Genomic DNA, 59856 nt, shown 5'->3' with positions numbered 1-59856 from the left:
CCTCGGGCTGACCTATGGGTGCGCGACCTACGGAATCGAACTGATACAGCTGCCTGCCACATACCTTCGCCTGTGGAGCGTTACTCTCCCTCATATGATCAGGAGGCTCTGGACGGTGGAGTCCCTTGGGGTGGAGGAATCTCCTCCTAATGCTCCTACACTGGCGTCAGATGTGGCATAAAATCACTCCCCCTTCGCTGTCAGAGGGTTATTTCTCATATTCTCGATTGATTCTTTGTATTGTGAAGGTGCTGGAGCTCAATGTCAACCAGCCCTTTGTGAAAAAGATTGATTAAGTCTATGAGGACATCACCCAGGACCAGGCTCCACCTCTCAGGCTTGGCTTTATTCCATCTTTGTCAGAGCTCATGAGGGAGTCCTGGGTGAAGCCTTCCACCTCTTATCAAATCCCTAGGAGGGTGGAAAACCTCTATAAGACTTATGGAGAAAATTCTGAATTCCTGCTAAGGCATCCCTTACTGAACTCTTTTGTGGTTGACGCCACACAGAATAGGGCGAGGAATCATACAGCGTCATTGCCTAATAATAAAGAAGGCCATAAACTGGACATAATTGGCAGAAGGATATATTCTTTGGTCTCCTTCGTGTTGCGGGTTGCTAATTATTTGGCTGCCATGGGTGCCTACCATCGCCACCTATGGATTCAGGCTCTACCTATAGTGGAGGCAGCACCCGAAAATGTTCAAGCTGAAGGTCTCTCCTTTCACCAGGAGGCCATGGGTTTGGCTCATCAGGAACGCATTGCTGCTTGGAACATTCTGGATGCAACGTCCAAACAACTGCCTACAGCTGTTTCCCTGCAGGCATTTTGGAGGATGCAAGGGCACGGATTGAGGATCTGCTGTTTGATTGCATCGGTCTGTTTGCTGAGAAGACCGATGAGATTCTTGACAACCTCCTAAAACTTAGGAAGAGAGCTCGGTCCTACTCCTATCAGCAGTCCCGTCCCAGAGGTTCCTGGTGCTGACCATACCAACCCAGGGGATTCCAAGATTGGCAGAGACCCCCAACCTCAACCTTGCAACCTTCTTTATCTAGGCAAGTTGGCAGGCAGTGCCCATGCGAGCAGGCACACCGCCCAGACCGTAAGGCTAGGCAGCTTCTTTGATACGTTCACCCTCTCTACTGTTGACTCTTCTGTCCACCTAGCCCCCTTCCTTCACTTGTGGTGCTCAATCATGTCGGACCCATGGGTCTTGTCCATCATAGCCAGGAGCTATGCTATAGAATTTGATACTTACCCCATCACAGGCCGCTTCAGGTCTATCACCCCCTCTCCCCCTTTGGAAGATGAGATGCTATTGTTCGCTTACATCGCCCAGATGTGTCTGTGGGCTTTTATTCAGGATATTTTACTATCCCCAAGAAGAACGGGGGACTTCGCCCTATTCTTGAGCTTTGTAACCTGAACTCCTTCATTACTCGTCGTAGATTTTGTACGGTCTCTCTCGATTCTGTTATTCACGTGTTACGTCAGGGGGACTGGTTCACTATTATTGATCTGAAGGATGCTTACTTTCACATTAGCATCAGGTCAGATCACTGATGTTTCCTCAGGTTCTCTGTTGGAGGTATAACCTATGAATTCAAGGCCCTCCCCTTTGGCTTGTCTATTGTACCTTGGGTGTTCACTAAGTGTATAGCTCCGGTGGTGGCACACTTACGTTTTCTGGGTATCACGTTATTTCCTTATTTGGAAAGGTAAGACAAGGTAACCCTGTACCCAGATCTTTCCTTTCTTATTTTCATTTAAATCAGCCAATTGTGCTATCTACCTTTTCCCCTGCACCCACCTCATCACTGGAGAGAGCACTACACTCCTTAGATGTCAAATGAGCTCTCCCTTATTACGTTCATCATACGGCCACCTTCCGAACTTCAAAGAGGCTCCTAATGATGTTCCATGGCCCTTCTAGGGGCACACCGACCTCTTCTCAATCTATTTCCAGATGGATTGTGAACACCATTTGCTTCACCTACCAGTTAGCTGGGACTCCTCTCCCGGGCACGGTTAAGGCCCACTCAATGAGGGCAGTAGCTTCTTCGGCTGCATTTCTCCATGGAGTGGACATTGTAGAAATATGTCAGGCTGCAACATGGGCCACACCGTCCACCTTCGCCTCTCACTACTGCCTTGATCTCAGGGCTAAGGCTGAGGTGGGTTGTGCTGTGCTGGCTTCTGCAATCTCATGATGTCCCTCCTCCAGGTAAATGAGCTTGCTAGTCACCTGTTAGCGTGCATTCACAGAGACCACGAAGAAGAAAAAGAGGTTACCTACCTGTAACTCTGGTTCTTTGAGTGGTCATTTGTCCATTCACACTTCCTGCCCTTCCTCCCTGCTTTCTGTCACATGTGCTATTGCATGCTGTGCAGTGGCAGACAGTTCTAAGGAACTGTGAGGCACTCAGTGCCAGGGGTTGAGATATAGCCAGCATGTGGGAGGTCTCGGCACCATGTGCTCGAGCTAGAAAGTTCCGAGGCTGCTCTGCACAGACGCAGATTAACCCATTAGTGTGAATTCACAGATGACCACTCGAAGGACCAACGCTACAGGTAAGTAATCTCTTTTTCTTGAGGACCGCTGCCATTTAACCCCCCCTCTCTTTTCCTTGCCCAGCCATGCTTTCTCCCTGATCTTTCTTGCCCATTCTCGAGCCTCTTTCTTACCTCAGTAAGGCGGCTTCCACAGGCACTACCTCTCACTACTGTCTCCTCTCAGCCTCTTCTCTGGGCACCATGAGCTGTTCCCATTTCTTTGTGTGTGTCCAGGCATCTTAGAAAACACATTCATGAAATCTTGCTCAAGCTGTCCAATTTGACTCTCCTGGACTTCATTTATCTGAGGATCAATGGCCACTCTCACTGTCTCACCTGGGACACATTCAGCAGCCCAACCTTTCACTTTCCCTGGGCCACATTAGAAGATGAAAATTTGGTTTGGGCCGCACATACATTTGGTTTGGGCCGCATGGGGGGGGCAGCCCTAGCCATCCTCCGCAGCCCCACTCCAAGCGCACTTACCGGCAGCTGTGATCTCAGACAGCAGAGGCTGCCAGCTTCGACTCCGGCAGCTTTATGGGGCCGGGAGGGGGTCCACCTATTGATGGGGACAGCACCCCTGTCCCCTCCCCTCCCACTCCTTCCTTCCTTCCCTCTCTCCCCCCCTACCATTGTGACGTGCCCCAGCCACATTCCTGCCGCAAGCGCTGGCAGTGTAACTTGAAACTTTGGAATTTCTTTAAAAATAAAAAATTGCACTGGGCCGCATGCGGCCCTCAGATTGGACAAGCCTGCTCTAGACTATCACTTTCTGTAGTCTCAAACAGGGCTTCCCTGTCAATCCATAACCTAAGCAGACTCAAACTGTCTTTGCTTCTTCTTATCCGGCATCAAAATTTCATAGTCAACTTCCTCCACGCTTCTCAATATCTCATAAGGTTCTTGCCATCAGGCAAACAATTTAGCCCTATCAGAGGGCAGCAAGACCAATACCTGTTCCTGCAGCTTAAAGGGCCTAGCTCTGACTTTAGCATCATAGTGACCCTTCTGTGTCTCTTGGGCTCTGCCCAGAGCTTCCCTAGCTAAATTCATGGTAAGTTGCAAGTGGTTTCTCAACTCTATAATTTGTTGTAGTAAAGGTTGGGCCGAGTCATCTCCTTCCCATTTCTCTTTGACAAGATATATCTCTCTACATGGGGCTGCCCTTGAAGGCAGTTTGAAAGCTGTAGCAAGTGTAAAACATAGCTGCCCGGTTGGTATCTGATACATCACAATTCAATCATATGTCCTGGCACATTTGCTCTACCTGCCTGTATGCTTCTGGGCCAATTTAAAGGTGCTTATGCTAGAATTTTAAGCCCTTAACAATTTAGGGTCTTGCTACCTATCTGAGCAACTCTCTCTCAAAACATCTATCTGTTTCACCCGCACTTCACATACTGGGATGCTGTGAGTGGTTATCCTGAGGGCGGGATGGAAATCTGCAACCCAAAACTCAGCCTTCTATGTGGTGGCTGCATTGCTTTGGAATTTGCTCCCATCTGAGGTGTAATTAGCCCCCATCCTTCTTTGGTTTTAGGAGACAAGTTAAAACCTGGATCTTTTCACAAGCCTTTTACCCCAGAGTAATCTTTCTTGAGTAATTGGGTTTTCTTCTTGTGATTGTGAACTTGCCTTGTTCTGCTGCCGATTATTACTGTACTTTGGATCTATAATTATTCTATATTTATTACCCTTTTCATAACAGGTATTTTATTTTTTATAGATTATGTCCCTTGCCTGTTATTTTATCAGAATTTTATTATTGGTTTTGTCATATATTTTGTGCTATTTTGATTTGTTCACCACCCAGAGTAGTGACTAATTGGACAGGAGGAAGATACAAGCAAACAAACCCCAAGGTATCAGCTGAGTCTCTTGTGCACATCCTTTAACACACTGGTTCTTAACCTTGGGTTACTCAGGAGTTTTGGACTGCAACTCCCAGAAGCCTTCACCACCAGCTGTCCTGACTGGGGTTTCTGGGAGTTGCAGTTCAAAAACATCCGAGTAACAAAGGTTAAGAACCACTGCTTTAACAGAACGAGGGTTCAGGGCACTTCCATCAGAGGTCCTTAAGCAGCTTCTCCCACAATTGGGTAGTGGTGTTTGTTTATAACTGCATACCTCCCCAGTTTGGAGGAAAATAACTGGGGGGGGGGAGCAGAGGGAGACAATGCTCCAAGGTGGAGGAAACATGCTAGAAGCTACAGTACTATAACCCAGGAATGCTGGCTAAAGAGAAGATGCCTTGAGGGGTTCTGTATAGGGTGCACTGGAGGTGCAGCTGATTTATATATCAAAGATGACATTGACTCAAACTAGATAACTGAAAGGGGGCAGAGTCCCTCACATATTACTGGCTCTGTGTAGTAGTAACAATGAGCCCAGGAATAAATTCAGTTGACATGGATCATTAACAGAATTCTTAACATCCTTAGAAAATAACCATTCTTACATTTATTTGAGGAAACTGCAATCAGCACTATAACTGGAACCTTGTTTAAGTTGAGAATGCAGGCGTGCATACAAACACCTGAATTGGGAAACGGTAACATTCTCTCTGATAGTAAGGACCATGAACGAACATGGTGCTTTCCCTAACTGGTAGGTAGGAACCACACCTGCAGTTACAGAAGAACAGCCCCAACAGAAGAATGATCTTAACAAACAAGCTGATGCAATGTCACTGCTAGTATGAACCTAACTTTAAATTATTTTACTATTTATTGATTTGGTACATTTATACCCCACCTTTCCTTCACTGCACATGACTCCTCCTCTCCCACAACACTAATTACACAAAAACCATATGAAGTACATCAGGCGGACAGAAAATGATTAGCTTCACATAATCTGGTGAGTCTCATGTCTTAAGTGGAGATGTCAATCAGGACCTCTCCGATCCCCCTCCAACACTCTTTAAGTATGACACCACACTGGCTCCCTATTTTCCTTGAGTCAATTAAGGAAAGTAAAGATGTAGCCTCAATTTTAGACTTGAATTGTGGTACATATACAAAAGCCCTACATGAGATGCAAGGCACAGGACAGAATATCTCACGTAGTGAGTTACCTGGAAATACAGCATAAATAAATACCGGTAGTTGAACTTCTAACAAAGCTAGTTGCCTCACTCCATAGGTGAATACCATATAATAGTTGGGCTCTTGGCTTAGCTTTAAATACCCTAAGAACTTAACCCTACCAGCCCCTTGGGTATGTGAAAAGCTAACATGCAGCCACTTGCACCTCCACACACACATTTGTATGGATTTAGGATTGTAGTACTGGAAATTGAATGTGAATAGCTCAATTATATGGCCTGTTCCAAAGTTTCCTCCCTTCACTTAGTGTTTACTGAAACATTTCCACATATGGTGAGGGAGAATTTGTATAATATTACATTCTTAACCACATAATCTGAAAGGGCATCATAGAGCTATTTCAAACCTGATTGCTGGACTATAAATTATAATCATCACAGCAGTACCTGGGTATACCAACAGTGGAGTTTGCCCTGGAACTAGCTTGGGAGAGTGATTCTCTACCATCCAACACAGATGAAATTGGATACTTCAAAAATAAAGGAAGTTTTTAAATGCCAAGACTGTAACGGTTATCTCCTAAACTTCCTAAACTCTTATGCAAGAAACACCCATTTAATATCCTATTTATCATGATAAAATTGAACAGTTAGCCTTATTGGTTATAGTTGCCTCATAATCTTGTTTTTCTGAGCATGTGAATGACACATTGGACTGAGGCTATCATCCATCTCTTTTTCAGACACCCACCATCCTCCTTCAAAAACCAGCCAATGGTTGGTTTTCTTCCTTCCCAGTAATTCCCCCTTGAAACCGTATGTGCCTCATGTATTGAAGCTGCTCAGACTCATCTGTGGAATGGATCACAAGGGAGGAACACTAGGGTGGTGACATCAATGCACTGAATTTCTGGGTAAAGGGTGTGTCCGTGCCTCACTTGCATAACTGAAATATATATATTTGCAATATGGATTGGCCTAATCCCAAGGCTGCATTGGGGAGGTCCTCAATGGATTTTCATGAAACCTCAGGTAGCCAGTATTACTCTGATCTCTGACAGATGTGGGAGGAGATTGTGCAAGGGCTCTATTTCTTGTGTCCTTGGGAAGTGCTGCCACCTCCCCATTCAACGGAAGAATAAAAGCAGAAGCCAGTTGTGAACTGATCATACCTAACAAACTTTGTCAAGATGAAGACACTTCTGTTCTTGGGGCTCTCCCTTCTTGTAGCACTGGGTATGCCAAGTGCAGAGGGCAAAATTTACGAGAGATGTGAACTGGCCCAGAAGTTGAAGCTCAATGGCTTTGAAGGATTTGAGAAGCACAAAGTGGCTGATTGTGAGTATTATTTTGTCCTTTATCAACAGGAAATTCACCTTACTCTTGTCAACTTGTGGCTTCTTATCCCAGTAGGAATCAGACTTCCTCTTTCTGTCTGTGACAAATCGGGTGGGAGGCAAAGAGAAAGAATTTTCTTACTAGTGTGGCCTCTTCTTGTGAGGGGGAAATATAAATTATTATGGCTGGAGGCCACCACAATCTGCTTCTCGACTGCCTGCCTGCAGTGATCTAAGCCCTAGAAGCCACTTGCTTTAAAACAATCTCAACAAATAATCGAAAAGAAAGGCGGTTTGGTTTTTTAACTTTCCCAAATTCCAGTGGATGTAAAGCTTTTATGGAAGTATTGTAAGAACACAAGATGACAGCTTTACAACCATCCAGCTGTAGAACATTGGGAGGAATTTAAAAAGAGAGAAATAACTTTTCAAACCAAGTGGCCAACAGATCCCTTAGGATGAGATGGAATGGAAAGGAAGAAAAAAAGGGAAGGCACATCTAGAAACAAATAAGTAGTCAATCTAAGTCGGTAGTTATTTTACCTGCTTAAGTAAAATCTTAGTTTTCAGTGAATGTGCAGGAAAGAGAACCTGCTGGACTCGGAGCATTTTTTTCTTTCCTGATTTGAATGCAAGCAAGAAGACCAATTATGTGCCTCTTTATGAGACTCTGAGACAAGTAAAGCTTGTTCTCTTACAGAAAATACTGAATCTACCCACTGGTGAAAAGAAAAACATGCAGTTTCTGATGAAAGTGGTTGAAGCAACTATCAAAAGTAAATTTAGAAGCTGTCTTCTTAGTTATTCTGATCTCCACAGAAAGAATTGGATTGCAGAGATTGTTGTTCAGAATAAACACAAGAATACACAAGTTTGGCATGCTGTCCATGAGATAACTAGAGGAAGGTATCTTTCTTTAGGGGTCTGCCTGGTACAACATGAGAGTTCTTACAATACCGCCGCTGTCCATCGTAACGGCAGCAGCCGCAACTATGGCATCTTTCAAATTAACAGCAAATACTGGTGTGAAGATGGAAAGACCCCAGAGTCCCAGAATGCCTGCCACATTCCATGCAAGAGTAAGTATCCATGTGGGTGAATAGGTTGGGGAGATATAGTGACAGCACAGGCAATGACACAGAGGCTGTCCACATTGGCTTATAGGTTGATATATGGATCGCCATGGGTATGTTGTGGTTCAGATTAGACATGGGCTATTCGTATTTGTAGCCCTGGTCACCGCGTAGTGCTCGGGTCCTTCATTGTTGTTGTGGGAGGTGTCTGGCTGGCTCTTCCCTGCTTCCCTACACAGCTGATGACTCCAGCAAGGAGGTAGATGGGGAGTCGCCCCACTCAGCTGATGAGTGGTCAGCTGCACAGGGAGGCAGGGAAGAGCCAGCCAGCCACCTTCCACGATTGATGTGTTGACAGCAAGGAAGGACCATGTTATGCAGCAACCAATGAATGGACTGGGCAGTTCTGGAGGGTGGGAATGGACCTCCATGGCACCTGTGGTGTCACTATTTGTATTCATATCCGCAGGGTTTGCCATTTTGATAAGCTGCTTTATTTAGCAGAGGAGGGGAAAAATCACCCCAACCCCCTGAAGGACAGCTGTGATAAAAAGCAGGGAAATGGTCTATGTTGGTTCCATGGGCTCTGTTCCCACAAGGGAGCATGGTCCCAGCTGAGGAGAAGGGGGGGTTAACCTTGCTTCCATCTCCCCATGGTTTCCCCCTCGCACTGCAACTGTCCTCAGCTGCTGTTGCTGCCGGCTCCTTATTCACAAATGAACGGGCAATCTGAAGACTTGAGTGGGTCCTTCTCCATAAACATTCCAGTGTGAATGGAAGAGCCACTCAAGTGAGAAATCACACAGAAGATAAGAAACTTTAAAGTGCAAACCAGACCACTCCAAATTCCCTTGTCAGGACAGGTCCATATAAAGGTGGAGGCATAGTCTTCATTTCTTCACTCTGGCTTCCATTTTGGCCCACAACATCTTCCTAATGAACATCAATACCATTTTGCCTAGATCAATTCATTCTGGTTCTTCTTTCTTAAGAATTCATAGATGACAACACTGAAGATGATATGAAATGTGCCAAGAAGATAGCAAGGGAAGCGAGAGGGCTGACTCCCTGGTAAGTGAAATCACTGAAGAACCGCAAAACAAGGAAGAAAAAGTGGTGGATCGTTCCTCTGTCCATTTGGACAGCAGGTTTTGGAGGAATTGCATTCCTCCTAAAACATCAGGCTCGTAGTTTGAGAATGCTCCAAGAAACATGATTTTCATTAAAGGCACAGGTGGCCTTGAGTTTTATCAGCTCCTTCTGTGGGCTGATATCCCACGTCTGTCCTCTGCCTGGATACATATAGCCTTGTGACAACTACCTGTATTCACCCTCTAGCAACATCCTCTTTGGATAACAGAAATCTGTTATGTGCAGGACTGACCTTGAAAATGGCTCAAAATTGCTAATTGAAAACAATGTGGCATGAGGCTGAACTCCTGGGACTCATGCCACCTGCATTGGCCTGATGAAAGCCCAAAAGGTTTGCAGAAAATTACTTTTAAGGAGCATCTCCTCCTATATTTATTCATCCAGATCTTAAGGCCATTATCTTAGGCCTTCCACCTCTTGCAAAATGAGGTGTAAAGTGTTTGAAAACAGATTTTTATACGAGTGATGGCGTCTCATCCATGAAGTCCTTTCCTCAGAAAGACTCATCTGAGACCATTGTGAGTGTGGGATTGTTGGCCGCCCAGATGTTTTACTCCCATGCTCTCTTGGCATTGACCATGCTGGCTTGGACATGAAGAACCTGTAGATCAAAATGATCCCCACTGCAGTTCATTTGGAACGCTGAAGGAATCCCCCTGCCCTCAATTGCATTTTGTTTAAAATGTGGCCTAAGGAATAAATTCCAGGCCACTCAGGTATCTGAATTTTAGAGCTGACGTAGCAACTCCCTGCCAGAGGGAGCCACGGTTCAATTTGAGTGGCTCTAAAGATCTCTCAAGCCCCTGATGTTCTTCGTTGCAGTGTCTTTACCGATGCTTATTTCAGACAACTGATGTAGCTGCAAAGGACAATTGTATCTGAAGGGCCCATTTGAGCTTTCCCTTCTGCTATCCTAACATCCCAGATCTAGGAGGTGACACTGAAGCTCTGCAATGCAGCACAAACTCTAGAGCAATGCCTTGTGCAGTGGGCAGTTTAAAGAGCCAAATCCTTCTGCGATTTCGGCCTTTCAAATGAGCCTGTTCGCTACTTACGAAATGGGGACGCAGGTGTGAAAAGAGACAGAATGGCAGAAAGGAAGTAGGAAACAGAAGTTGTCAATTCACCTTTGGGCTCTGCCTCAGATGTCTCTCATTGTTTTTAGTCCACCCACCCTCATTGTTTATGCCATGACCATTTATCATTAGGACATACAGCACTTGCGCAAACAAAGTTGCTATCTTTTTCCTGCTCTCATCTCCCCACAACTTTCCTTCTCTATTCCATTTCTAGAACATCCTTCATTGAATACCTTGAACTGTATACTTCCTATTTGCAGCCTCATTTTCTTCCTTTCGCAGCCAGTTACAATTTTAATGATACCCCTACCCCTCTTTTATTTGCAGGGTGGGTTGGAGGAAACATTGCCAAAGGAATGTTAATTCTTACGTCAAGGGTTGTTTCCCGGAGACTGAGTGAAGGTGGTGGTTGAGAAAAGTGGTGATGCTGGTGGTTGGGGGAGTGGTTGTGGATAAACAAGTACCTTAGGAGCATTTATCTAAAAAAGACTGACATTGCAGATTCTTTGTTGCTGCCAAGCAATAGAGGTTACCTGGTGGGGAGCATGTTTCGAAAAATGGTGAAATATCTGTAAATGTCAGATTAATTAAAAAAGAATGCATACATAATTGACTACCGCTTTTTGGTTGTGCAGAAAAGTGGCTCTAAGGAGGAGCTCAATAAAAAGAAAATTCTTTATTCATATCAGAATGTCACACAAATCAAAATCATAGACACACATGAAATACTGGCAAAATTAAAAACTGTACCAAATAAAAGGTCAAGACAATTGATTATTATTTTTAAATCAGAAGCAGTCAGAGCTTGAGATGCGTGTAGAAATTTTCCCTTGACCTCAAGTCATCATCCATGAGTGAGTGGGTTTGTTGCTGTTCCAGTGCAAGACCTCTGGAACTGAACGATTTGTGGACTACATGCTGTTGCCCAGGGGGACACCCGAGTATACCCACAATTCTTTTCCCACACTTTGGGGGAAAGCTCCTTCTATGAGAGATGGAATAAGTGGCATTGTGCAAGCGAGTGGTACTGCCACGACTGGCTGCACCTGCACTTCCCATCTAGTAAGGGCAGACCCCCCCCCCATCCTTTGGCTTTCTCAGCCAGAGATTGTCACCACCCATGTTTTCAGAACTTTTAAATCTAGGATATGCAGGAAATGGGGCTTACATACCTTTGAAGATGGATAAACACTTATCTTCAGAGCCTTCTCTTCACCTTTTAGATTGTAGTATTTCATTTATGGCCGGACAATCTAAAACTGTCAATTTGGTATTACATACGAGGACTAAGCAGAGTTATGAAAAATGACCAATTGGTAGCTCTGGGGGACTTGGGTTATCGAGGTGATGCACGTCACGCTGAGCCAGTTGAATTTACATTGGCCTGGTCTTTCAGACATATTTTCTCAAAGAAAGCAAGAGTGGATTTGGATTTAAGACATGAAGAAATCAGTATTTTAAAAGCAGACTTTTGCATGAAAGGTAATCCAGATCATCCAATCTAGTCCTATCTGGATTCTGCAAGCAGCATTTATTTGATTCTGTGATGTATTTCTCGTATTTGCTAGGTTAGACTGTGTATTTGCCGGATTATGAGAATGAAAAAGGACAGCAGCCAGTGTTAAAGCCCATTCCCCAAAGCATTTTCACTTTTCTTTAAAGGTCTGTCTGGGTTCTCAATGTCACCAACTCTCCGCTCTCTATTTCCAAGGACATCTTTCCTGCCACTGGAGCAAGAAGCATATCCCTCCAGTCTCCACCATTAATCATAACTTGAGAAGGAATTTGTAAATTTCAGTTCACACTCAGCTACATTTGACCAGATTCAAAGTTAGGAAAATTTGCTGGTGGTTTTTTTTTTTTTTTTTGGAACGACTCTCAGAACTGTAGTATAATCTGGCAAGACAGACTTTTGGTAGAGTGGCAGCAAGAAAACATTTCCACAAGAAGCATTTCTACAACCTCAGCAAACTTGTTCTGTACAGCCCAAATCCCACCTTACTGAATTTGCTTGTTCCCTGTACCTTCCTGCGCAGCAGTTGCAACTAGTTGTCACATCAGATACACAATACTGAATGCATGTCATGGCATGTTTTTACACAACAGGGATCACTTTGATAAACAATGCATTATCTATGCTGGGACTGTGAACTTCAGCGGGAGTTTTCTTCCACAGTACACAGCATGGGCTCCACCTGTTCTGGAAATGTGCCAAAAGAAAAAAAAAAAGATACAAGAAAAAGAACCTTTCCTAAAAGAAGGAGAAATAAAAGACATCTAAAGAAACTGGCTGTCTTGATATAGTTGCACTGAGTGTTCTACTGAGCTAATATTTAAAAGGGGACAAATATAGATCAGAAAGGTCAGATCAGCAAGAACGACTATAAAAAACTTGTAGGGGAGCTAAACAACTTGTACTGAGCTAAACTCAGTAAAACAGCCCTCAAACGCACACAAACTGAATTAAGGACGTAGATAACAAGACAGGAGGTGGCAAGGGAGCAACCAATGATTTTAAGGCAGTGACTGGGGGGGCACGCATGACTGTGCTGTTTCACTGTCTCAGATGGTAATCTTGTGGTCAGACTGGTAAAATGTGCCCACACAATGCTGCTATTTGCTGGATTTGTTGATTGTTGTTATTACATGCTGGTCTACTTATGGCAACCCTATGAGATACCTCCAAAATGTCCTAACCTCAACTGCCCTGTTCAGCCTTTGACTTCCTTTAAGGGAGTCAATCTATCTTGTATTTGGTCTTCCTCTTTTCTTGCTGCCTCCCATCTTTCCCAGCGTATCTTTTCCAGGGAGTCTTGCCTTCTCATGTGCCCAAAGTAGGCCAGCCTCAGTTTCATCTTTTTCGCCTCCAGAGATAGTTCAGGCTTGATTTGACCTAGGACCCACTTGTTTGTCTTTTTGTCAGGCCAGAGTATCCAAGAAACCCTCATCAAGCGCATTTCAAATGAATCAAATTTTCCCTGTCAGCTTTCACATCCATATATGGTTAATTGGGAATACAATCTTGTGGATGGTCTTTGTCTCCTAGTGACACAACCTAACACTTCATTATCTTTTCTAATACCTTTATTTCTGCCTTTCCTGGTCTCAGTCTTCTTCAGATTTCCTGGACGCAATCTCCCTTTGTATTGATAATTGAACAAAGGCATAAAAAGTCCTCTGCTATGTCAATTACTTCACTGTCAATGTTGAAGTTATGTAGTTCCTCTGTAGTCATCATGATCTTTGTCTTCTTCATGTTCAACTGCAGTCCTCCGTTGGCGTTCTTTTCACTTTCCCCAAGTCATTTCAAGTCATTGCTGCTTTCTGCCAGTAAAATGGTAGTGGTGCCTCGCTTAGCGATTGCCTCGGTTAACTATGTATTCGCTTAGTGATGAGGTTTTTGGAGCGATTTTGTGTTCCGTTTAGCGATGTTCCCTATGGGGAAAATTCGCATAGCTATGTTCGGGACCTTGCCTCGCTTAGCGAAGACAGTTTTAGGTCCCGTTTCACTTAACAATGTTCCATTTTCGCTATTTTTAAAGTGTCTTAAAAGGTTCAAAAACGGTCTTAAATGTTTGGGATCGTTAGTGCACCTTCTAAAACCTTGGCAAACTTAATTTGGCTTTGATCCGACTGTTAATTTTTGGTGAACTTTTTTTCTTCCCCATTGGAAAGCACTGAACTGCAGGTTTATAAATTATGCAATATGCAACACATAGTCAGAATTATTTACACCATTGGGCAGAGCACGGGTAACTTCCACTGGCTAAGGTCAGCCCCATCGGAGGCCTGCATCCTTCTCTTGCTCCTTCATAATCCTGTCAGCTACAGGTGATAGTTTTGCCTAGAATGTCAACTAAATTTAGTAACTCTTCTGATATGGGACTTGCCAGACCTCTCTGTACTCTCAGCCAAACAGTAGCTCTACAGTAGGTCACAGTACAAGGTAATGCAGTGAATTAGGTGACTGGCAATTATCTCTTTAGAGATGTGAAAGATGATCCCGCATTACCCAATATAAAATCTGATACCAGAAGCTGATTCAACAAGTTTGTAACCTCCTTTTTATATTATTAACTGCCCAGAGCAGACCTTTGGTCTAGATGGGCGGGACAGAAATCCAATAACAAAATCTTATCCTGACACTACAAAAAATGGTCAGGACAACTTGTGGACTCTCCTCCCCTTGAAAAACGGGTCCTTGTTTTTAACACTGGTTGATGGTGTTAATAGTCACAGACAGGTTTGGCCAACAGGGACAAATTCTTATCTATGCTTCTTAAATAGTTCAACATGGCAGTGAAGGCCGTCTCTGTGGTACTACATAGCAGGAAAAAATATGAATAGATCCACTGTGAAACCACACCTGGGAAGTCAAAACTTTCCTAAATTAGTTCACTTCAGCGGACCACACAGGAGTCAGAAGGGAGGGGAGGAACTTGGCCTTGTTTGCAGCTTGTTTGAAACATTTCCTCAAACATGGCACCTGAGCCCGCCTTGTTTCCTCCCTTCCTGTTCCATTCTGTTTCTTTAGGTGACTGCAGGGGGAAAACAAATCAGCAGTTTCCACTTCAGCCTTTGTTTCCAGCTTCAGTTACTTCTGCTCTCCTCCGGCTGTCCAGATTTGGAGAAGGCACTGTTAGAACATAGTTGCCTTAACCCCCCACCCACTTATTTCTCTCCTTTGTTAGGTTGTAACAGGAAAGGAAGATGAAAGCAGATACAGACACCAAGTGTGGGGAGGAAAGATTCAAATAACAGTCAGTTTCCTCACTGCCCTGCTTCTCATTGCTTTCTTGCATTATTTCTCAATGTAGTCAAAGACAGAAAACGGAATGAAATTGATCCACATATGGGTGTAATTCAAAAACCTTTAGAAGTGCAATACCAGTTATGCAACAGAGAATTTAGAATGAAGAAAGAGGCTGACTGAATTTCAGAAGGAATTTATTTAAAAATAAAAATTCTTGCAAAACATTTTAAAGCTTGATGTTATGTATGTGTTGCTGCCACTGGCCTGTAAACGGCTCAGTGAAGAAACCTGTGTAGTTTGGCTTCCAACAATACAATACCAGCACTGTTACTGAAAAATCAAGTCATTCCATACTTCTGTTTGCCTCTGGAAGTGGGATGGGGCAAGGAGAATTATGATTTGACAAAGTCAAAAGTGTCTATTCCCAACATTTCACCATCTTTTTTAGCAATAATATAACCTGCCTCCCCCCTGAAAATTAGCCCTGGCTAAGGCTAATGCTTAAGAAGCTCTGTGGTAGCAGTAGCTCCTCAGGATCTCTCATTAGCTCCTTCTGAAAAACAAAGAAAGGAAGCACAATATTTCACTACTGAGACATCCAACTATGGAACGGAATGCTCCCTTGGTAAAACAAAGACAAACATACCTATCTGACCTCCGCAATCCCATGTCCATGACTTGAAATTCACCGTCACCAGTGTCTTTATTCTACCAAAAAACTTAAAATGGAGAAAAGAATTTTCATACTGTTTCCAGCTGGGAGAGCACCAGCATTCATGATGACTGGTAGCATCAACTTTTGAATTGCCTTCCAAGCAATAAAATTCTCCCAGTACCACTTTTCCATTGCAGGGGGATCCAAAGGCTACAGAGATATCCAGCAGGCTTCCTCTATTTTTCTTGTGGAGAACTGTCGTATCTTCTTTTCTGAGCTACTTCGGAGCTTGTTCCATTGCAGTAAAACAAATGTACCACATACTGACTTTCAAGATGCAACGCTAAGCTGACCGCCGAGAATCTCTACACTTTGGATGCCTTTTCAGTATCAAAACAAACTTCACCATCTAGTGTGTTTTGGTCAATCTACAGAATTAAACTGTTAAAATGCAAACCTCACCAAATAGGAAGAGGTGGGTGTTTAAGAACCGTCGTAGAGATGTACAGAAGTCATCCTCCCGTATCTGCTGATTGTACTGGAAGGTAATACTTCACCAATGCAACCAGTTCCAGAAAGTAATGCTGTCACTTACCATGAGGTACTCCTTCCATACAAGGGAAAGACATCCTTCCCCCCTGCTTGTAGGGACTGTCCTCACACAAGGTTGGAGATGGAATTTGATTTACTCTCCATGTCTGCTGATCTTTGTCACCTCCCTCCCAACTGATCCAATTTGCATTTTTAACCTGCAGTTTAACTCACCTGTAGTGTAATCGTCAGATTAACTACCTAAAGATTCAATAGTAAACCCATCTAAGACAACTATATGCAGAATATATTCAATTTTTTGCCAGTTACAAAGCAGGAGAGGAAGTGAAGAAGGTAACTAAAACCAGTTCTATTTCTGGAGCGCCAGTGTGGACTTTTAAGTAAATGCATAGAACTTTGCTGTGGTTTCACCAACCCCACGTCGCTATGAAATGTACCAAGCTCTTGCTATCGGGGGAAAATGAAAAATCTGTCCATTACTCCTCTCTGTATAAGTTCCCCACCCTTCTTGTTTTGTATTCTGCAGATAGAATATTGTTCCACAAATTTCTATTAAATTTTGCATTGTTTCCATTTGGTTCTGCCAAAAAGCCTCCAGCAAAATGATTGGCAGGTCTACCTAGTTCCTTGAGGAAACCTTTTTTTACTAGGACTAACAGTTGATCTGAAAAACTGAAGTTAATCAAACTTAATGAAATATGAGAAAGTTGCATAGTTCACACCAAACAGCAGTATTTATAAGATGGACCATATCAATGTCACAGCAGGTATTTTGAGTGAAAGGGAAAAAAAAATTCCAAATAAAAACCCTGCTGATAACACCCCTAACGGTCCTGCTGTTTTTATCTCAATGCAACTGACAATCAATTAAAGGCTGCAAGCTCTTCTACTGTCTTGGCATTAGCTGAAGACAACTGTGTGCTGATCTAAAAGGCAGACATATTTTTCTTTTTAACTCACAGGGCAATTTGAGACCTACTATCAATGTAATGATACCTCACCCATCTAACAATGCACAGCTTTCTCTTGCTGTATGTGAAGAACTAAGGGAAACCACACAAAATCTTACATAACTGCATTAGTAATCCACTCCACTCTAACCCCACTTTACTGGACAGCTTGATCCTGACATCTGAGAATTACTATAGGAATATACGCACAAGACTGAAGCTCCAGAGGGGTACCCAAAGAGAAAGTCTGTCCTCAACTCCAGCCTTGAGGTTAACTCCCTTCCAGGATCCAGAAGAGTCCCTTCCACCTGCCAAATAAAGCCATGTTACAATTCTGGCTTAATATTCATGCTATGCTTAAATTCTGTCAATGGAGCCTTCCATATGAATCTCAATCTTTTGGGGTTAGTTCATATTATATTATTGTGAATTTATTTAATCTTCTACCAGCAAACGGGATCAGATATAAAGGGCTAGAAGTGCCTTGATTTTAGAAATGGCAGAACCAAGGAGTTGATGCTGGAGTCTCCATAAGCCTACAGAATACTGAGGGGACCTGGAAACACAAAAGGCTACACTGTGAACTAAGGTGAGTGATTATTGAAAATACCTGCAGTATTTTCAATAATCACTCACAAGCCCTTCTACAGAGCATGGTATTAAATGTTCTGTGCTCTTGTACACTAGCTAAGAGGAGAAGTCTCAGCAAATTACATTCAAATAATCCAGCAAGTTCTGGGTAGATAGTGTTTCTCTGAAAATAAGACAGGGTCTTATATTAATTTTTACTCCAAAAATGCATTAGAGCTTATTTTCAGGGGGTGTTGTGTTTTATTTTATTTTTTCATGTATAACAATCTATATTTATTCAAATACAGTCATGTCATCTTTTGGTTGCTTCACAACAGTGGAGGGTGGGATTTCACTTAACTGGGGCTTATTTTGGGGTAGGGTTTATATTATCAGTACCCAGAAAAAAATCATACTAGGGCTTATTTTCAGGTTAGGTCTTATTTTCAGAGAAACGGGGCAAATGTTTAATTAGTGCCACCGAAATGGAATTATTGCTCTTATCCAACAGCCCAGTATAAAATGACACAATTTCTAGCTTCTTTGCGCTATTTTTTTAGAAGAGCTTTACTGTATTTTCTCATACCTACAATTATTTCATTAGAAAATTTCACCATGCACTTCTTTCAGACTTTGGGGGCCTTCTCTGCGGAGCTATCATCTTCAGTATCTTATGACTAACTACACTAAGGTTAGGGGAAATGGCTGCTTACTAAAGCAACTGGTATGTTTATACTGCCATTTCATTTAAAACTGTATGAAAAGCCATCTGAGGATCAGCATATGCAAATCAAACTTTAAATACTGTCTTTTAATGTCGTAAGCCGCCTTGAGTCCTTTTTAAGGAGAAAGACAGGGTAAAAATATTTTAATAAAATAAATAAAAAGTAGGAAATAAAACAAAAACACTTCAAGCTATCCAGTTGAACAAGCCTTAAAGTAACACCCACTCCTAGTACTTTATGAGAGTCAGAGTAAGTATTAAGGAAAAAAATGTCAGGAACAAGAAAACACATCTTTGGGCAACCTGACATTGGGCATTAGGAAGCTCCATTAGCAAAGGAACAGTAAGAGCCCTTCTTAGGATATGCTTGCCAATTCAGAATTTTTAAAAAAATTATCCCAGGTGCTCAAAAGTCCACCAAGATTTACTACAAGATGAGATTTACTTACAAACATGACCAAAGAAATTCTGAACCCATCTCGTTCCTATGCTCAGTGCTCCCTTCTTCTCCATATTGTAAAAAAACATCTGATCATTGTAAGCCATACAAGCCTGCCCAATTGGCCTATACTCCCTTATCTTTTATTTTTGTAATGGTGCCCATGCTGCAGTATTTATTTTGGTTTAATAAGTCACAGGAAAGGAAAAGGGCCTCTGCAACATTCTATCTCAAAGGTTATTCCCCATGAAATAGAACTTAGTTATGTAGTATGAGGCTATATATTCATGCAATACTTACATTTTTTTGTTAACTAATTCAAGTTATCCCAGCCGAGATAACATGCACTTTTTCACAGTAAAAATTGTATAAAATGAATAAAGTTCAGGAAAGGACCTTAATCCCATTGTTCTGCAAATCTATGTGCAAACAAATCAGATTTATTTTTATGAAATGCTTTTGGAGTAAAAAAATTATCTAGACGTTTTCTAGTTAAGACATATTTCAAAAGTTATTCCGCATGAAATAGAACTTAATCCCATTGCTCTGCAAATCTATGTACAAACAATGAACACACTGATGTTTAAGCAAATACAAGAATATGTCTGCTAAATATTACTGTTTTAAATAAAACAATTTAAGTAGTTCTCCAAATATGAATGATTAATCTATTAAACTAAAATCTGTTCTGATATAGCTGTTTTACTAATCTGACAGGTTATTATTCTAAATATGAAATTTCCATCTGATTGCAAATATGAAAGATTGTAACTACTAGCAAGAATTGAGTCTTCACATTTAAAAATCATGATTTAGTCTTACAGACTGGTGACTTGAAGTGTGATTGAAATCAAATCCACCCTGCTGCAAAGCACTATACTCCTGCCCCAACCTGGCCCTGGCTTTCAAGATTTCAGCAGGAGCCCCCCTGCATTCAAGCATATTGTTACAGCCATAAAGCTAAACACCTATTCCATGTTTTTAGAAATGAAACCTTTCAGCAAACCCCTAGTATGGACCAGAGGGGGCTGCAATCTCATGAAATAAACACAGCTCCACCCATGCATCAGCTCTGTATAGTTTACTGCATGCTCTGGGGAACTCAAGCTCACTAAAAGCTCATCAGATCAGCAAAGGCAACCAAGGAAGGCACAACTACCAAACTCAACCACCAATACCAATCTTTCATTACTGCCTAATCAAACAATAGGATCCTTCCATGATGTCTCTTCAAGATCCCAGTTTTTTATATATCTACACACCTGTTTAAATTGTGTGCCAGATACTATGGCTGAAGTGTTAAAAGGTCATGAGCAGAATTCATTTTCAGAAGGGCATTTAATAGGCTTCGTGAAGCCAAAGAACTGAATACAGGAATTCCTTAACCACTTTTAGTACAATATTGAGTTACATGTGAGTCTTCCAGTTTAAAAAAAATATAAACAAACAATTTTTTTCAAGAACAACTTGCAAGTTCTGCAAGCTTAAGTTCTAGGTACATCATACAGTATAAATTCTGATTTCTGAAGATCAAACACACGAGTCTCCCTTTATGATCAAGGGGGTTTTGCCTTCCACCATACCCCTTCCTTGCTACACCAGAGGACTTTTACAAAACTACAAGGTATTAATGCATTTATAAAAACAAGGAGGACCTTCAAACCTTGCTCAGACTCTGGGGAATTATAGGCGAAATAAAGGGGAAAGCCCACATTTTAGCTTGTTAAAAGAAATAGGGGGGGGGAGGGAGGGTGAGAATAAAAGTATTTATTCAAAATTCCTAAACACACCTGTAAAAAAAACCATGGCAAAATTAAAACATTTTCCCCCCAGAAAGCTCTTAACAGGCCATCCTGTAGCAGAAGCTGTTGGGCTGCTTACAATAGGACTGCAAAAGGAAAGATACAGGTAGAGAACTAAACAAGATTCAGCGAAGCTCCAAAAATCTTTATAAATACGGCCATTGGAAGGACGATCTTGATTCAGGAAGGATTTATGCTCGGCGCAAGCTGAGGACAAGAAGCAGGTACAAATCGTAAAGCACACTGAAAAAAAACCCGGTACATACACTTACTCCCTCCTCCCAGGCCAGGGCAGATTGTTTGGGATACAATACAATTAACTGAATTCAGGAAGGACTGGGGTTAGGTCAGTGGGGAGCTAAACCGTCTACCCTTGGTTCCAAGAACTTCCATTTTCCCTATTACTCTATCCTATATGCCAATATGGGTATCTGCACATACTGTACTTTTCAAGCATATATGCAAATTAGAAAAGAACACCCTATTAAGAAAGTGGCAGTGTTATCTCCTACAAACTTACGGTTTGGAGGAAGTTCCATTGCATAAAGGTTGTGATCATGATTTTTAGAGGCTGGCCCAAGAATATTTCTTTACGAAAAGTTTGTGTGGATGGGTTTAACTGTCCCATTTTGTGTCCCTCCAGCAGCAGGCCAGTTCTCCGCATTTATGCTAGACCGCTGATGACAGGAATTCTGCTGGCAAATTAGACTACGTGGTTAGAGCACTATGCTTCAGTAGCTAGTGCAGGTCAGGAGCAAATGGCACTTAAACCCACTGGGGCCTTTTAAAAACACCTACTTACCTAGTTATCGTAGTTGTCTCTGTAGGAGCTTCCAGAGTAACGGTCCCCATAACCTCCCTGATTCCTGGAGAAGGAAAAAAAAATTACATTTCCTATTAGACTAGTTAGATTCTATGCTCTACAAAATAAGTGCTTTTAAAACAAATATAATTGAAACTCCTTACAAACTTTATTTGTGATAAACCATGTATGCAACTAAGATGATTAAAACAAATAGTTACATGGTGAACTCACAACATAAAAAGGCTAGGCACTACTTATGTCACTTTCAGGTAAGCCATTATATCCCTACATAAGTAGGTAAAGGAAGGCAATATTGCTATTATTTTCCAGTTTCTCGAAGGTGTTCATTGATGTTGTGTGGGCTACATATGCCACTGTATCTGTCTGCTTTCTCTAAAAGAAACCGTAATTTACTAAAACCAGGGTATTTGAAACAGATGTTGAACCTAAGTTTTCTTATTTTTTAAAATCATGCTGATACCAAGTTTTACGAAACTATTTCCTATCAATGAAACAAAAGTGTAATGAATTCCTATACCCCCTAAGGAAAGTTATCTGGAAAGCAACATTCTAAGCTACCACTCTCTAATTTCCAGGAAGAACTTAGTCAACTAGAATGGCACACAAGATCCAGGATACACAACAAGATAGTAATTTGATGTTCACCTGGGTGAGCAGATTTATGCAAAATTTGCTGTATTTAACAATGTCACTCAGAAAGCCATGGATGTTAAAATGTGCCCTTCTTCTACAAGACACAGCTGACTATTAAAATCAGAACTTGTAATATCTACAGTTGCATATGGCTGGCTCAATGCACCTCCAAGAGACAAAAACAAAACAACCCCACGACTTTTTCTGTAGCTACCCAAAGAAAGGTGACATTCATCAGAGAACATCCAAGTGTGGAGAATTGAAATGAAGCTCAAAAGTAACAATTCAAAATCTCTTTCCAAATTCTGCTATTCTAAAACAGAACACAATATATGAAGGGTGGCAGTACGAGAGCCTTAGATAACACAATATGCTAGTGGCAGCAACCAGGTGCTTCTCACTCATCCTCACCAAATCACTGAGTGTGTGGCCAAGCTCAGTTTTTTAGCATTCAATATTTTCCACGTGATCATTTTTATAAGGGCTGTTTTCCACCTGTTGGGCTCACCTGCTGCCATAGTAATCTCTGGATCCACCATAGCCACCACTTCTGTTGTCGTAACGGCCACCTCCATATCCTCCACCGCCTGTGGCAAAGATACAAGGACTCATTAAGTCAGAGTGGTCCCATGTACCTGAGCAGCTAGCACTGACGACAGGCCCCAAACAAGCTCACCTCTGGAGAATCCACGTCCACGTCCTCTTCCTCCAGAAGAGCCACGGGAAGATTTGCCAGCCTGGTCAACTCTGATCTGACGCCCATCGACAGACTGTAAGAACAACAGAAAGTCATAGCTATAGCGTTAACCAATAACAGTGGTATACTGTATCCACCAACTCAAAGAAAAAAACCAGAAGTTTCTCTAGCATGTTCTCAAAGCTTTGAAAATACACTGTAGATTTCTCTGGATTCCCTGCAACTAGGGAAACAGAATAAATGCTTCTTCTGTTGACAACTACCGTATACAAGACAACAATGGCCACCATAAAATAGTATTCCAACATGCCTTTCAGGGAGGGAGGCATCCTAGCAAATAAAACATACATTTAAAATGCAAACTCAACAAAATTTCTGAATAAACATGGATACCACACTCAGTATGACTACACATCAGTGAGACACTGAATTTCTCTAAACGGTGGTGGGGAGACAGCCAAATATGTTCATTATTAAAAATGACATTCTCTGCATTTCACTTTGCTCACCCATTAGCTGTAGAACTTCAGACTGACTGAATTTTATTAGTCCAGGATAATAACAGTGTGTGTTAAAATATTTACAATCTTCTTTTCAGCTTGAATTAATATATGTGTATGAAAAATTTGTTAAACATAAATGCACAACTATTTACTTCTTTCCTCTTTAAAATTCAGAAGAACATCATGGAACTCACCCACAGAGACCACTTCAGCAAGACAGAACTAAGTACTTAAGCTGCTAAGTATCATTGGTGGAAATCCAGTATTATAAAGTTATGCCACAAAAGTCTGATCACATCATCATCTGTAGCCTTATTTCAATAATCAAAAGTTCCTTCTCCACCTGTCCAAAGGTTCCAACATTCCTTTAAATCCTGGGGAAACCTTTAGGGGCAGCAAGACCAAAGAATCTTGAAGTGTCTGGAAATTACCACTGTGCCTGCCAAGATAGGCATTTTTCAAACATTTACGGTGGCAATTTCCAGACATTTAAGGCTCCTGCCTCTTTGCTGTGATTCTCAAAGTCTTCCCAAGGTCCAAAGGCTTTCTAAAGGAGCCTAGAAGCATTTCTTCTGCAGGCTGGGCTTTTAAGTGACAGATACAGCAGTGGCTGATGGCGCCACTTACTCTGAACTATATGACTTACTGAAACACTCAGAAAGGGAACTGAAATATGAAATAGAAAATAGAGCTGACTGCTCTTCACGTCATAGAACTGTGAAGAGAATCCCACAAAGCATAAAGACACGATGAGCATCTACGGTGGCACCTTGGTTTGCGAATGCCTGTTTACATACCGAAATCCATAGAAAACAATGCCTCAGTTTGTGTTGTCTTCCTTTTCCCCGCCGTATGAAAGGGTTTTCTCAGGGCGCATTACATTATAGTGCCACCCCTTTCCTAGCGCAATTGGCGGTTCGGTTTACAAAATTTCCGCATTACATAATGTCGCATAGAATGGATTAATTTTGTTAACCAAGGTACACCTGTATATAGGCATAAACTAAAGTCCTCACCTCTCCATTCATGGCTCTCATGGCATCCTTAGCATCTTCAGGACGGCAATAGGTAATGAAACCAAACCCCCTGGACCGCTGAGTCTCTCTGTCTTTCACCACAACCACTGGAAATAAAACAGATGCAAACCTTTAGTTACAAAATATCTCTATCCTTTTTTTAGTTACATGCAGGTGATAAGTCACTAATCCCCTTTTCTAACCATATGCTACATTTTCAGCTAGACTTTCTGGAGAGCTACTATAACCACTTTGGTTCAGCCAAACATACATGTGTTATGGTTCCGTGTTGAAAACAGTCTCCCCATATCAGTATCCTCAACATGGTTTTGACAGCAACTCCCATCACCAGCTAATATTACCAATGGCGACAAATTTAGGTAGAAAACATGGCAGTTGGGGAGAGGCTGTTTTATTAGTGGGACAAACTGGTTGAAATCCTGTTGCATAGCACAATAAATTGCAGTAGAGTAGGCTCACTGAATCAGTAGGAATTTTGTGAGTCAATTCCTCTATATGTTCCATTGATTCAAGTAGGCCTATTCTAACTTACCATGCTAAAGTTGCATTTTAGAGTAGAACATCTGAATGAGTGGACCTTACAGAGGGGTTGTTGAATTGCCATAGATTCAATGGCTCTTATCCAGGGGAGGGGGCGGTGAGTTCAGAAAGTTGCACTAAGCAACAGGGTTGGCCACTGACCTGAAACTGCAGCTCTTTTTTGCTAACGATAAATGACCAAAACTATTTAGAGCAAAAGGAAGAAGTATCAATCCATTCAGACATCATGCCAACACCAGAGGGTGGAGGAACACTTTTATAGTGCTCTCAGACAATTAAATGTTAAAGACAGTAAGTAAAAGTAAGGAATAGAATGGACTGACAGGGGTGCTGTGGTAGTCAGAAAGCAGAACAAAAAAGGCAATTCTCTGAAGAATTTAGTCAGAAATTTCAGGTAAGAGCAGGTCAAAGTTTGGATGCATTTGATGCATGCAAGGATGAGAAAAAATACTTTTATAGTGAACTATGGGATTGAATTACATGTTTAAACTATTCTAATGAAAATGAACAAAAAAGAAGTTATGTCATGTTAACTACTACATTACCAATCATAACTGGTTATGCCATGGAACAGAGTGCACGCTTTGTAAGAAACTGGAGACACCTGGGTGTGTAGGATGCATCAGCAGCAAAAATACGGGATATCATCAGGCGGTGGAATGCGTATTGCATCTCCTGTTCAAAACTAACTAGCATGCCTCACAAAAGATTAAACTTCAATCTGTGGCCACACCTGCTTCTTTTGCATGTACAAAAAAAATCTACTTGAATATGAATAAGCAAGCAAGCCTCAGTGCAAGTAACTTAACACATGAGATTCAAGTGCAATCACGAATCCCTACACCCAATCACATAAATCCTGATGTTGGTGAGCCTCACCTTCTGCAATGTCTCCATAGGGGGAGAACAACTGCTCCAGGTTCTGCTCATTGGTTTCAAAACTGAGTCCTCCAATGAAGAGTTTTCCTTCATCTGATGCCATTTTCTAGGGGATCTGTAGAAAGATGACTATTTGTTTATATATGTTAAGGAATACAAACTACATTGGTAATGCACAACCAGAGGTGTTAACAATCTAATAACCCATTTACTTTTCTCAACAAGATGTGGTTATGATTCATGTCTAGAAGTGACCCCTGAAAACAGGCTAAATTTCCTCTTTTCAGCAGGCATCTTTTTTTTAAAGAAAATCAGATGATGTTCTTGCTTCCAGTGTTCATGCAGAGTGTTATTTCTGTGCCTTGGGTCTCTGTTTTAATATCAGTATGCTCTGCACCTACTAGGCCTCCAAAATTTATGTTAGTTTAGTGCTGCCAGTTTGTTTTATCTTCTTCTACATGCCTTACAGCATTCATGAGGAAGATTAATTGTTCTTTGTATTTGTAGCTGTTTATTTTTCAATCCACCTTTATTTTCAATCTACCTTTATTGTCTAGATTTAGGCTTCCTATTCCTATGCACATTTAGAAAACATGGAAGAAAATCTCAGAGTGGGTTGAGTGATGTTAACCCCGAAAATCGAGGCAATTCTCCGGCAGAGGCAGCAGACTAAGACACGAGACAACCAGCTGTATAGGATGCCAATTATTTATTAAATTACACAGCTAGGGCCCAATCTCTTAAAAGCAGAGAAGAGCCCCGAAGCACGGGTGCATAGATGTTTTATAGGGATACACACAAAGGGCCATAAACAGTTAGATTCTGATTGGTGTCCTGAACCCGAAACTTTGGATCTCTATGCCCATTGGCCCTAAATGTTCTGTGGGTCTGACTTATTGGCTATACCTGAATATGCATATGATACGCATGCCCCCTTGGCCTTAAGGTTATGAATTACTCAGATGGCGACTATGTGTCTGATTTGACAGTACCCAGATATTCGTTATCTCTGTCGTTTTGTTTATTGTTACATTGTATATGGCCTTCAAGTAACAACTTTTCCCTTGGTGTCAAAATGGAAGTGCCTTAGCTTCCTCCCTACGCATACCAAGGGTGCCAATTATCTCCTTAATTGCCCTCTGAGCAGGCCTGTTGTTTTGGGAAGTGAAAGTATTGTGTTCTGTTCCTTGGGGTGATATCTCTCAGCTAGCAGATGGAAGGCCATTGAGGCACTATGTGTTTTGATATGCAAGGGTGTGTTTGTAAAGTTAGCACCCTGGTGGCAAGAGTCAGGAGAAGAGATCCAAGTCAGGGTCAGTCTACGGTAAAAGCAGTTTCTAATACAGATCCATTCGGATACAGATCCATTCAGATACATATGTATGGATAAAAGATACATAAAGTTACACAAGTATGCGTGTGCAAGACGTTACAATAATTAAGTTGTATTGAAACTAAATACAATTGCTGCGTTGTGGAAGAAGCAATGGGAATAAAAGTGGTGTATGAAGTGAGATACAATAATAATAAAATGCTTATTTGTTAACCCCGGAATGGCCAGCCTTCAGTGACAAGATTAAGCCTCTGGAGAACAGGGTTCAAATCCCCTTTTGGCCATGGAAACTCACTGATGGAATGGAACTGGTAAAACTACTTTGAATATCTCGCCGCTGAATACCTGAAAGAATCGATATAAAGTGTTTTGAACAGCATATAACAACGGAGTACCAAATAATACATTATAGTCTACTTCTGTATAAAAACACACAGGGTGGTATACCTTGGTTTGAGTTTTAAAAAATGGGAAACATACCTACTCCCTTTTGCTAGTGGAAAGGGTTTTTAAAAGATTCACTAAAAATAAGGCCTCCATCCCCCTTTTGCAGATATATTTATGAAAAGCAGCTATTATTCTCATTAAAGATATGAGATTACAAGCTTTTAAATTGTGTTTCAAATCCAGGTGTGTCTAAAAAGTCTGCATGTTTTGTGGGCTTTCAAGGCTGTGTAAGGAATCTCTTGCACTCTGTGGTATAGTCATCTTCTAGTGGTGCAGATACTTCAGAGAAGGAGAGCACTATTAGTTTATTGAAGTGAAAATAACAAGGGCAAAATCCTGTGCAGACTTGCTTAAGTGTCTCAGAAAGTAGGCTAAAATTAACACAAGTTTATACCAAAATGTTCTAGCCAACTTTCTTCATCATTCCAGTTGCAACTAGATATGAGACCACACCTGCATGACCAAGCCAGGAATATCATCAGGTGAGGTAACAACTATTCCAAGTCTCACGACTAATGTGAAAACAGAGGTTACACTACTTTACAAATGGGGAGGTTGTTTTTCGTACTCTCTACTACAGCAGCTGAACATTTCAAACCAAGGCCTTAAAATGCCAGTGTTATTGTTCACTTTTTAAAAAGTACCATGGTGTTTAAGTTTATAATTATCCTAACTTGAACTCAAATGTACCTATTGATTATAAACTATCACAGCTGCAAAAAAGTATTATTTTATGTTACAAGAAAAATCTGAATAAAGAACGACAGTTCTTTTAAGCATTATTATGCCGCCCAGAGTAGACCTTTGGTCTAGATGGGCGGGGAAGAAATCCAATGAAATAAATAATTTATACCAGGGAGTCTTCTAAATAAAAACATGCGTAGGACTGGTCTGTGCAACCTACAGCCCAGAAAGCTCTTAACAGGCCCTCTGTATCCCGTTTTGGAAGAAGCCAACAGATCAAACGAAAATGACACCAGGCTTTCCTTTTCTCTCTTTCATTTTTGTTTAGAGCCTTTATAGTGTAAAAATTAGACGCCGTGGCCGTCAGGTTTCGTAACTTAGGGATGAAAAACAATGAGGCCTGGTCTCACAATAAGAATATCAGAAGACGCTCTTCTAGACCCCGGGCCAATCAGAACAGTCGACCCAGGACGCCGATCTCATCAACCCAAAGGATGGGGGGGGGATCCTGCATTCCCCTGCAAGGACTTGGCTAGGCGAAGCGTTTCCACAGCCTCTAAATAATATTAAAGAAACAAAAACGAAGGGGGAAAGGGAGGAGGAAAAACGCCCCCTCCTCTTTTCCCGCCTCCTCCCCCTCCCGGATAAGATGGCCGCGAGCACGTGGTCTCGACAGAATGCGGGAAGGCGAGCGCAGCGCTTTTCACGTTCGACAGAAAGGCACAAAAAGGGAGCATGCGCACACCGTCCCGCGTCAACGAACTTGCGCATGCGCAGTAAACAGGGGTTCCCGCCTCTCCCGCCCACGCGTGAGTTTCCCCGCTACAAGGCACTCCCAACTAAACTGCCGTTATAACCTTCGACCCTCTCTTTTGGCCAGTCCTTGTTCTCCCCCCCCCCCCGCTCTCGAACTGTACCCACCAAAGACGCGCCCGTTAGTGCAGAGACGTGGGGTTAACTGAGCGCATGCGCACAGAGCCCGGTTGTTCTTTCTGTGCCGCCGCAACCGCCATTTTGAGTAGCATCTCTCTTTTCCCCCTTCCCGCCACCCTTCCCCACCTGGGGTTGAGGCTGAACCCTTTCCTCCCGGTTCTTCTCGAACTCTACTAAACGCAGCCTCCTTCCCCCAGCTTTCCTGCCGCCGCCCCAGCAAAAGCACTCACCGAAACGGGTCCTGGAGCGATAGACGCACAAAGAGCCGTTGGCCAATAAGCCTAGAGAGGACCACGATGGCGGCGAGAGAGGGAGAGAGAGACAGACGAACGAGCGGAATGAAACCGAGGCTGCGCGGAGGCCACGCCCATTGCGTCGCTCCGGGGTCGTGACTGGCTCGCTTTATAAAGGCGGGGCTTAGTCACAATAACGGCCGCGCCCCTCTTATCCTTTAGCCGTGCAGAGGGGAGGGGAGGGGAGGAGAGGGGGAGGGGAGGAGAGGAGAGGGGGAGGCCTTTCCGAGCGCCCCTCCCGAGGGTCCCTATTCATCTTCCGCGCCTTTCCTTTCACGCCGCGCGCACACTCCCTCCCTCCTTTCCCCCCCCCCGAGTGTTCGTAGATTGTACAAAGAAAAGGCGGAAACCTCTTATGCCCGAGAGCAAAACGTGCTCCACTCCGTAGGACTTCCTTTCCGTTAAAACATGCGCAGAAATTCGCCTTGCGGGTCGTACTGTATCAACACGAGCGGCGGGAGCGGAGAAGCAGGCTCTTCTAATTAAAGCAATAGGGGGGAAACTCGTTCGGAGGAGCGCTCTGGCTTCGGAAGAAGGTACACTCCCGCGCCACCCCACACTACCTTCAAACGTGGATCAGGACAACACGCAGTCCTGTGGCCTCAAAATTATCCAACCTCGCTTAAAATCTCTTTTCTAAACGCGGGAGGCTGTTTTATCTTGAGTCAGATGTCGGCATAATCCAATCCATCTGGCCTAGCATTGTTAGCTCTTGAATGGCAGCAATAGCTCCCCCAGGTTCCAGGCCATATTAGAAATCCCTGCTATTCCGTGGCACTCTCCAAGCCAACTCCTAACCAGACTCAACTCTGAAAGCAGAGGAGTACATGTTCCGGGCAACCCAGTACTGGCAATTTTAAGTAGTTTCCACATCACACCAAAATATCACCAGCCAGTTAAAAAAAACAAACTCAAAAGCTCAGGTAGCAGTAATCTTTTCGCAGGAAGCAATGGCAGTCTTAAGATAAAAAGCCTAAAGGTTAACTGCTCATTTTATGTCCTCAAAGGTGGATTAGGTGAACTAGCACCCAAGAAATAAGAAACTGTAATTAAGACTCTCTTCCCTCTATGGTTTGTTAATCTCCATGAATTCACCCTAAGGAATGTCCATGTGGTGTACAAGTAAGCCTTGACATTTAAAAAAACCCTAAAATCTTCAGCAGACATTTCATAAACTGCAGAGCTGAGCAAGAATGCAATTTCACCGTTAAAATAACTTGCCCCTTTACTCTTTGACCTGCCCCAGACAAAAACCTGGAATTTCTACCTGGCAGAACAGGTAACACTAACATTAGAAAGTCTAAATATTATAATCAAATCCCTCCCACCCTTACAAATGTCTTGTAACATTCCAAAATGGCAGAGTTCTGAACAAAATTAAAGAGCAAGTCATACTAGGTGTATTGTTTCAAAGTTTGTCTTGAGTAGCTTCTTTTAGAAGTCTTTTTTTCCTGTAACACTTTGTTTTGGGTTCCTAGAATCCCTGACCATTTGCCACGCTCATTAAATTTCTTCAGAATTGATGTTACAAAGATCAAAAGGAGGAAGTTGAGAAAAACTGATTTAGAGTACTGTAAAAACAACGTTGCTTTGTGAACACAAATGCCAAGAAGAGACACTGTTCAGGAGACATTAGTGCCTCTGGTATTTAACAAAACTTCACATATAGGATTTTGCCACTTCACCAGATCTTTTCCTTAGCCCTATATACCAAGCTGCTGAAGTACTTCAGTAGATACTATTGACACTGAACAGGACATATCACTCAACTACCTCCACAATAAAGGTACTATGGAAAAAGATACATGTAACTTGAAGTGTTCAAAATTCTGTCCATGTGCAGGTAATGCAAAGCTGCACTTTCCTCAACAGCTGGGGTCATGTTCACTGGTGAGGCAAAGGGAAAACTTGGGAATAGCTATGAGGTGGGGTAAAGCAATGTAAAGATCCCATTTTAGATTTGGTAGAACTTTAAAGTAAAATTAGAAGAATGGTTTTACTTTCCAATCTTGCCCTTCACTGGCAATTTAAGCAGTGAGATGAGCCATGAACCTATTTAATGTGATGAATACAATTCTCAACTCACGTGCATAACTTAAGAAGTTTAACTCCAACAATACAGCAGCTGAGCAATGATGTAACTTTGCCATCATTCTGTTCTGCAGTTTATAAATGTTTGAAGAAATATTGAAAGTATAGATGCCAATAAAATGTTCACAAACCAATTCTGCTCAAGGCTTTGGACTCTGGCCTTTAAATCCACTCTGGGGGTCACTGGTAGTTGAGAATGTGCATCATTTCCTGTTGTGAATGTATTAAAAGAATGTACTACCCAAACAAGAACACTAAGGGAATTACTCTTCATTCCATCACGACTTTTATTTGAAGCCATACCAAAAATACCAAAATTCCACGAGCACAGTACAGAGTAAGATCTTTTAAAACTTTTTCCCCCATTTTAGGGCAGTGCTAATCGACATATTCTTAGTTACATACATCAGTCCATTATAAAGGTCTTCATTTTGCAGACTTCCATTGTATGCTTTGCCCGAGTACAATACAAACTTTCCCCAGCTATTAATACACATCTTGTATAGTTTCTGAAGAAGCTGCACATAATGATGAGCATCCACAATTATTGAATCTCAGCAACCTGGACACCCCATTTTTACCTGAATGACTGCACCAAACTAAGGTCACTTTTATGAGCCAAATGCCCTTCTGGTAAGCATTTATATCCCAACATCAACCACAAAACAATGTCAGTCTTCTTGTTACGCTGCCATTTGTTACATTGGTCTCAACAGCAGCAATTCCAGTAATGTCACCAACCTGATAGGGAATAAGAAACTACATTAACACACTAAAGCAAGCCACTGCTTACGTGCAAAGCAAATTAACATATTGTTAAAAACACAGCTTTTCTACAAAACCCTTCCTTTAACTAAAATGTTTATTTCTGGCCCCACAGCTGTGCTGCCATACAATTTCAAGACAAACCTGTCTGGACAGGTGAACTGGTCTCTCCACAAGAAGTATCTTCCAGTTGTCACATATTCTCCCAGTTACACAAAGCCCTGAAATAAGCAACTGCTAGTCATTACGCTGTTCTCCCCCAAAAGACAGTAGACGAGACTACATACTTTTGATAAGTTTATGCTTCCTACCAACATTCAGTGTCTTGGGTAATTTTATAATATAGTTGCTTCTGTGACATGGATGCCAAACCCTCAAGACAGGTGCACCACCAGAAGCATCAAATACAGTGGTGCCTCGCATTACGTTAATTCGTTCCAGCAAAATCGCTGTAGAACGAAAACGTCGTAATGCAAAATTAAAAAGCCCATAGAAACACATTAAAACCCGATTAATGCGTTCCTAGGGGCTTGAAATTCACCGTCCAGCAAAGATCCTCCATAGGGCGGCCATTTTCGCTGCCTGTAAAGCGAGGAATCTGTCCCAGAAAAGAGCGGGGAGCCATTTTTTTTACCCGGTTGACATTTTGAAACCGCCAATCAGCTGTTTTAAAATTGTCGTTTTTCGAGAATCGGTTCATGAAGCAGGGAAACTATCATCGCAAAGCGAAATTCCCCCATTGAAACCATCATAAAGCGATCGCTTTTGCGATCGCAAAAAGTTCGTCGTAATGCAGTTTTGTCATTAAACGGGACACCCATCTTGCAAGGCACCACTGTAACTATTTTCTCTCCTGTAGCACAGTCCCCATCAATTAGCCTGTGATATGGAAGGAGCAACTTATTTTTAGCATCACTAGTTTTCTGGAAACATTGAGATACTTGTAGTCTTGTGTGGGCCTCCTCCTCAAACTAGTGAACCTTGTAACAAGGGTAACTTCTTAAGTATTTTGTAGTATAAGGGGCAGAAAATCCACTTACTTCACAGCATGGATTCAGGATCCCAAGTAGAACAATGCCATTTCAGTACTTCTTGGAAGACTGAGAGAACGTGTTTTCTTTCAGGATAAAGCAGTCATCATCGTTTCTTACCTGTTAGAAACAAGTGAGAATCACTTAAAACATGCATTTAAATTCTTATGTTCAGCAGATTATGCAGACCTAACAGGATTTTCCAGGCCTGGGTGATGCTATTCATCTAGCTCTTGGGAGATTCCCCATATTACTATGTTTACATTTTTGTCCCATTTAGAACCATGGCCAACACTAAGAAATGGAAAACTTGTTACAAGTATGAACAGAAGCCTCCCGCACCCAAACCACACTGCACAGGGAAAGACGTTCCCAAGTAGCAGTCCACACAAGGCACATTACAAGATATTGGACAAAACTGACAGCAGAGACAGCTGGATGAATCTGAGTATTGTTTAGCTAACTACCTTCCCTTTTGGAAAGCAGAATCTCAAGTTGCAGGAGACAGGTAGGCCCTCCCCCCAGAATATAAAAAATGCAGATTCAGTCCAAGTTCTCCTAGGGTCCAAAAGGACCCTAGATTTGCCCAACTTTGTCAAAAGCAATGAACCAGTGGTTTGCTGTAGCCACCAGAATGGAGCTCTGTGGGAGAGAAGATGCAGACATGAGCAAAAGAGTTACCTCGAAATACAGGACTATTTCCACAAATGAACTAGCCAAGAGCAGCTTTCGTCTCACATGGATCGCACTGAAGGAGGCACAACACACTTCGGGGTCTCCAAGGACACTGGTTTCCACATGCTAGCAGAGAATTCTCACAGTGTAAGAACAGGACAGAGCTAACTACAGGTAGGCCCTCCAGACACCATCATCAGTTTGGCCTTAACCTTGAACAAAGCCTCAGGCCCCCCCAACTTCCAGAGCTTCCTTCTCTAGTTCATCCAACAAAACTGAATTTCCAGATTAAGCAGGACACATCCTACTTTTAGCATTTTTATAAATAAGGTTGATTTCCTTTCTATGCCTTCTTCTATAGGAACAGTACTAGAATGTATTACAATTTTACCAAGGAGCAGTAACCCTTGAGGGAAATTTGTTAAGACTTACTTGAACATTTTTAACTGAGAAAGCACAAAGGCTAGTATTATCCTACAGCATGAGAGTGCTTCACCACATTTATGCTTAGCATTCAGTTGTCCCCTCCAGGCAATATTGACTCCCAGTTGAAATGGTGTTCTGCCTTCAAGAATCAAGGCCTAGTTAAATAATTGACCATTTCATGCCCAAACTACGAAACCCAGAATGTTCAAGTGTAACTGTATTGAGGAACTACACTGGGATCCTAGTTCGTCTAACTTCAGAGCTTTTTCATTACCACCAGACCAATCCCTGGGATGTAAAACCATTTCAGACACTACTCATTGAGCAGTTAAGATTTATTTCCCCAGAACAACACTTCACTTTTGACAATGCCATTAAATGTATTCGCGAAGGCTTTCATGGCCGGGATCTAATGGTTGTTGTGGGTTTTGATCTCACAGCCATACATACTCTACTCCCAAACAAACTGCACCAGAGCACAGAGTGCTACTCCTGTCCTCTGAAGATGCCGGCCACAGAGACTGGCGAAACGTAAGGAAGAACAACCTTCAGAACACGGCCAAAGAGCCCGAAAAACCCAGAACAACCAATGCCATTAAAAATACTATGGGGAATCAGAAGTATTCATGCTGTTGTGAATCACATTTAACAGTATCCATTTAGAATGACTTTTTGATAACATAAGATACTTATACAAATTATGGTGTTAACCCATGCTCTTTAAAATTCTCTGAAATATTTTACAGAGGAGCAGATATATGTTTCTTATTGATCTGCCTCAGATTGCCTGCCACATTATCCTATTGTTTTCTCTAAACATCTTTTAGAAGAACTGGTGTATAGCAGTCCTACTACTTGAGCATAAACCCTGGGCTTTACCCAAAATGATGCCAACATGCTTTTGCTTACTTGTCAGTAAGCTATTCAGGTTGTGTGGTGCAACGTGATGTCAAACGTCAAGAGAAGAGATTGTTTCAGATGGGATTTTAATGGGCTTCGTAAAGCCAATAACTCAGTACAGGAACTTCCTTATCCACTTCAAATACAATGAGAATTATGCACGTTTCTTCCAGTAAAAAAAGGACAATATAAACAAACATTTTCAAGAACCTCTCAAACGTTTTGAATTCTAGGTTTACTTTACAGTAAAATAGCTTTCACTAATTGCCAATGTGAATCATTTAACTTTGTAGTAATACCAAGGTAGTGTGCCTTTGTCACATCCCCTTGCTATACCAAGGACTGAACTTTGAGAACTGTTTTGCTTTTTTCCAAAAAAGGTAAGTTCTCTGCTTCCATCGCTTTTATGCTGCTGGGCCTCATGTGACAAGTTAAAAGAAACCTTAGATTGAAAAGGCAAGACAAATAAAACTGGATTTCAAAAATGCTTAAAAACCACCTTTGAAAAAAATCAACTCTCGAGCAATGTCTAAACAGACCATCTTGCAGAGGAAGCTTTCAGACTGCATGTGACAAAAGCTATATAGGGGAAGATACAAGTAGGTAAACTAAACAAGATTCAGCGAAGCTCCAAAAATCTTTATAAATACGGCCATTGGAAGGACGATCTTGATTCAGGAAGGATTTTTACTCGGTGTGAGCTGAGGACAAGAAGCAGGTACAATAATAAAGGCACAAGCATATGGACATCTTGCATTTGCAATTCACCACTCCTAGACTTTTTAGATTAGTTTTCCTAGGAATCTCAGGCCCTCCCCCAGTTAGCACTGTTGACAGTTTTGCAATTTGAAATTACGAGATCTTTAAGGTCCAACATGCAATTAAGTTACTTAGCAGAAATGTAACTGAAGGCTGCAATACTTTCAATTGAATCAATGAAATGATGGTTGTTTCACAATGTCTAACAACTCAGTAGGGAGCTGCAGTTTCTGCTGCTAGCAAGTGTAAGTTAGAAACTGAAGGTTTAAATGTGCTTTAACAAGGCAGAATTTTCAGTCCAAGACTCACTTACCTCAGTTATCATAGTTGTCTCTGTAAGATCCTCCTGAAGAGTAGCGGTCATTATAGCCTCCCTGACTTCTGAAAGCAAAGTAGTTGTATTTTACATCTATTCACTCAAATAGTAATGTAAAGCAGAAGGTAACAATGCAGCACCATTACCTCCCGTAGTCCCGGGAACTACTGTAGCCTCCACTTCGGTTGTCATAGCGTCCACCATAGCTTCTGTCTCCACCACCTGCAGTAGGACGCCATGATTCATTAGCTGTTGAACAGCAGCAGCAACCCACTTTTCTCAATTAGTCCAGTGAATTTAATCCCATCATTTCTTTACGCTCACCTCGAGAATAACCACGGCCTCTCCCCCTGCCTCCGAAGTACCCTCCTCTGGATCCACGGGAAGATTTCCCTGCATGATCAACTCTGATCTGCCGCCCATCTACAGACTGATAGTGAACAAGCATTTCAATTAACCTGACAGTTGTGTAAATAGATCAGTTGTTCAATGTAGTATTGGCATGAATCTACATATGCATAACATTAGACATTTTCCAACTGAAAACACAGTTTTGGCTAATTAACAGGTTTCAGCAAATTAACGAAGTACAATGGAGCTCAATGGACTGATTTCTGAGGTACTTTGTTTTGAATGATCAATTCATTACCACTTTGATGTAGGTCAGATTACTTGAAAACCATATAGTATTACTCAATAAACTTTAAAGACGGTTGTAATAAGCTGCTTTAAAATCCCTTTAGGACTACAGAATAAATTTTTAAAACATTCAAAATGATATCCCCTCAATCCAGAATCAAAACAACTACACCACCTTCAACAAAAAGAAAATCTGAGCTAATTAACTAGTTAGAAATATTTGATATTTGAGCTTCAGGTACAAAGCCTCTCTGCATTTAAGGCTGTATTTTGGGGGGAGGGTAAGCAGTTATATACAAGCTCAAGGATTATCTTCCTTCAAACCAGCCCCTGAATTAAAGACAACAGCCACTCTGAGATTCCTGGCAAAGAAAATTTATTATTACCTGAGCTTGCGTTTAATATAGTGAATGGAGTCCAAATGGGTTTTCATGCAAGCAGAAAAAGAAACCACACAAGTTACCAGAGCTAACTGATGAGATGCTACCTGCACGTGTCAGCAATGAGCCTGATTTTGGACTCACCACCTCATCAATCAGTTGCAGCAACTTCGTTGTTTGTCAGTATTCCAGGGATCTGGCAACTGCTCTCCAAAGCAAGTTGCAGCCTGAAGAGATTAATGTACTGTTTCAGAAGATGCATGCAAGTCAGGAGCATCTAGCGTGCCTCATACCAGGTCTGTCTTTTATTAATCTGTGTCTCTTCAACAATGAAGAGTAAGGCTGGTGGCACAAAAAAAGCAGACTTTTGTCACTCAAGTCTTAATGATAGAAGGCAAGCCCAGTGAGCACATGTATAGTTAGATGACATATGCATACCTTGCAAAATCCATCTACCCTCTTCTTAGAGTTTCACTAAGACTTTACTGTTTTGTCTTTCATACTGTAAAAGCATGCAAAACATACAATACACAACATTCCACAAACTGGAAACTATTTTAGAAGTACTGACTTCTCCATTCATGGCTCTCATGGCATCAGAAGCATTCTCTGGATTTGCAAAGGTGATAAAGCCAAAGCCTCTTGATCTCTGTGTTTCTTTGTCCTTGATTACAACAACTAAGACAAATGAAAATAAAAGTTATTCAATGGGTTGACAGAATTTCTGACTCCAACTCCCAAGCCTCAGCTAGCCAAAACAAACTTGCCTTCAGAAATGGGACCAAAAGAACTGAAATGCTGCTCCAGGGCTTGTTCATCAGTATCAAAATTCAGACCTCCAACGAAGAGTTTTCCTTCTTCAGAAGACATGATGATGGTAACAAGTCTGAACAGGCAAAGAAAAAAAAAAGAATTTTATGGGTCAGAATCAAACACAAACAGAAAACCTTTGTGATGTACAGTCCATTTGTATATAGTCTCAAATATCAAATTCAAGGCAGCATACCCTCAAATGATTTCTACACTTTTTCCATGAAGCAGAATTTTAATGCACTAAAATTTTTCTGACACCAAACCTTCCCCAAACAAAGCAAACCGCGTTTTTATAGCTGTTTCTCAGCCACTGCACAGGCTGAACCTCTTATAAACACCACTCAAAGAAAGTACTTCAGCTCTATTTCTTCTTAGCTTGCTGTCCCAAGAAAAAGAATGAAACTACCTCCAAGCTTCATAAGCCCAAGATTACTCTTCTTCGTTTCCAAAAAAGAAGAGTTTTTTTGCAACCTACAAACTCTGGTCCTGATTACTTTACAGGAGGCTTGCCTTCGGATGCTCTTTCCGTTGCAGCCAGCAAGGAAACCGTTCTTATACCCCCGGGGAGAGCAGCGTTGAGTGAGGGCGGCGAGGGAAAAGGACGGCGCGCGTCTTCTTTCCGGCCTCAAGGCCAGCCTCCGTGGCCCCGCCTCAAGCGCCATCTTGTCCTCTCCCTCGTTCAGGCAAGACAGGCATTTACACAGCCAAAAATGGCGGCCCTGCCTGCTCCCGGGCCTCGCGCCCAACGGGCCCGAGTTCTGACCAGACCCCCGTTCCCAATTCCCTGCCCCCATCCCGCCCCCCTACCCAGTGTTTTCACTTCTCTTCCCCCACGGTCGCCAATACAGCCACCCCGACACGCATGCGTACTGCGCCACTCCGCCGTTGCCTCACGCAGCTCGAGGAACTCACAACTTCACCGCATGCGCAAACTCTTGGCGAGCCACAAAAGCCCGCTCCCGAAGGCACTCCGCCCTCCTTGTCCTTGCGTTGCGCCACATTTAGATCCCCGGCTATCCTTATCTTTCATAGAAAAGCCCCTCCACCTTCGCAATTAAACAAACACACCCCAAAGACTAAGTACTCACAGAAACACAGCTGTCTGTGGAGCGACAGAAAATGCGGCCGAGGCGCCGCCCGCGCAACGCTTATATAGAGGCCCGCCCATGGTAAGATCACGTGACATCGCAGCGCCTTTCTATGGGCAGGGGGGAGTACGCATGCGTCGTGTAGAGAAAACGGTTCGTTGCAATTGCCGGGGCCTGAAGAGGCTGGTGGGACATCCGGGCAATAATTGTTCCCAACTTTCTCCCTCCATGAACGTGTGTACCCTCGTGGGCCTTGATTCACTCTTTAGGAATTCACCCCTTTAGGACAAAGAGAGCGTCATTTAAACACACACACACACACACACACACACACACACACACACACACACACACACACACACACACACACACACACACACACACACACACTTCCTTATAGCCGTTACTTCCTGTTCCTATTGGCTTCCTCCATGTGCGACTCGAGAAGGGGGAGGAATTTTCTTTCTTTTTTTTTTAAAAAAAATCTTTTCATTAATTAATGGTTTGAAATACTCGGATCTTTTACACGAGAGGAGTCCCTTGCTTGTTGAAAAAGAAAGGGTGGGCGAAATTGCAAGGGGAAAGTACTGTATTGAGTTTTGGTCAGTATAAGAAGGAACCCGAGGAGAAGTGAAATGTAGGCATTTTGCAGAAGTGTTTTGTTCGTTTCGTTTTAAGAGCGAACGGATGTTGTCAAATAAAGCAGTTTGCTTCCTAAACAGCTTAAGGTTTTTGCAAGAGAATGAGAAAACAGCTGTGGAGTGTTATCTTTATTCAATTTATTTCATGCTTGTAAGTGTCTCTCTCACGGGATTGATTCAAAACACTAAGAAAAGGAAGCCTCTGCCAGTGTCTATCTTCATTAAGCCATATAGAGGAAGATTGTAGAAGATGAAATCTCAGCCTGTAGTTGAATTTGGCTTCAAAATTTAAAACAAATCTGCTGTTGCTGTGACTACCAAACAGAGAATCAGCACGTGTGTAAAGCACCTTATTCAGTGGGCATTCTCTGCCTGGGACCAGTTGGATTCAGGCCATACCCAAAGTCAGGACTGATGGATAGCTCAGTGGTAGGAGATTGGGAGTTTGATGCCTCCTGCTTTACTTCCTTGATAGGGGATCCCTTCCAACCCTCAGGTTCTTAGGTAGATTACTCTAAAATAGGCCTTATAAAATGTAGGTTCATAGCTAACAGAGAATAAACCTCTTGGAACAATGAATTATTTATGAGTACAGTAAGCAGGGTGGATTTGATTTAAATCAACTTTATTTAAATGACGACTTGAATTTCAAAAATTGTATTTTTTTGATTATTCATATTTTTATAATGTTTTTTAAATTAAATTGTGATGCAATCATAATAAAAGCATACATATATGCAGGGGGAGTAAAACTCAATTTAAACCACATTAAATTGTTATTTAAATCATTTTTTAAAAAACATTGACCTATATCCACCCTGCACATGCATGCTTGTATTATTACCTGAACTCTTGAATTAATTCCTGCCTACAGTATTTCCATTTCTCGCCCTTTATGGGAGAGATGTGACTTCCTGTGAATGGAGAGTGAAGTTCTGCAAAACTATTACAATTGGTAAGGAGTTTTTCTCAGCTCCTGTAATTAAATTTGTTAACATCTGGGATACATTTTTTGTTCCAACCCCTTACCAATAAGGGGTTTGGTTTACGACATGTCATCTTTGGGAGGCTGGAACCCTGGTTGTTTCCTGTCAGATGCTCCCCTTCCTCTTTGTGGGTTTTATTTGAAATTTGTTCCCCTGCATCAGATACCATTTGTTTCACTGAGTTCAGGACTGTAGTTCTGGGAGGAGTTTGACCCTGTACTCTTTCAGTGTTTGGATGTGTCTGAGGAAGTGGCTTGTAGTCCAGGACAAACGAGCACCCTTGCTGCTCATGTAAAATAAATCTGCTAGTCTTAAAGGTGCTTGAAGTCTTTGTTTTTGCCTTGTTTTTTTGTTGTGGTTATGCACGACTGCTATGTGGTGTTTTTTTTTACGGAAATAAGTTTCACTGAGTTTTGTTTACCTGAAAATAAAGTGCATGAACTTGCCTCGGAACTCTTCCAGATTCAACAAAGAGTGACCTAGAATATAATCATTAATGTCAATGTCAATAATATCCATTATTCTTACACTAGACTATACTTGAAAGTAATGAGTAAATAAGAACACAAACATCTGTAAGAAGAGACTTCTGGACATGACAACTGTATACTGTGCAATACTAGGTACTCATATTGCATTTCAAAGGTGGCATAACTAGTGGGTGTGCTAGGCTTTGTGCCTGAGAAATACTCACATTCTGACTATCATTTGTTTTTAAATGGTGTTTAGAGACATTTCTGAGCAGAATGTTTTTTTCCAAGTAAGCATCACTTTCTTGATTTTAAGTCTTCCTGCCCACTGCATTAAAAAGTAGCAAAGGACTGAACTACTAAAATTATTTTGCAGTAGTGAACAGTAACAGAAGCAATTTTAAAATGCTGTCGTCATTCCTTTGGGACATACAGTACTGAGACCTCATCTCATAATGCTACCCCCTGTTTTAAGTTGCAGTAGCCTGTGGTATACCATTTTTGAAAAATATTTCCTTTGCATAGAAAAATAGGGAAATTATGCAGCACTTGTCACAGACAGTTCCAAATTAGAGATGGGTACAAACCAGAAAAATTGACCAGTTGGGCTGGTTCATGGTTCAGTTCACAATCCGGTTCAGGGATCCTGTTTTGCCAAGCAAAATGAAGTGCCAAACTTTCTCCCCCTCACCACTTTGTTTTGCTTTGGCAAAACGGATGCTGTCCCACCTGCCCCCTTCCCACTGCTCCTTTTCCCTTCCTACATGATCCTGCCACCACTGCTGTCTCCTCCATTGCTATCATCAGAAACGGTGGCTTCCCAGGATTCGGGCCTGCTGCCTTTGTGCATGTGCATGTTTGTCAGTGGATGCATGTGCAGTGGGAGGCAACGGGAGCAGTGGAAATGGGGCAGTTGGTTGATTGGTCCTTCCCATCTCAAACCTGAAAAACAAACCGCAAAATGGTTTGTTTTTTGGAGGGTATTGATGGTTTGAGTAGCCATGAACTATCAGTTTTCCAGTTGATGCCCATCTCCATTCCATCTGACTTAAACATGAAAATATATAAAATGGCAGGTTGTACACTATGCACTATTGTCATGTGTTTGTGTGCAGCTTTTGTTGAACACTTGCATCGAAATGCAGCCATTCCAGTAGTCACCATGTAAAAGGCACAAGTCATTATTTTTCTCATAACTGCCCCAGCAAAATACTGCTCTTATTTTGCTTTTCGGATGTCTTTGCAAAATGATGCTGCCGTGCATAGCCCTCCAACTCCCCCAAAGGATCTATTAGTTAAAAATACCTTATGTTTGTGTGTGTGGATGTGCACTCATATGCACAGACAAGAATTCTAGGGTTCTGTTTGTTTTTCCTTCCACTCCCAAGACTGGATAATAGTTCTCACTGACACCACAGGGGATATTTCTGTTCCAGTTGGGTTGCCTTAAGAACAGTCAGATCCACTATCTCGTTAAGGTTTCTGTTAAATATTGTTAAGCAGTTAAAAAAACAAACATGAAAACTGCTGTTGTTAATTTGGAAATTTTATGCCAGGATGTTTGTGTTATCACCAACAATTGGCAGGCTGGTAAGGTAATGGTCACTGTTGGTACAGTCTGCTTTTCTCCCTTATGTTTAAAGTCCCATCATCTTTTGGGTCTGAAATTTTGAATAATATTTCAGATATTTGATGATTGTCCATGAAAGCTCACAGTACAGCAGATGGGTTAGTCTGTAAAGTGTTATGGAACTTTTTATTCCTTTTACTTCAATTCACTGTTCCAGAAACCAGTGTCGGATAGATTACTTTAGAGCAAAAAAAAAAAATGTACTGTATAGTCAGACAAAAGAGTATCCCTAGAATTATGTAACTAGGGGGAAAGGGAGAGGATCACCTTCAGATGGAAGACTGTTACCGTACTTTGCCTGTCCTGCCAGCATACAAGCATACCTAATCTTATTTAGGAAATGCTGGAGGGTAAAAAGCACCTTCACTGCTCAGTCCTAATCATTTTCACAGTGGAGGAATGCATGGAGCTGAAAAACAGCATGGCCTCGTCCTACCCACTGTCCTCCAGATGTATTTGGACTACACCTCCCATCCTTTTCCTCATTACCCAGCATGATCTTTGATGGATGGGATGATGGGGGTTATGCTTCAGCCCGTTCGGAGTACACCTTGCTAGGGAAAACTGAATAGCTAGAGATTTTTACAGCAGCCATATTACGAAGTAAAAGTTGGGCTGTGCTTTACAAACATTAATTCCAAAATGAGTACATGCCACTACTAGAGCCAAAAAGAAGGGTCAGCAATATCTTTATTAGACCACTAAAATGTTAAAAACAGATGACGTTTCATGTTCTGTCGGGCCTCATAAAAAAGCGGGGCATTGTAAAGCTTAATAGGAGAAATGGCTCCAATTGACTCTTTAAACATTTCATGTTCCTTAGTGTGACATCACATTTAATTTCTAGTTTTTCTGAAATGGGGATTCCCATATTTCAGTGTGCTTTTTCTCTCATCTAAAGTGAAAGCCATATGCTTCTACAAAAGGTGAGGGATAATTGATTCACTGAACAATTGACATCCCTTTGTCTGTGGAAATGGAGGAAGACAATTCTATGTCCACTGAGGTGAGACCTGACACTAACAACAATGAGAAATCCTCCTGCTAGGAATCCCCAAGGAATTTTATCAGGGGCTCCTCAGCTGGAAGATGATAAATATGCTTTCCTGAAAACAGGTTGTCTACCATTAAAAATCTTCTACTTCAATGTCCATGGTATTTAGAGCTTATTCTAGGCTACAAGTCATGTTGTTCATGTGAGATGAAGGTACGGCTTCCCAAACTTGTCCACAGAGTCTGTATGAATAATAATGTATACAGTACTTTACAATTGTCAGAGAAGCTTCTGTGGCAAGTGCACAGGATATTCCTCAGCAGAAAAGTTGCCATGGAGACTGCTATAAATGTAGCTAAGGCTTTACTTGGCAGGTGCTCTTCAGCAAAACGGGATGGGGGCATGTTTGGACTACAAGTCCCACAATCTCCGAGATAGTAGACTATGCTGGCTGGGAGATGGTAGGAACTGCAGTCTCTTTGTGTGTTCTTTCCATAAAGGCAAAGTTTGGAAAAACAATTGCTTGCCAACTCTGGAAAGCTCTGGGAAATGTTTACCTCAGATGCCCTTGCCTCAAAGTAGTTACTCTTCAGCACTGGGCAAGTCAAGCCCACACAGCACCACTGACTGCCTGGTATCCTGGCTGGCTGTAGAGGTGCTTTTTTATTCACCAGTAGAGTAAATGAACCCCAACGCTGTACATCTATGCTCAAATAACATACCCTACAGGTGGCTGAGTTGTATTCAACTGAATTCTCAGTTCCAGTGAGTGCTGGGATCAAGACTCAGAGAGATCATGGAGGGTGCCGGTGCAACCGTCGGGGAGCCCATAGAGCGCAGTGGGGCGTACCAATCTTCATGGGCGCGGGAGGCTTGAGGGTGGTGGGGGATGGGACAAGGGAACTGGCCAGTGGCAGAGGAAGCTGGAGGTGGCAGGGTGTAAGTGGAAGCAGGGTAACGTGGTAGGTGAGGGTGCGACCCAAGGGTGGGGGGATATTGATATGGTCGCGATGAGGGTGCAGGTAAGGGACAGACGGAGAGGACACCCGCTGTGCCTGGTTTGGGCAGGGCCCGCTCTTGCTTCCTTTGCTTTGCCCGCCGATTCTGGAACCAAACCTGTCAGGAGACAGATAGACAAAGCACGTATTGTGAATTGTGTGCCCAGGCTAAAGTATCCTGACTGCATTGGTTCCATAGTAATGTCAAATTGTCCCTGATAATAATAATATGCACATTGGCCATCTCTTAAGCGCTCAGGCAGAAGCTGAGGTATCCTTAGAAGGTAAACCAACTGCTAGGAGTAGGAAGTACATTTGGGGCAGACAAATTATATTCATCTCAGTTTTTTAAATCTGTAAAAGTAATAGTAGGAACCACATATGCAGCTAACAAAAGAAATAAATACTGAGAAAGCAATTGCTTAAAATTAGATAAAAGTGAAGTTTGGGGAGACCTAAAGCCCTAAATAGACATTCTGAACAATCACCTTGATTTTGCACACTCACATGATTCTTTAGTTCATGTTTTGTAATCAGTGGGAGTAGTTATAAGTTGACAGTAGGTCCAAAGAGATGTTCCCTCTAAGTCCTCGCTATATTTGGAAGTGCCTCAGCTTTGCATGCAGAAGTAAATACATATTAAAACACTTATATTGAACTGTTAGGTAGAAGTAAATGGCCTGATAGCTCTTTGAGCTAGAGCACCACTTGGCTTGGAAGTCTGACTTACCACTGTGTCTCAGAGGAGAAAAGCTGGCCTTTGTGACCTTGGGCAAGCTACACAGCCCCAGGGCATCCCCCCCCCCTCCCCCGAAGAAGGGAATGGTAAGACTGGATTTTGGCCATAAGGTCTTTTGTTGGAACTTGTGCAAAAGCAAGCATCCATATATACAATAGAAGCCCTGTAGCTGTGGGGATTGGTTCTACGATCTACCATGGATGCCTGAAACTCTGAATAGCTGCAAACCCTACATAGAGAACTTACAAGGAGGTAGGACAAAGGACTTCCTTGTATGTTTTAAATAGGGCTGCAACAAACAGGATAAGTGAAACCCACAAATACTGATCCAGTGGATACAATTTTTGTATCTAAGGCAAGAAAATTAAAGTGCAGTAAATGAGATTTCAGCTGCATGAGAAGAACTTGGCAAATTTTAATATTGAAACTTTAAAAAAAAAACACATTTTTTTGCTTTACAAATTCTGTTTGTTATTATTTTTAAAATTAGCAATCACAAGATATTATCTATGTGTACAACTGGCCAGTGCTGTGGCATGCATTCAGGTTTATGTCACCAAAATAACATAGGTTCTGTGCATTTCACCAACAGTGTTCTCACTCTTTTAGAAAGGGCAATATAAATTCACTGTTGGCTGTGGCTGTATTTAAGTTGCTGTGGAAAGGAAACACGAGCTGTTTGCATGAAGATATCCCTATTACAAGCCAAATGCCAATGCCCAAATTCAATTGAAGGGGTTTGGTTGCTGTTTTGGTGGCACCATACATTGGGTGGGGGTGGGTGAGGTCTTGTGGTCATGAGGGATGAGAAGTCCTGCAGTTCAACAACACCTGGAGTGCCCCACACAGACCACCCTGGGACACAGTGACATGTCCAAAGCAGCATTGCCCACATGTTCTCTAGCCACTATGGAATAGGTACCTGAATGCGAGCTTCATTGAGTTTGGTAGCCCTGGCCAGTTCCTCACGGCAGTAAATATCAGGGTAATGATTTTTGGCAAACGCTGTCTCCAGTTGGTCTAGCTGATCTTGACTGAAGGTAGTCCGGTGACGTCGACGGGCTGGGGTGGCAGCTGTGTGCAGGGAGGCTGAGGCCGTGGGAGACAGCAGTGCACCCCCTGCTAGTCCAGTCATATTGGGGAACTTCTTATAGAATGAAACTTCAACATCTAAAAGAAAATTAGTAAATCTACTGATAGAGCTATAATTGCAATTAATAATGAGCTTAAAGACCACCAGTAGTGAATAATTAGTTGGACTGTGTTACTTGGCCTGAGGTGTAGATGTTTGTATTTTTAGTGGGGGACTTCTAGTGGGTGGGGAGTGTTTGGGGAATGTTATGTGTGTGCATGTGTCTGGTCTCTGGGTGTCTGTGAATTTCGTTGTATGGTATACTGTGTATATACTTACAATGACAATAAATTTTATTATTATTATTATTATTATTATTATTATTATTATTATTATTATTATTATTATTATTATTATTATTATTATTATTATTATTATTATTATTATTATTATTATTATTATTATTATTATTATTATACCTCTTCCTTTTGATCCAACAGTGATCAGTCCTGGACATTGCTATAACCTCAGCCAATGCTCCTCCCCCAACCCCAATTTTACTCCTCTGCCTTGCATCTCAGATGGTCCTGTTAATGTTTTAAGACTGGTAAAGGTAAAGATTCCCCTTGACAATTTGTCCAGTCGTGTCTGACCCTAGGGCACCGTGCTCATCTCTGTTTCCAACCCACAGAGCTAGCGTTTGTCCGAAGACAATCTTCTGTGGTCATGTGGCCAGCACAACTAGACATGGAATGCCGTTACCTTCCCACCGTGGTGGTACCTATTTATCTACTCGCATTTTGCATTTTTTGCATGCTTTCAAACCGCTAGGTTGGTGGGAGCTGGCACAAGCGACGCATGGATTCAGTCTTACGGCTGCAGGTCTTCTGACCTTGCAGCACAGAGGCTTCTGCAGTTTAACGCACAGCGCCACCACGTCACTGTTACGTGATGACAAATAAGGGAGCTGGGCTGAGAGATTTTGCCATCGGAGGCAAAGGACAAGGTGGCACCTCATACCCCTGCACCCCATTTCACTTAGAGCAGCAGACTGGAGTGGCGATTGAATCTTACTCCACCAGTAGTGACTGCCTCTTCTGGACCATCTGGAGCTTATGTGTCACAAGGCAGGCAGCTCTGCACACATCTCTCTCTTTCCAGCTCTGTCCTCCAGCACCTTCCCACTATTCTATGCCTCCAGCCAGGTATTTAGCAACCAAAGAGGCTGCTTCCTTCTGTGAAACAATCAGGAAAGCCCTGTCAAGTACTCTGTGTGTACTTTAGGAAAAATATATGTTGAGATAAAATGAGTCTTGTGTATGAAATATGTAAATTAAGCCCAGACAATTAGCTCACACCCAGACCTTGCCACAAGTGGTCCAAAGCACCAGCTATTTCTCTGTCTGATTCTGCAAAAAATCAAAAAACTGCTTCATTACTGCAAAAGAAAATAATTACAAGAAACTGCTAGTTACTTCCAGGCTTTGATGCCACTCTCCCATAATCTCCCAAACTTCTTGCTCCATCACTTTGCATAAACTAGTACGTGTAACAGTTGCCTCTGTGATGTAAGGCGACGGGAGCAGATGTGGCTGGTGGCATGCTTGAGATTTTAGCAGTGGTTCTCAAACTGCCCCCTTGGACTGCAATTCCCAGGAGCCTTCACCACTTGCTGTGCTGGCCAGAATGTCTGGGAGTTGCAGGCCAAGAACATCTGAGGCCCCAAGTTTGAGAACCACTTTTCTGCATCAGTATGTTCAGAGCTCCTTCCTCTTCTACACCAAAGGTTCCCTGTGTATGTTTGTGAGGTAAACATGTGCTTCAGAATCCTGCGAGGGGAAGAAGCGTGTGGGTCTCTGGAGCAAAGCAGCAGGAGGTGGAAGAGAGAGCAATAAGGTATTTTGGAGTCCCCCTACACCTCCACTGCTCTTCTATGTATTATTTGTCCCTTTTAAATATATATTGTGTAGAATACGAGCTGTTTCTCCCATACCACTAATGGAGCCCCAAGAAGATAACAATATTTTCTTCTTTATCTCTTCCCCTCACACCAGACCCTTTCCCATGACAATCCCTAGGATTAACTGTGGGGAACATGATGCTCTGGCCCCCACTCTCCGGGAGAACCTGAGATCGTGAGAGCAAGGGGAGCACAATGGAGTCACCTGAAAAACTAATTACTTTGGGACCCCATTGTGGAGGAACTTGAGCCCCCAGGATCTGAGCCAAATGGCTTCCTCATTAATGTGTGTGCCTCGCATTATTTGGGGGAGAACCTGCCCCAGGGGGATTTCATGTCCCCTGGGAGCCTGTTTCAGTCTCCTGTGTCTGAGCAGTTTCCTCTGGCTCCTTCGAGGCTCTGGTGTGGAAAATTAATTTGTCTCCACTCAGTTCCATGAGTATGTTCAGAAGGTGGCAAGGGGAGCCAAAAAAACAACAACCCCTCACTAAACAAAGTTAGAACAAGGTAGGAAACCTGGGAGGAGTTAAGTTGGTTATCCCTGCTTTCCCGTAGTTCAGGAAAGACCTAAGCCAATGGGAACAGAAAGAGCCCTACAAAGATCACTCCCAACTTCCACTGTCTTTTTTTTGGGGGGGGGGTGAGGATGGGGCAGTATTATACAGGAATGCTTAAATGTTAGGGTGCCGTCTACTGGTGGCATTTAATTTTGTCTGAGAGGTCTCAAGGGTCAGCAATAGACTTAGGATCAGTTTGGAATGGTAAAGGGGTAAAGGGAGCTGATGAAAAAACATAAGCAGTAGCCAGAGGTGTGGTCCAGTCTTGTTCGACAGCTAGGTACGGAACTGAGGAAGATTCCTGTCCTTATTATCTCTCTGTCAATCTTACTTATCTATATTCTACAAAAAGTTAAGAAAAATGTAAGTAATACTATATGCAACAGTAAATGGAGGATGTTGGGTTTAACAGGGGAACACAGTACAGAACTCAAACCTACTTTGCCTAAGCCTAACTGTTGAAAGCCCAACCCTCAAGGAATGTCTTGCAAGTGTCTTCCAACAGCTTTTATGGATACTTAGCCATTAGCCCCCATGCCCCTCTCAGAATTGGGAAAATATCACTGATAAGTGGGCATTAGTTTTCCTATGAAACCCCTGATGTGGGGATGCTGTTCCCCCTGTTAGGTTTGCCACCGTTGGAAACCACTTCCTTGCACCACTTACTCCATGCTACCCATTCTACTTTCCCTCTCCTTGATGCTCAAACCCTCCTGGAGCCCCATATATATGTAGTTCAGGGGTGTCCCCCAAACTCACCAGCTGTGGAGCTGACCGTCTCAGGATATGTATCGGAGAACCTGGAGTTCTTCCTCTTACCTGCGCGGCCACCATCCATCTCCCTTGATCCCTGCTGTGCTCCCCCTTTGCAAAAACTTTTAAGCCTGCCAGTTGTGACGCCACTGTTTTCTCCTGGGTGTGTGATAACAGGGGTGCGGCTTTATTGGTCACCTCCCATCTCTTGGACTACAGCATACCTTCCCATGGTGGGGATGCCCAGCAGGAGAGAAAGAGAGAGAGAGAGAGAGAGAGAGAGAGAGAGAGAGGAGGGGGAGGGTTGGACCAGAAGAAGAGACCCAGACAAATTAAGGAGCGGGGAACCAAAATATGGGAGTGTTTGCAGGCTGGTACAGTATGTGAATCTCTGCAGCAGAATTACATTAAAATATTTTTAATTGGTTATGGATTTGTGTCAAGATTTTGTGTACGCTCCTGTGAGATAATGCACGTGACCGTACCTGGAAGTGACCCTGGTGTGAGGGTGGTGGTAGTAATGTGGATTGCTGGGTTTGTAACAATTCTCTGTGGAGTGTGTGCACCTGCAGGTATTTGTTGCTTCCTTTTTTTGTAACCTTCTGGGATTGGTATGCAAGCCTGCTGTCCCTGTGGCACTCCAATTGCTTTGTGATCATTGAAAGCGTATCTGCCTGGAGGCCCCTCTGTGGGTGGCGGCCCAGGCCGTGTCTCCTGGGATAAGGTTCCCCGCAATCTTGGCTCTCTTTTGTTGAGGCAAATCCCTCAAAGAGCAGAAGGAAGCAAGTGGCCTAGGAGAGGCCTTTGCCAAGCTTTCTAGCATGTCACGGTCCCTCAGGCTGCACTCACAAGCTCTGTAGTATCCTCAGTTTTCTCAGTGCACTTAAAAAGTCAGAATCACAGTCCCCGCCATCGCCCAATGCTGCCCTAATATGAGAGTATTGCACTGACCCTGTTGCTTTCCATTTTGCTGGGTTCTTCTTGCCTTGGACTTTATGATATTGTTGGGAGCTTCAAGGAAATCCTGAGTAACAAGGTGGCACGCGGGTGGCAAACAGGTCTGCCAGAGTAGGGGGAAGTTGGCAGCCGGCCCAACATTCCAGCACGTCATCGTCATTTAGTCGTGTCCGACTCTTCGTGACCCCATGAACCAGAGCACGCCAGGCCCACCTATCTTCCACTGCCTCCCGTAGTTCTGTCAATTTCATGTTGGTTGCTTCGATGACACTGTCCAGCCATCTCATCCTCTGTCATCCCCTTCTCCTCTTGCCTTCACACTTTCCTAACATCAAGGTCACGACAGGAAAAACCATAGCTTTACTATTGGGACTTTTGTTGGCAAGGTGATGTCTCTGCTTTTTAAGATGCTGTCAAGGTTTGTCATCGCTTTCCTCCCAAGTAGCAGGCGACTTTTAATTTCGTGGCTGCTGTCTCCATCTGCAGTGATCATCGAGCCCAAGAAAATCAAATCTGTTACTGTCTCCATATCTTCCCCTTCAATTTCCCAGGAGGTGATGGGACCAGTGGCCATGATCTTAGTTTTTTTGATGTTGAGTTTCAGGCTGTTTTTTGCACTCTCCTCTTTCACCCTCATTACAAGGTTCTTTAATTCCTCACTTTCTGCCATCAGAGTGATATCATCTGCATATTGGAGTTTGTTGATATTTCTTCCGGCAATCTTAATTCCGGTTTGGGATTCCTCCAGTCCAGCCTTGCGCATGATGTATTCTGCATGTAAGTTAAATAAGCCGGGGGACAATATACATTCCAGCACAACAGCACCCAAAGGTTGTAACTGTGGAAAATGTTGTAGAGTTTTGAGTTTCTGGTTAAAATTCCTTTTGTTATACAGTCCAAGTGCAGGGATTCACAGAGGAGAATAGCTTCAGGTTCCCCAGATATTCCACCCCTTTTTCATTAGCAGGTACATAAAGCCTCAATAACTCACTCTGAGACATTTGTAGGAAAAAGTATTAAATGTTTCATTACTTACAGTTGTGAACAGCTCAACAGCAAACAAACTAACAAACAGACTGCTTCCAACAGACTAAAGAGAGGGAAAGGAACACTCAGTGGAGAAGCGGGACTCTCTTTGCATTCAGAGGCGGAGGGGAATGATTGATAAGTGCTAGATAGATTGACAGCCACCCCAGCCCAGAAACCAACCTCCCAGTCCTTCAACCTACAGGCACCATGCGAGGTTGCAAATAAAGCTACAACGAAAAGAGCCACAGCTCTGTCACCTGGCACTGCCTTTGGCTCTGTCTCTACTACATCTGGACTATCAATTTGCTGCTTTTAAAAACAGGAAGTGGTGAAAAATAACTCTGGCCGGGCTTGTGCCATGTCGGGCCAGATGACAGTGCAGAGGGTTACAAGCTGGGATTGTGGCAAGTGTGGCACAAACCAGAATTTCACTGGCTGTCTGACCTTTCTAGATAGAGTTTTTATCTTCTAGGCTGGCCTTGTGGTATCATGGCAGAACTACAGGAGACCTGGTTTGAATCCCCCACTCTGTCATGAAACTCACCGGCTGACTTTGGACCAGCCCCATTCTCTTAGTCTCACCTGCCTCACAGGGCTGCTGTGAAGATAAAGTGGAGACAAGGAGAGCCAACTAAAAGTGCTTTGAGTTAGATAAGAAAGCATATGTATGTAACAAACAATCTTAAAAAAAAGAAGATAGTATTAATCCAGTGGTGGCAACACACAGGCATACTTTCCCCTATTTTGCAACCTCCCCTAGAGTTACATTTCACAAGGGTAATAACACGCAATGGGATACAGAAGCATGTAGCTGACTCTGTCACATTGCAACTGGAATGTTTCTATTAGCTTGGCCAGTGGGAAGATTACAGGGTATGAAATATAAAATAAAAATAAAGAAGCATTGCTCAGACAAATATCACTGACTAGATGACCTTGAGTCTGTTGCAGTTGGTAATAAGTATTCTTCATTGATTCTCTTATTGTCTGATGATTTTGCCTCCAATCCTCACTGGAAAACGACTCTCTGATACAGCCTACCCGTAACACTGTTCAATGGATAATTTTTGGTATCCTGTGCAGCCCCCATCCCACTGTACCCCCATCTCAAGCTTCAGGAGCATTTGCACAATGCTAGGTAGAGAGCTCTGAAATTGTATATTGACTGTGATGCTTGCTTGATAGTTCTTCAACTGTGGTAAATGAGATTAGGCCCCTGTTATTGCTAAGCATTCCTCTGGGTTCAGATGGGCAGCTTTCCTCATTACTGCCAACTGGGAGTGGTACATGTAGAAAGGAAGCTGTGCCCTAAGGACATGGCATTTAGGTATATGGGGATAGTAGTGGCAGGCGACAAGAAAGAATATGCTGTGTAGCCTTCCCATTGCACTCCATGTCAATGCACCAGTATCAATTGTGATTAAGCTTTAGTTGATTAGCTGAATAGGATAAAACATCCTGACTGAAGGGCAGCTCTGCTTCAACCCTACCATTCAGAGAAGACCCCAAGAGCCTTGAATGCTTCTCTCTTATCTTCTTAGCTCTTAATGATTATGGATGCAGCCTGGTTAATACAGGAGTGTTCCACAGAAGTGGTGGTGGATTTTGGTGGCCTTAGCCCTTCCCCTGGGGCCAGCAGGGCATGATGAACACATGAAGTGTTTTAGAAGAGGTGGCCGTGTTAGTCTGTGCTAGTTTATCAGGTAATAATTAAATAAAAATTAAAAAGACAATTATTTGTTTATTTATTGCATTAGCTTTATATACCACTACATGACTGTGATGCATAACAAGCAGAATAACAGATAACAAAAATGTGTGAAATTGTAAAAAAAAATCCATAAAACCACCAGAACAGCAATAATATTAAACATTCTGGCACCTTAAAGACTAAGTGTTATATTTTAATGCAAGCTTTCATGGACAAATCCACTTCCTCAGACATGAAATGTGTGGCAGTGGCTTTGCAGTAGCTGGTACTGTTCCTTGGTAATGTTGTTTTCATTACATTGTATGAGGGAGGTAAAGTCTACTATTCTCTCTCCCTCCCCCCCACTGTGTTTCCTGTTAAGGAATGCCTGAAAAACTGTACAGTGTGGATGTGACATCCCAATATGGGAATATTAAACAAAGCTTGGAAAAGTTACTTTTCAGGACTAAAGCTACCTGACTCGTTCAGCAAACCAGTAGCTCAGCTAGCTGTGGGTTTCTTGGAGGTGCAGTTCTGAAAAGTAACTTCTAAAAGCTTTGTTTGACATTCCAATACTTGGACCTATTGCAGTTTAAAAGCAACATCAAAGCATTTGTTGGGGTTATATTTGTACACTGCACACTAACTAGCACTAAATTTTTACCATCTGAAGCTGGCTGCTTCACTGGCTTGGCAGCACCTGTCCCAAAGTCATAGCATCTTATTCTCACCTTCATGCCTTCACTCTAAAGTCAGAAACAGACATTAGATATTGCCCATGATTAGATGAGGAAAATCCTTAATTAATGAAAACTGTGATATATGCATTTGCACAAAGTAAATTCTAAATTCTATATTGATAAAGTAGTTTTATAGGCCAACAACATTTGTACAAAGAAGTATAGAGGCAAACGAATATGGTCAAGCTTTCAGAAAAAAAAATTATAAGGTGGAGGTGACATGTTAAAAGCCAGTAAGGATGGGTGGGTCTGGAATAGAGGAAGGCTGATGAAGGCGTAATGAAGATGCAGTGTAGGAGACTAAGAAATGGGAACAATGACAGCCGTGTTTTCACAAAATAAATTCTCAGATCCATATGGAGGTTGGAATTTATTTTAATTCTATTAGGTTATCACTGCTTTTTCCTGGAGTTTTCTGGATGAGTAATATAGGTGTTCAGCAGTGCAACCTATAGCAGAGGCTGGACGTCATTGAGGAAATCAGGTCAAGCTACATAATTTGACTGCCTTAACTTTCTTTATCTAGTCCATCACTTAACATTCACCAGGAGCAATGTAAAAATTATGTGGTAATTTCGTTTTCCACCAGCCAGGGAGCCTGTGTACTCACATGAATGCAGTTTTGAGTTTTCTGTGGGAGATTTAAATTGGTCTAAGACGGAGGATGTGAAGATTCGATCTTTTCAACCCCCGGCGAATCTGTGGGAAACCCTGGGTGAAATTTAGCAACACTTGCATTGCCTGATGTGATCCATTCCTTTGTTTGCCACATCATCCCGCCTTCATGCTTTGGAACAACATGCAGTTGAGAAGGATTTAAGATCAGCCCCTCCTTTCAGCTCCCTTTCTTTTTCCACTACATTGCTTGCTTTTAAACATCTCACTGAATGCACTGAAAAAGCTCCTGAAACCTTGGGTATCTTACAAGCCTTTGCAACTTTCTGGACAACTTTGGTTGGCCTTTAAAATTACCATCTCAATGTGGAGTTGGGTAATTTATTTTGTGCCAACACAGCTAGGTATCACATCTTTCATTAGTTGAGGAGATTCCTTTTCCAATAATAATTCCATGCCATCACGTTAGAGTCCCATATATGGTGACCTTTTCTAAGACTTATTAGGTATAAAGTACTCAGGCCTGGTTAATAATAAATAATCATGTGTCATCATATCAGTTCTGATTTATGGCCATCCTTTTTGGGGGGGGGGTGAGGTAGAAAATACTCAGAAATGGGTTACCATTCCCTTCTTTTTGGGGGGCACCCTAGGAACGTGCAGCTTGCCCAAGGCCACACAGGCTAGCTCTACTCACAGGAGGCCCAGTGGAGAATTGAACTCCCAACCTCTGGCTCCATAACCAGATATCCAAAGCACTGAGCTATCCAGCCTGGGGTGACTACCAGTCCCTTTTTCTGGGAGGAACTGTATAGATTGCCCAAGGCCACACAAGCTGGCTCTTCTCCTGAGAGGAACAGTTGGGAAATAAACTCCCAGTCCCTATCTCTTCCAGCATATGCTCCAGCTCAGTGGGCTGTCTAATGTGTTGCCCTCTCTTTTCTAATCTCTGATGCTTGTTTCTTGCTCTGAAGTGAAAATGTGTAGGTAAGATTAGGACAATAGATTTTAGGGCTGGTGCTCCCATACAACAAGCCAGTTAACCAGCCTGTTTCACAGGTTGAAATTTAGTGAGATTGATGAATGAGCTTTTCAGTGACTGCTCCCAGCCTCAGGAACTCCCTGTTGAGGTGGTCAGTACTGGCTCCTTCATGTTGCTTCTCCATCAACACGCAAATACCACTTTATTCAGCAAATGACCTTTCTTGCTGGAACTAAAAGGGTATTTTGTTATATGGATGCTGTATTTTCTTCTATTGGTGTGTTTCCAACCTTTTAAGCTCATATTAATGTTTTCACTGCATTCATTTTATTTAATTGTAAGCCACGTTGAGTCCCATTTGCACATTTCATGTAATGCTGGAACAGAGCCCCTTATGTGTCAGCATATTAAGTTTTAGCAAACAAATAAATAGCAGAAATAGCTTTTTGTATAGTGAGACTTGGAAGGGCAGCAATGAAGGAAGTAGGGAAAAAAAATCATCCAGTGTAAAGATGTGTCTCTGAAGATGAGGATCAAGATCATCCACACTTTTGTATTTCTGATCACCATGTATGGGTGTGAAAGCTGGATAGTGAAAAAAGTTGACGGGGGGGGGGAAGGATTTGTTTGAAATATGGTGCTGGGAGGGAGCTTTGCAGATGCCCGGGACTGCTAGAAAGATGAACAAGTGGGTGCTAGATCAAATCAAGCCTGAACTGTTTCGAGAGGCAAAAATGTTGAAGCTGAGGCTGTCCTACTTTGGGCCCTTCAGGAGAAGGCAGGGTTTTCTGGAAAGGACAATAATGCTGGGAAAGGTGGAAGGCTGCAGGACAAGAGGAAGGGGAAACAGAAAATGGATTAAGTCCCTAAAAGAAGCCACAAGCTTGAGCCCACAAGAGCTGAACAGGGCAGTTGAGGACAGGACATTTTGGAAATTATTCATGCGGCAGCTGTATGTTGGAAGCAACTTGATGGCATATAACAACAACAACATAGTGCCCTAGTGTGGTGGCGGGGAGTGCCCTTTTGTATTCTACTTCAGGCCACAGCATGCCTTAGCCCACAGGTAAGAGAGTATGCCAGACTCTTTCTTTGTGGTCACAGGTTATGACATCACAAGACAACCTCAGAGCTGAAGTTCTAGAAGCTAGAAGAATTACCATCTCTGGGTTTTGGCATATGCATTTTGCCAGGCTGGTTAAAAACGATATAGTGACCCAGGAGGCATTTAGGCATCTGAAGAGGCAAGAGTAGGATCTTCACTGTTGGTCACCCACTGTTAGGTACCCAAAGGTCTAGATCTGATACCCTGAAGGAAATGTCTAGGTGTTGTCTATGTATGTTAACAGGTCTACCACATTATTATGAAATTTGAACTTCACATAGATGGGTCTGGCTAAGGCCAATCATTCTCAGGGTTTATGGTGAGGTGTAGAGTTGTAACTAGTCATTTTGCTATCTTGGACAAGATAAGCCCTTTCATCAAAGGAGGAGGAGAAGGCTATAGTATTCTCTCAAAAAAGGAAAAAGGTGGGATAAAAATATTTTAAATAAATAAATAAGGAGAAAGTTTATGGTTAGAAAGAATAAGGCCAGAAGGTTAACCAAAAACTTAAGTATTTGTTAAATATTGTTGTTGTTATTAATGTAGTAGTAGTAGTAGTAGTAGTAGTAGTAGTAGTAGTAGTAGTAGTAGTAGTAGTAGTAGTAGTAACAACAACAACAACAACAACAACAACAACAACAACAACAACAACAACAACAACAACAACAACAACAACAACCACTAGATTCATCTTTAGTTTTCAACTTTGGTGCCCTGAGGCAAAACTCCAGCTGCTCCTCCCTAGTTATAGCCCTGTTGAGGTATACTGTACTGGTTTACTGTGAGACACCCATCAAGTAACGAAAGGTTCCCATGAGGCTTCACACAACTCCTCTGAGGAAGGCCGTGGTTCAGATGTCTCTCTGTGAATCAACAGAGTTATAAAACCACAGATGTTATAGAGCCTCGTGGCGCAGTGGTTAAAACGCTGTATTGCAGCTAAAACTGTGCTCACGACCTGGGGTTCAAATCCCAGGTAGCCGGCTCAAGGTTGACTCAGCCTTCCATCCTTCCGAGGTCGGTAAAATGAGTACCCAGCTTGCTGGGGGGGCAATGTGTAGTCTGTATAATTAAAAAATTGTAAACCGCCCGGAGAGTGCTTGTAGCGCTATGGGGCGGTATATAAGTCCAATAAATAAATAAATAAATAAATACATACATACATACATACATACATAAATATATAAATAGAATGACCTGCCACAACAACAGCCATTTATACATCATGAATCTGTCTGAGTGACTTAATGCTCCATCTAGTGCTTGTGGAGATGGAAATGTCCCATTTGAAGCAGAGGCACATAAGGTTGGAGAATTACTGCTGGCAGGAGGTTTAGGGGATTGTGTCATATTATTCACACAATAATATAATAATCAGGCACCATCAATTCAAGTCTCATTTATGGTGACTCCAGCATTTTCTAAGTAGACAACCACCTGGCGGATATCCTTCAATTTGTATTTCTGCATTGAGCAGGGCATTGGACTCAATGGCCTTATAGGCCCCTTCCAACTATTCTATTCTATAATTCTACTCAGAAGTGTACTATTCCCTTCTTCTGGGGGTGCCCTGGGACGGTGCAGCTTGCCCAAGGCCACATAGGCTGGCTTTACTTGCAGGAGGCCCAGTGGGGAATCGAACTACCAGCCTTGGACTTCACAGCCAGATACCTGAACCACTGAATTATCCAGCCAACATTATTCAAGTATAGGAGTATGTGCCTTAATCTTCCTCAAAGTTGCCCATGATCAGGGAAATTAGGGAAGAATGCTCCTGAGTTGTCTTCTGGTCTGCCTTCTAGAAAGGAAGTCATCTTTAGGTCTGTGTTACCTATTGGCTGGGACCTCTCTGTTTGCCACATGCCTTCTTACGAACCAGGAGGATTTTCCAGAAGATCTGAATGGCTCTAAAATTCACCAGACATGAAACCCTCCAAAGAGGAAACTGTGCAGCCAGTTTCCAAACCTAGAAGAGATGGCTCAGACTGTTTTGAATCAGAATCAGGTCACCCATTTCCTAGCATAGGGGAGGAGAACTATGTTCAGAGGGGCTGTAACTCTCACTGTCTCTTACCACTGATAATGTGGGGAAACAGCTGACAGGAATTGTAAACATATTTGCATGATCTCTGAGCCACTTTAAAGATGGCTGCTCTGGACTACAGCCCTACAAGAACACACAGAATTTTTTTTAATGCATGTTCACGCAATCTGTACACACAGGTGTTTCTATGAATGATGGTACACCCCTTCATTTCCAAAGTGCACATACAGAGCAGAACTCAGACAAATTGGGGTGGCAATCTCTTATTTACATATACCTATAGCCACTGTTTGTGCTATTTTGTTGCAAAAAGGACTGAGCTTGTGGTAATCATATCTTTGTGTATGATACAGTATTGTATTCCACATTTCAGAATGGCATTTGTTTACCCAGAATGCTTTGTTTTCAGTAGTAGTAGCAGCAGCAGCAGCAGCAGCAGCAGCAGCAGCAGTAGTAGTACTACTACTAGCAATAATAATAATAATAATAATAATAATAATAATAATAATAATAA

General features: G+C 42.4%; 4 protein-coding genes across 15 annotated transcripts; 1 reads left to right on the top strand and 3 right to left on the bottom strand.

Moving 5' to 3' along the window:
- The first annotated feature begins 6769 nt into the window (after positions 1–6769).
- On the top strand, positions 6770–20340 carry LOC110081135 (lysozyme C). The gene is made up of 4 exons (XM_072991324.2): positions 6770–6944; positions 7864–8022; positions 9009–9087; positions 10575–20340. The coding sequence occupies exons 1-4, from the start codon at positions 6797–6799 to the stop codon at positions 10645–10647; spliced, it is 459 nt and encodes a 152-aa protein (XP_072847425.1). The 5' UTR covers positions 6770–6796; the 3' UTR covers positions 10648–20340.
- LOC110081132 (cold-inducible RNA-binding protein) lies at positions 20210–29786 on the bottom strand. The gene is made up of 7 exons (XM_020797589.3): positions 29435–29786; positions 25808–25922; positions 24368–24474; positions 22828–22921; positions 22660–22738; positions 21495–21558; positions 20210–20899 (listed from the first exon to the last, which is right to left on the bottom strand). Exons 2-6 carry the CDS (start codon positions 25908–25910, stop codon positions 21495–21497), a joined length of 447 nt encoding a protein of 148 aa, XP_020653248.1. The 5' UTR covers positions 25911–25922; positions 29435–29786; the 3' UTR covers positions 20210–20899.
- Positions 29787–31857: 2071 nt separating this feature from the next.
- Positions 31858–39487, bottom strand: LOC110081131 (RNA-binding protein 3). 12 transcript variants are annotated; one of them, XR_013542261.1, is made up of 9 exons: positions 39381–39487; positions 38247–38365; positions 38051–38157; positions 36785–36890; positions 36607–36682; positions 36458–36525; positions 33394–33504; positions 32498–32574; positions 31858–32329 (listed from the first exon to the last, which is right to left on the bottom strand). XR_013542261.1 is itself a non-coding variant. In XM_020797587.3 (7 exons), exons 1-6 carry the CDS (start codon positions 39476–39478, stop codon positions 36459–36461), a joined length of 573 nt encoding a protein of 190 aa, XP_020653246.2. In that variant the 5' UTR covers positions 39479–39487; the 3' UTR covers positions 35455–36086; position 36458. The 12 variants fall into 12 exon arrangements, 6 of the variants coding, with proteins under 6 accessions (XP_020653246.2, XP_020653247.2, XP_078242615.1 ...); XR_012084075.2 differs by having other exon boundaries at positions 36458–36522; XR_013542264.1 differs by lacking the exon at positions 39381–39487 and adding an exon at positions 38699–38928.
- Positions 39488–39861: 374 nt separating this feature from the next.
- Positions 39862–46973, bottom strand: LOC110081130 (homeobox protein prophet of Pit-1). The gene is made up of 2 exons (XM_020797586.3): positions 46761–46973; positions 39862–45217 (listed from the first exon to the last, which is right to left on the bottom strand). The coding sequence occupies exons 1-2, from the start codon at positions 46971–46973 to the stop codon at positions 44858–44860; spliced, it is 573 nt and encodes a 190-aa protein (XP_020653245.3). The 3' UTR covers positions 39862–44857.
- Between the last annotated feature and the right edge of the window lie 12883 nt (positions 46974–59856).

This window comes from Pogona vitticeps, chromosome 2 (assembly GCF_051106095.1).
Source record: "Pogona vitticeps strain Pit_001003342236 chromosome 2, PviZW2.1, whole genome shotgun sequence".
NCBI classification, from domain to species: domain Eukaryota; kingdom Metazoa; phylum Chordata; class Lepidosauria; order Squamata; family Agamidae; genus Pogona; species Pogona vitticeps.
The sequence above is the reverse complement of the archived record's forward strand: the minus strand, read 5'-3'. Positions and strand labels throughout refer to the sequence as shown.

Excerpts from the sequence above, each read along its gene's own strand:
- LOC110081135 (XM_072991324.2), top strand. The coding sequence starts at position 6,797 with ATGAAGACACTTCTGTTCTTGGGGCTCTCCCTTCTTGTAGCACTGGGT. Across the intron at positions 8,023-9,008 it reads CTGCCACATTCCATGCAAGA|AATTCATAGATGACAACACT; the intron begins GTAAGTATCCAT and ends TTCTTTCTTAAG. Across the intron at positions 9,088-10,574 it reads GCGAGAGGGCTGACTCCCTG|GGTGGGTTGGAGGAAACATT; the intron begins GTAAGTGAAATC and ends TTTTATTTGCAG.
- LOC110081130 (XM_020797586.3), bottom strand. The coding sequence starts at position 46,973 with ATGACTGGACTAGCAGGGGGTGCACTGCTGTCTCCCACGGCCTCAGCC. Across the intron at positions 45,218-46,760 it reads TCAATGAAGCTCGCATTCAG|GTTTGGTTCCAGAATCGGCG; the intron begins GTACCTATTCCA and ends GTCTCCTGACAG.
- LOC110081132 (XM_020797589.3), bottom strand. The coding sequence starts at position 25,910 with ATGGCATCAGATGAAGGAAAACTCTTCATTGGAGGACTCAGTTTTGAA. Across the intron at positions 22,922-24,367 it reads TGAGAGCCATGAATGGAGAG|TCTGTCGATGGGCGTCAGAT; the intron begins GTGAGGACTTTA and ends TTGTTCTTACAG. Across the intron at positions 21,559-22,659 it reads AGAGATTACTATGGCAGCAG|GAATCAGGGAGGTTATGGGG; the intron begins GTGAGCCCAACA and ends TTCCTTCTCCAG.
- LOC110081131 (XM_020797587.3), bottom strand. The coding sequence starts at position 39,478 with ATGTCACGTGATCTTACCATGGGCGGGCCTCTATATAAGCGTTGCGCG. Across the intron at positions 38,158-38,246 it reads TTTTGGTCCCATTTCTGAAG|TTGTTGTAATCAAGGACAAA; the intron begins GCAAGTTTGTTT and ends CATTTGTCTTAG. Across the intron at positions 36,891-38,050 it reads TGAGAGCCATGAATGGAGAA|TCTGTAGATGGGCGGCAGAT; the intron begins GTCAGTACTTCT and ends GTTCACTATCAG.